General features: G+C 42.5%; 4 protein-coding genes and 2 pseudogenes across 6 annotated transcripts; 3 read left to right on the forward strand and 3 right to left on the reverse strand.

The window, feature by feature from the left end:
- Positions 1 to 15,628: 15,628 nt before the first annotated feature.
- On the forward strand, positions 15,629 to 17,604 carry LOC133927026 (zinc finger A20 and AN1 domain-containing stress-associated protein 8-like). 2 transcript variants are annotated; one of them, XM_062373267.1, is made up of 4 exons: positions 15,680 to 15,780; positions 15,942 to 15,984; positions 16,160 to 16,277; positions 16,711 to 17,604. In XM_062373267.1, exon 4 carries the CDS (start codon positions 16,722 to 16,724, stop codon positions 17,241 to 17,243), a length of 522 nt encoding a protein of 173 aa, XP_062229251.1. In that variant the 5' UTR covers positions 15,680 to 15,780; positions 15,942 to 15,984; positions 16,160 to 16,277; positions 16,711 to 16,721; the 3' UTR covers positions 17,244 to 17,604. The 2 variants fall into 2 exon arrangements, with proteins under 2 accessions (XP_062229252.1, XP_062229251.1); XM_062373268.1 differs by lacking the exon at positions 16,160 to 16,277 and having other exon boundaries at positions 15,629 to 15,780.
- A 1,868-nt stretch (positions 17,605 to 19,472) lies between these two features.
- Positions 19,473 to 20,925, forward strand: LOC133925955 (RING-H2 finger protein ATL67-like; annotated as a pseudogene).
- A 15,091-nt stretch (positions 20,926 to 36,016) lies between these two features.
- LOC133927027 (putative pentatricopeptide repeat-containing protein At3g13770, mitochondrial) lies at positions 36,017 to 40,281 on the reverse strand. 2 transcript variants are annotated; one of them, XM_062373270.1, is made up of 4 exons: positions 39,784 to 40,281; positions 37,703 to 39,190; positions 37,321 to 37,410; positions 36,017 to 36,841 (listed from the first exon to the last, which is right to left on the reverse strand). In XM_062373270.1, exons 1-2 carry the CDS (start codon positions 40,175 to 40,177, stop codon positions 37,755 to 37,757), a joined length of 1,830 nt encoding a protein of 609 aa, XP_062229254.1. In that variant the 5' UTR covers positions 40,178 to 40,281; the 3' UTR covers positions 36,017 to 36,841; positions 37,321 to 37,410; positions 37,703 to 37,754. The 2 variants fall into 2 exon arrangements, with proteins under 2 accessions (XP_062229254.1, XP_062229253.1); XM_062373269.1 differs by having other exon boundaries at positions 36,019 to 36,841; positions 37,570 to 39,190.
- Positions 40,282 to 40,473: 192 nt separating this feature from the next.
- On the forward strand, positions 40,474 to 42,707 carry LOC133927028 (protein gamma response 1-like; annotated as a pseudogene).
- Positions 42,708 to 44,358: 1,651 nt separating this feature from the next.
- On the reverse strand, positions 44,359 to 56,629 carry LOC133927029 (transcription factor bHLH48-like). Its single transcript, XM_062373272.1, has 7 exons — positions 56,085 to 56,629; positions 55,868 to 55,984; positions 55,547 to 55,612; positions 53,236 to 53,304; positions 53,038 to 53,112; positions 51,813 to 52,050; positions 44,359 to 44,822 (listed from the first exon to the last, which is right to left on the reverse strand). The coding sequence occupies exons 1-7, from the start codon at positions 56,454 to 56,456 to the stop codon at positions 44,779 to 44,781; spliced, it is 981 nt and encodes a 326-aa protein (XP_062229256.1). The 5' UTR covers positions 56,457 to 56,629; the 3' UTR covers positions 44,359 to 44,778.
- An 11,009-nt stretch (positions 56,630 to 67,638) lies between these two features.
- On the reverse strand, positions 67,639 to 69,541 carry LOC133925956 (cytochrome P450 93A3-like). The gene is made up of 2 exons (XM_062371692.1): positions 68,559 to 69,541; positions 67,639 to 68,410 (listed from the first exon to the last, which is right to left on the reverse strand). The coding sequence occupies exons 1-2, from the start codon at positions 69,489 to 69,491 to the stop codon at positions 67,757 to 67,759; spliced, it is 1,587 nt and encodes a 528-aa protein (XP_062227676.1). The 5' UTR covers positions 69,492 to 69,541; the 3' UTR covers positions 67,639 to 67,756.
- Between the last annotated feature and the right edge of the window lie 1,946 nt (positions 69,542 to 71,487).

The following is a 71,487-nucleotide window of genomic DNA, read 5'->3' on the forward strand; positions in this document are numbered from 1 at the left end:
AAGAAGTTCTCGAAGCGTTTGTTACTCTTGGAGGTGAATCCTCCTAGCCGACTAGGTGTCGCCGGTGAGCTCCCGTGCTTGTGGTGAGCCGCGGAAAGTTTGTGAAGGTCGATCTCGCCTCCGGAAGGAAAGAGATCAAGTTAGTGGAAACCGAGCTCAAGTGTGACCGAGCTTGGAGAGGAAAGCGGTTGAAAGAGACCCGGCTCGTTGGAGCTTCCTCAACGGAGACGTAGGATTCACGGTGGTGAATCCGAACTTCGGGAAACAATTCTTTGCATCTCCTCTCTTGTTTCCTTACTTTTATGTTCTTACTCAAATCTTTGTGCATATTGCTCGATCTACTTGTTTGTGTGTATTTTAGTGTAGGTTCTCCGTGAATCTACTTAGAATCATCTCCGGAAACACACGACATCACTTGGTTTGAGCTAGAACTCTCTACTCATTTATTTCATTGAGTTTCGGGCTCAGTTCTGTACAGAACCCGGAGAATCCGGCCTTTACCGGAGTTTTCGGACCTGTACACACCGGAGTATCCGGACTACACCGGAGTCTCCAGTGAACAGTAATTTCAGGCATATAAACAGTATTTTTAGCCTTTTTCAATTTAAGTTTTATTGCATATCTCTTGCTAGAATTGAGTAATTTTTGTCACCTTAGGATTGTAATTTCCACACTTCTTTAGGGTGATTGTGCACTAGTTGAGCCTAGCATATTTAGGTTTTTCTCTTGTGAAAAACTCGTTAGTTTATATTCCGCTGCAAGTTTAGCCCAACGGTAGAAAGGGTTGAATTTTTGTAAAAACGCCTATTCACCCCCCCTCTAGGCGACATCATTGTCCTTTCAATTGGTATCAGAGCCAAGTCTTTCTTTTCGGACTTTACCGCCTAGAGAGTAAAGATGTCGACTAGTGGATTAGTGCACGTAGAGCCACTCCTTTTAGATGGTTCTAATTATTGTGATTGGAGTACTCGCATGCTTAATATTTTTAGGGCCATGGGTCCTCAAATAGAGCGAGTTGTAGATGTGAGCATTTCTCCTCCTAATGATAAACTCATATCACCCGAAGAGGAAGAGAAATGCATACATCTTAATGCTCAAGCTACTAATGTCTTATTTGATGATTTGAGCATAGATGTTATTGAATCAATCTTGCCGCTTGAGGACGCTCATCTCATTTGGACTACTCTTAAAGAAAGATATGACAAGCCCAAATGTGATGAAGAAGAACTTCTTCCAAAGACGTCATTTATGGAATGCTCTACTTCATCATCACACCATGAAGAGCACCAAATGACTTTCTCTTTTGTCCAAGAGGATGTCACTCCGTCATCCACTTCATCAACATTTAATAATGAGCAAGGTAATGAAATGGTGAGTGTGATAAGTGAGTGCCCAATCTCTCATTTGGACTTTAACAACACTTGCAATAAAATTTTCATATCTAGTAATGTTGTTAAGCCTTGTATATCATCTATTGCTAAAATTCCTATTTATCATGATGATATAATTCTTGGTCCTTATAGTGATGCATCTATTTCCACTAGTACTTGTGAGACTAACTTTTTGAAGGAAATAGAAGTCTATGAGAGACAAAACCTAGGTGGAGAAGCATCCACCTCTTCAAGATGCTCATCCCTTTACACCGATTCTCTATTATGCCTTATGGCAAAAGGTAAAAAGAGAGCGGTAAGTAAGGTTAATAATGCTAATGCTAGTTCTAGTGCTAGTGATAGTGATGAGCTTGGATTTGATTTTTTGAGCAAAAAGAATATGCCTAAAATGATCAAGCTCTTGCGTATAATAGAAGGCCATGAGGAAAGCCTCGAGAGGCAAGAGGAATTCCTCATTGAGAAAATAGAAGAGCTTAAGGCCTTAAATGTGAAATATGAAAAACTTCAAGAATCCCATAGTTCTTTATCTAATCTTTATGGGGATCTTAAAGTTAAGCATATTTCTTTGATTGATAAATTAGATGCTATGCCTCTAGTGGATTTAGAAAAATCATGTCCTAATTGCAATTCTTTATCTAAGAACAAATCCACTATTTCTCCCATTGATGATGCTTGTGCTACTAACTCTAATTCTTATGTAGCATCTTTGAAGAAAGAAAATAATGAGCTAAAGGCTCAACTTGAAGAGCTCACTAACAAGCATGTGGCTTTGCAAGAAAATCATGATGAGCTTGTGTGCTCTCATGAAAATCTTATGGACTCACATGCCATGCTAGAAATAGCTCATGAGGTGATCATCACAACGGTAAAATCCTATGAACCTCATGTGAACATTAGCACATCTTCTTTGTCTAATGTAAATTTGTCATGTGCTAGTTCTAGAAATTCTTTTTATGTCAATTCTATATCCAAAGATGAATTGCCTACTAACCCTTGTTGCTCTCAAGCAAACATTTCCCCGAGCACTACATGTGACTTGGATCATGTAGGTAAAAATGAGAAGCACAAGGATCATGGACTTGAAGCTAAATCCAATAAGAAGATAGCTCATGTCAAGTGCTTCAAGTGCTCAAGCATGGGACACTATGCCTCTATGTGTTCCAACAAGGTTGATGACAAGATCACACTTCCAAAGAAGAAAACAAGAAGAAGCAAGAGGAAGTGTTATGGATGCAATGAGAAGGGACATGAAATTGTGTCATGCCTCTACATGAAGAATGAAGGTCTTATGTCATCAAGGAAGAGGCTCACCGGCAAGGAAGCAAGTAAGAAGCAAGATGAGAAGGCATCTTGCAAGGACAAGCACCGCATTTGCTACACTTGCCGGGCCAAGGGACATATTGGTAAAAATTGTCCTATTGGTAACATTCCTAAGCCTAACTCTTCAATTGATAATGATTTATCGCTTAGGAAGGCTAAAAATGGTACCTATGTTGCTAAGGTGATTAGTTCATCTCATGCTATTGCAAAAGCCATTTGGGTGCCTAAATCTTTCATGACTAACCTTAAAGGACCCAACATGGTTTGGGTACCACAAAGTGCTTAATTTGCTAAATAGGTACTTGGAGATGCAATTGAAGACTTGGCTTACTTGAGAAGAACTATATTGAATATCTCATCTCAAGATTCTTTCAAATTGGGTTTTCTCATGATGTTTGGAAAGAAGTGCCAAGAGTGTGGTTTGTTGGTTTATTTCAATTTTCAATGACATCTGGGTAACAAGTATCTAACTTGAGCCATCTAGCCACTTATCTTAGCATAGTTGCAAATGTTCACAATTTTTCATTATTGGGAACACTTGAAAGTGGCTAGGTAAAATTTGAGCAAAATTTATACTTTGTGTAATATGATGTTTTTAACGGCTCTCTAGTATAGCAAGATCTTGTTAATAATGTAGGTGATGGATACTTTGTGATGGCTATGGAAGATGAACTTAATTTACATGATTTCATGGTTGTAAGTTCATTCTTAGCACAAGTATCTCCATTATAAAGTCATTTTGTACCTTAACTCAAAATATAGGGTAAACTCCTCTAGATTCTTGAATGAACCAAGTGCATATTACAAGTAATTCAAATACTTGGATGCACATATATATGGGGAGCTCATCCTATGTTTTATGCTTTGAGACTAATATTTCTTCAAGTAAAATTTGTGTTTAGTATCTTGGTAAAATAGAGGGCATTGGAGACTTGGCTAATTATTTAAAGATTTATCTAATTGATTAAAGAGTCAAGTTTTGTGGAATTATATTTATTTTTACCCAATGTCACTCTATGAAGGTAACTCTCTATCACAATGCCTTAAATTCATATTCTAGTTCATTGTGCTAGATTTATTGTTCTACACCTTTTCTAGAAGTTTCTAGCTCTTTGTATGTGTAGATTATGTATCTATGCTTGTTTAGAGCTTATGCTTATGCTAGCATGTGTAGACTTTATTGCAATCTTGTCATGACTATTTTTATATATCCATACATGTTTTGATTGCTTGCTAAGTGTGCTATGAATTTGTTTCTAAGTGCATCTAGCTTTTTCTTACCAACTAGTATGTGTATGTCATATATCTAGTATGTGTAGGATGCATTGCACTCTCATGTGTTGATAGTGGTTTTAGAGCCTTATTTGATCTTATTTGTCTTATTGAATTCTATTTGGCTCTCTTTTGGAGATATTAATGGATTATCACATTATGGGGGAGTATTATGCTTTATGCATCTTAAATACCCATAATTTATGAACATTTGAGCAATACCATTTAGAATTGATATTATTGTTTATCTAGCATCCATGTGGTATGTTAAGCTCATATAAAACTCATTTTTGCAAGAATCCATTAATTGATCCGCTTTTGGTTTAAATTGAAACTTGAGATTCGTGGTATTTATCTAGTTATCTTTTCAATATCAAGATTTTAATTTGAATCATTTCTCATTCGGATCAAATCAACAATTGTTTTCATTGTCCGGAGTCTCCGGTGTTCACCGGACACTCCGGTGGTTGGTGTTTTTGGCCGGAGTCTCCGAGAGAGTCTCCGGCAGAGAGCCTCGGTTAAGCATTTATTTTTGTTGAAAAAGACCAGAGTCTCCGGTGTTCACCGGATACTCCGGTAGAAGAAAATATTTTTACCGGAGTCTCCGAGGGAGACTCCTCCAGAGAGTCTCGGTTAATATTTATTCTTTTGATAAAAAGGACCGGAGTCTCCGGTGTTCACCGGATACTCCGGTATCTGAGAACCCGGAGAGTCCGGCAAGATTCCGAGTCTTTTCTGCGTGGCGACTAAGTGCCACCCGGAGTCTCCGGTGTTCACCGGATACTCCGGATCAGTTCAACAGAACTGTATCAACTATTATTTTTATTTGTGTTTTCTTGTAATAGTTGACTTTATGAGGAATGTGTTTGAAGCTTGTGTTTAATTTCTAAAATCCTTATTTCATGCTTCCTGAAAGAAAGTTGATCCATGCCTTGTTGCAATTACCGACTTGTGATATCTTCATATACCATTGTCTTCTTACAATTGGTAATAATACAAGTGGTAATCCTTGTTAATCATTTTTGTTTCAATTCTTGCTTCCAATTGACTTCCTTCTATGTGAAAGATTTCATTTAACTCCTATGTTAGGAATATTAGTTTCCTCAAGGAAACTTTACTCTTAGAGTTCATAAAAACTTGTTATCTCAATGCTTGAATTATTTTCAATATACTTGCTTGAGATAAATTTTTTGAGATAAATACATGCTCAAATCTTGCTTAGTTCATTTGTTGAACTTTGTGAATGATAATTTGTTGATCTTTTTGACTTAGATGTAATTTGGACAACCTTTTGATATTTATCTTTCATTTGGTATTTTCAAGTCTCATATGCTATTTTTGTCCAAATTATATCTCCATCGGATCTTGAAAGTGACAAGCATGCTTGTTTGACTTAAATGTTAATATCTATAGCATGTTTGCTTTCTTTAATTCTACATTTAGAGTAAGCCTCTCTCAAGTGTTTTTATTGTCTAAAAGGTGCATAGAGCTTTCATTTGATTTCAATTGGTATATACCTTCATTCGGTATATATTTTCAATCGGTATCTATCTATTGGTATGAACTTCAATTGTTATCATTTCCATACAAATATGCACATATCTATGAGAGAGCGTGCTCTATGTGATGAGTTCACTAACCTCTTCGGATCCAATGAGTTTGGGGATCAAATTGTACTTGAATGAGTTTTAGGTACAATGAAGATGCATTGGATGCTTGGGTTAATCATGATGAAGGTCCTTTCAAGTAGAAGCTCATTTCAATTGAAATTTTTGAAGATGATTTTGTCCTTTCAATTAGATTTTTCATGAAGAAGGTCATTATCTTTCAATTGGTATCTACAGAGAAGGACCATATCAAAGTGAGCAATTCAATATCATTCCAAGTAATTTGTTCTTGATTCATGCATTTAATTTCAAAGATTCAATCTTGTCTAGATTGCATCATATCATGAAAATGTCTTGAAAAAATGTGTTTTTCTTGTAAGTGCTTAAAACCTCTTTATTGCAAATATGAGCAATTTGAAGTAGCATATTTTTGTGGGAACTCTATAATCATGTTTATGATTCATCCAATCCCAAATATGCAAAAGATATCATATCAAATGCTTGAGTTGCTTCTATATGCAATATTGATGAAAATTGCAAAATCTTTTGCTTGAGGGTTGTATTATGCTTTAAATTGCTCTTTTGGACATGTATGCTTATGAGATGTTGACACTTTGAGATAAACGAGAAATTCGTTATATTATCAACAAGTTTACTATGTTCAACTTAGAGCATGATCCATTGCACTTGTGCTTTAGATATTCATTTCGGACTCGTGCTTGCTTTGCCTTCAATTAAATTTGTTTCAATTGAATTAGTTTCAATTAGAATTTGTATCCCTTTCAATTGTTTCAATTGGTATGCTTTGAATTTTCAATTGATATCTCTTATAGGTATTCAATTGATATCTTTTGGAATTTTAATTGGCATCTTTTTCAATTGGTATCTCTTGTAGGTATCTAATTGATATCTTTTGAAGTATTAATTGATATTTCCTTTTGAAATATCTTTTGGCGTCTCTTTGAACTCCTTTGACCTATTGTATAGCTTGTTCTCCTCACATAGCTCGTAATTAGATAAGTGTATTTGGTTTAACTCAAACTATAAAAAATACACATATCATGAGGAGTTTACACTATACATGGTCTTGCACTAGCTTTCAATGATTCTCTCTTGTGGGATAGGGCTAATGGTGTTTTGGAGAAAGATTTCTCTTTTAGCAAGTCCTACTTAATTCTTACCAATTTGATGTAAATTGTGGGAGAATTTGTTTCGATGATTCCATTTTGGCATTGATGTCAATTGGGGGAGAATTTGGACTAGATGTTATATTTTGTAAGAGGACTTTGCTTATGGAGGATAATTTGCTTATATGGGGAAGATGTCAATTAGGGAAGAATTTGAATGATTGCCTTTGAAAGGTTTGCTTTGCATGAGCATATTCATCTTCATACATACTTTGTCATGCTTGCTTGATATGTATAAAGAAAACTCCATCCAAAATTTGAGATAGACAATATATGCAATGATATTCAAAATTCATTCACACATGCATAGATTGTGGGGGAGTTTATTATATACATATGTTGGTTTTTACTAACATCAAAACCTTTGTGGTGTTTGAAGTAAAACTAGTTTTGGCAATCTCAAATATCTTTGTGATATTTGATATTTTCAAAACTTGTTCTTTGTATACATGCATCTTCGGATTATATGTATACTTAGAACTTTAAATTTTGTCAAATATAATCATCTAGTGAGATTGTCATCAATTACCAAAATGGGGGAGATTGAAAGTGCATCTAGCCCCTATGTGTGGTTTTGGTAATTAATGACAATACATATGGACTAACAATGGTGTTAAGTTTGTTAGTAGATTGTTCCATAGGTGATGCATGGATGAGAGACATGCATGACCTCTAGGTGAATGGGAAGATTGAAAATATGCATCTAGATAAATGAGCTCTTGGTGATGCTCATAAAAAGAAGAAGAAGCTTGAGTGATGACAATGCCTATGGGCTAACAATCATATTGAGAATTGCTATTAGGTTATTCCATAGGAGATGCATAAATGATGAAGCATGGATTCTTTGAGAAATGCCATGAGTTCAAAGAATTGCATCAAAAGTCATTCAGATTTTAGTGATGCTCATAAGAAGAAGAAGAAGCTCAATAAGATTGGCAATAAGCTTGAAGGCTAAGTTACTTGTGAAGATCAAGTAACTAAAGGTATAAATATTGTCATTTATGTTTTATGGACTAACCCATATGCTTTGTGCTTGAGAGTGAGTTGGGGTTAGGATCTATAAGAAGGCATAAGTTGAATTGAAATCACATATGCCAAAAGTGAAGAACAAGAGTGGACTCCATATATGAAAAAGTGAATTCCTTAAAGATGTCGAATACAAAGTGGTTTTCTATGGCAAGACGGTGAAGGGCAAGCAAGACTCGGCTGCGATGGACCAACCGTGGTGAAGGGCAAGCAAATGGCTTGGCGCCGAAGGACCAAGGCGGTGGTGAAGAGCGAGTGAAGACTTTGCGCCGATGGACCGTGCGAGGCTATGGGAAGCTATGGATGATTCACATCAATCATATGAAGAATCAAGAAGAGATGGAGTGAAGAATATATGGAAGTTGGCAACCCTCAAGGTTTGAAAGAAAAAGAAGCGGTACTTGAAAGTTTTCAAATGCTCAAAGTGGTTCAAACGAGTTTTATCTTTGAATTTGAGTATAGGTATGCCGCACTATTAAGAGGGATGCAACGTGAGCTAATTGTCGTGTCTCAGTGCTCAAGAGTTCCCAACCAAACCCAAAGTGAGAGTTTGTTGTTAAGAGTCCGGAGCGGAAAGTGGGGAAGTGTCCAAAATAGGTTTTGGAGTGTTCCTAATTTAATCCTATGTGTTTTAGGTCATGAATTCAGTTGGGATGTGTAGCCCTCTGAATAAGCTTTCCATAGAGTCCAAAATCGTCGAAATCGGACTCCGGAATCAAAAGTTATCGCCGTTTTTCGGAGGTCAGCTGTGCTGTGGCCGGAGACTCCGGTGTAGATCGGATACTCCGGTACCTGGAAAGGCAGGAGACTCCGGTGAAGTCCGGATACTCCGGTGAAGTCCGGATACTCCGGTACCTGGAGTGGCCGGAGACTCCGGGAAGTCTCCGTGGCTGTTTTCTGGGTTAAGTGCCGACCGGAGACTCCGGTGTAGGCCGGATACTCCGGTAAAAGTCCAGAAAAGAGCGTAACGGCTAGTTCTGACACATTCTGTGACCGTTCTGACGCCGTATTTGGATGTAGGGCCGGATACTCCGGTGTTCACCGGATACTCCGGCCAGTTCTGTCAAAAACAGTAACGGCTAGTTGTTTGGAGTGGGCTATTTATACCCCACTCACCCCATCCTTTGGGGCTGCTGGAAGGGCACGAAAAGAACACATTTCTAGAGCCAAAAGAACCTCTCCCACTCCATTCTAGTGTGTGATTTGAGAAGAAAAGTGAGTTGGGTTGAGAGATTGGAAGATTGAGTGCAAGTGAGCTAAATCCATTCTTGAGCACTTGAGTTCTTGACAAGAAGTTCTCGAAGCGTTTGTTACTCTTGGAGGTGAATCCTCCTAGCCGGCTAGGTGTCGCCGGTGAGCTCCTGTGCTTGTGGTGAGCCGCGGAAAGTTTGTGAAGGTCGATCTCGCCTCCGGAAGGAAAGAGATCAAGTTAGTGGAAACCGAGCTCAAGTGTGACCGAGCTTGGAGAGGAAAGCGGTTGAAAGAGACCCGGCTCGTTGGAGCTTCCTCAACGGAGACGTAGGATTCACGGTGGTGAATCCGAACTTCGGGAAACAATTATTTGCGTCTCCTCTCTTGTTTCCTTACTTTTATGTTCTTACTCAAATCTTTGTGCATATTGCTCGATCTACTTGTTTATGTGTATTTGAGTGTAGGTTCTCCGTGAATCTACTTAGAATCATCTCCGGAAACACACGACATCACTTGGTTTGAGCTAGAACTCTCTACTCATTTATTTCATTGAGTTTCGGGCTCAGTTCTGTACAGAACCCGGAGAATCCGGCCTTTACCGGAGTTTCCGGACCTGTACACACCGAAGTATCCGGACTACACCGGAGTCTCCGGTGAACAGTAATTTCAGGCATATAAACAGTATTTTCAGTCTTTTTCAATTTAAGTTTTATTGCATATCTCTTGCTAGAATTGAGTAATTTTTGTCACCTTAGGATTGTAATTTCCACACTTCATTAGGGTGATTGTGCACTAGTTGAGCCTAGCATATTTAGGTTTTTCTCTTGTGAAAAACTCGTTAGTTTATATTCCGCTGCAAGTTTAGGCCAACGGTAGAAAGGGTTGAATTTTTGTAAAAACGCCTATTCACCCCCCCTCTAGGCGACATCATTGTCCTTTCAGGTACTACCTGCAGATATCTCCTGGGTGATGTCATTGCTCCAAGTGTACTTGTATGTCGGACGTGCTCTCCTCTGCAAAGGGCACAACCAGCGCTTGATGTAGTCGAGGACAACATCCAACCCCAACAGCACGGCATCCGTATGCTGCTTAACCCGTGCCGTGAGAACTAGCAACTCTGAAGTTGCCGCGGGAGTGCTCCCCCAGTGCTCGGTGGTCTGCGCGGGTCAGCTCAGAATGCGAATGTTGTCCAAGGAATCTTCTGTTGCAAGATAGAACCATTCCTCTCTCTAGCCCGACCAATATGACTTAAGGCTCATCTTGAGGTAAGAGCCCGTGATTCCGTCGCGAAGGCAAAATCCGTAGCACCCGGTGGGTGGCCCAGTCTATAACCTGGCTATGTAGGGGAACCTAAATAGGTCGAGGCACGGCTCGACCCCAATGAAATTCTCACACATATGAGCAAAAATGCTCAACATGATGATGGAATTAGGGTTGAGATGAAGGTGGCAGATATCGTAGAAGGAAATGATGATGGTGAAGATCAGAAAAGGAATGAACAAGGTCAACAAAGAAGGAGATAGACATCACGATTTCCCCCTCGCGGGGAGCAGGGATGTCCTCCCCAGGGCGGTACCCCAAAGATAGGTGAGAAGGGAGCTGATGGTTGTCATGCATCTGCTTCATCCTCGCTGTGTTACACTTGGACTTGGGAAAGTCTAGCTTTTTGCCTGTGCACGTCGTCATTAGAATACGATGAAAGGGGCAACAGAAGCACGAACGGCAACAGAAACAAGGGGCTTTGGGTACGAAGGCGTGGAGGCTGGGAGATATTGGAGAAAGGTCATGGGGAACCTTTGGCTTTCCAATTTATAGGGCTGGCGTGATATCCCAACTATCGCAGAGTCCACCCGTTTTGAAATTCAAAGGGTCACGCATATGGAACCAAAATTCTCTCAGGTCCAATGACAGTTAATGTTTCTCTCTCCCACGATTCTCTCCCATTTACATCTTTTTTCTCTCCCCCTCTCTCTGGATATTTAACCATTTACATCTTTTTTCTCTCCCCTCTCTCTGGATATTTAACCTCCCCTCGGGAAGCGGTTTCTTAAGCCAACCACGTAAGGGGCGGCATTGACGACCACCCCCTAGGCTGAAACTTATGTTCACCTAGGGCCCAAGTGGTCTGACTACCATGACCACGACCATGTGAAAAAACCACTCAATCTCTTGCATCCCTAGGGGAGCCTAGGGGCTATTGTCAATGTAAAGAATAGGGATCCCCTATTCTGTGGATCCATACCAATAAAGGGCCGCTGGTAGTAGATATTATCAAAAGCTAACTCTGACACACACGTCTGGCAGGGCTTGCATGATCAGTCCCTGATCATGGAAGGAAACCTCACGACCAACCTAGTTGTGAAGCAGGTATTCACCTAACCAGTCTAATCTCATTTAATACTACTCACTCAAATGTTTTCCTTCTCCAACACTTCTCTCACGTACACAAACAGATTTCTCTAACCGCTGCCATGCATCGATGATGTGGCTGCCACACCCAAAAACATTGTGAAACCAGCCCTAAGACATGGTATTATTTGGTTTACGGTTCAGTGATAAGTTGTATGAGTTTTTTAAGTTGAGGAATGAAAATTAAACTGAGTAAAGAGCTGAGACAAGAAATTGACCTATTCCAAACTATAGATGTGTAACCACATGCATTATCTTAATACTACATTGCAATAATTAGATGATATAGTGTTTGATTGGGTTTTGACGATTAATACATAACCGTCGTCTCCGCAAATGATAAAAAACATTGATTTACCTCTCTCCTCCTCGAGGAATATTTTCTACTGTTCTTGGTGAATGCATATACGCGATGCTCCTTTTTGATGGAAATATCGGCCTGTCGGTCGCTCTCAGAAGCGACGAAGCGGCATGAATAGACGGTATCAGCCCTTGTGTTCCAACAGCACAAAAGCTGTTTGCATTTTTGACAATGGCATTTTAAAGCCCCTTGCTTGCACTTCTTGTCATGTCATGCACCGATGGTATGGTGGCAACAGTTTTTATTGTTCTGTTTGTTTTTATTTCTTTTTCTTTTTCCTTGATACTACTAGCTCTGGTTATAAACGAATATCATTTCAGATGTTCTTGCACTCCACTTTTCACTACTACAAAATTTATTTAGTGCGACATATCTAATATGAACGGATTAATAGAACCGCATGTACAAAGATACCACAGACGGCTCCAAACTAGAACTGTCTGAGAAAATGTTAACGAGCAATTGCAATAAAATGGGACGCTACAGTACAGACTATTACAAACTACAAGTATATATACTAATAGTACAGACGGTTCTAGCTGTCTGTACTATTCTTTTTTACAGACGGTTCCAAATTAAAATCGTCTGTACTAGCTCTAGTTTAGAACCGTATGTACTAATAATGTCTCTCGTTTTGAGTGTATACCTTATATAGATTATTTTCATGTAATGGTCAGTAATGAATAACATGTGAGATAGTAAGGAAGGTTCGTGCGAGGTTAGAGCTTGCGGATTCAACTCTTAGAAAATATACTCGTGGTATTTCGTATGAAAAATCATGTGACTTGCGATCGCCCCTGCATAATGATATAGGGGACTGGTGTGAATAGAAAAAATATTTTTTTTTGATTTTTTGGCTTATAAAATTTAGTACATACTGTTCCAATAATTTATACAGTGTTCCGCACGAAATTTCCAAACCGTCTGTACAAATCATTATTCTACTAGTGTTTAAAACATTGACTTATACCTATTAATATCCATATATTTATGTAGATTTGTATCAAAAAGTATTTTTATTAAAAATATATAGTTTATTTGTTTTGTAGACATATTAAATATAAACTAGTGGTCAAATAAGTTTGCAAAACGAAAAACCTAATTCCGAATAAGCTGATCGTTGGATGGCGTGTCGATGTGCAAAGAAACATATATTTATAGTAAGAGAGTAAATACCAGGAGTACGTAGTTTCTCTCGTGTTTGAATCCATCAATTGGGCACACACGCAACCATGATTTAAGCTATATACCTACGTACTCCTATAAAATATACGAATTATAACAGATTTGATTCGTTGTCTATCTAATTAATCAAACAGTCACTATACAAAATTAGATCATATTTCTTCTTCTAAAAATATATTTAATCTCTCATTATTTATCTTACATACCTAAATATCTAATATTTATCTACCATATATTTCAAAAATATATTAAATCTCTCATTATTTACCTTATATACATTCACTATCGGTTTTCTTCAGAGGGTGTATCACATCCTGTACTTCACCTGCAGCGCTGAGTTCCTCCAGAGAGTATGCTGCCTCTCACACTTTGTCTACAACGTCGGCTTTCTAAAGAGAATGTGTCGTCGCCTACATATCACCTCCACCACCGTATACCACGTATGTCATTTTTGTCATACTATCTTTACACTAAGGTACTATATGAGAATTATTTTTATCTCCTTACAAATCGGTCACCATATTACAAATCGGTCACAATATTGATTCTCCTCGCATCGTTCAACGGACAGTCAACTCTAGGCAATACAGTCTCCTCCACTCTCTTGTTCAAATATTCATGATTCTCCTCTATATTAAAATTATATGATCATATTGTGAATTTTATGTATGTAAATTTTTTTTTTATGTTATATATTTTTTATTTTTTTAATCGTTATATCTCATATATCCCATATGGATTACATATGTGTGAAATACTTGTGCAATCGCTAGCAAATGCACCCGAGTTCCGAGAGATATCACATTGCACATGAGTGTGTCGGACAAATGCTCTCTTTCTTTACAGTGGGGCTTAGAACGGTGTTAGAGGTTTAATTTCCAAAAAGAAAAACAAAAGGAAAGATTCAAATGTGAACCTGTTGCTAGACACCCATGTCTTACAGATTTTCTTTTAAGGAAAAGAAAAAGGTCTGATAATTTAATTTGATCTCTTGGTTGCTGAACCTTAAGGCTTCCTGTGATGTTTAATCGCACTTTCCACAAAATGGAAATGTAACAAAAAAACGCAAATGATACTCCTTTTCCAAATTGAAGTTGGACTGTCTTTTAGACTGTTGTATGATAATTATACAAATAAATCAACCTAAAAATGAAATCGTAGTTATATTAGTTATCCCAAAACACACTACAGTACAATTCGACTAACGTGTTTTCACGTTGTAGACTTGTAGTCTCCATCATTAAACTCTCTTGGTTGCTGAGTGTCTGATTTTTTTTAAAAAAAATGGCTATGATAATCAAATGCTCTTCTCACAATACAAGTGATATGATCGATGAGAAATGAAACTCTTCGGCTTATGTCAGAGTATTTTAAATTCAACTAGCAAAATCTCTACAAAAATATTCAGACGCTTAGCCAAAAAAAAACCCCCTACATTTTGGGATCCAATTCTTACTGGAGTGGTAGAGCCAGAGTATGACCCGTCTATTAGGGTCTAAATACCAGTGCACATTTTTTTATACACGCGGAATTTTCCGAATCAATAGTTGTAGGTGTGTAATACTCACATATTTTCGAGTAAGATGTCTATGTTTAGTGTGTTTGTGCGTGCATGTGCCTCATCTTTATAATCACAAAGATAAAAACTACTTTTTTGCTTCTATCTTGTACAAATTAGAGGCTTATTTCCTTGCATCAGTGCTTCGTTAGACACCAGCGCCTAATAGGCACTTATGCACAAATTACATCTAACTAAAAAGAATGTACATGCAGAGATGAATTAGAGGAAATGAATCTATGTTGGTGCTTGACGATGTGTTTGTATTATCTCTTTATGCACTCTTTTCACGAGCATCTTGTGTTTGTACATGTCCTAACAGTCTGAAGAATAGCTTAGCATAAAAGTGTTATCCTAGTATTGAAAATTTTAAATTATATCAGCTCTTACAACATAATTTCACATTCAAAATTGTTATTTTATGACAACATAAATTTCTAGATTAATTCATATATACTAAGAAAACTCCAATACATACATTGAAAAACCAGAATAATATTCCATAGCTTCTCGAGAAAAAAAAGAATGGTGAGAACCCAGCATGTGCTTTGGTGGTTAGTGGAGGTGATTATACCTCTATCTACTACTTTTTCTGGTTACAAATGTAGGTCGTTTTAGTCTCCTCAACTATTCTCTAAATATAAGTCATTCTCGAACTTCTATGCATTTTTTTCTCTTTTGTTCTCGTCTTATCCTTTTTAATAAATGCTATCACTCTCACAAATAAATGAGTTATCTTTTCTAATGCAGAATAAATGAAGGGCAACAAGATCATTTGATCTACTTTCTTAACCCTTATGCACTAATCTAAAAAGACCTATATTTACAATTGGAGGGAGTAGAAATCAAACCTCATATTTACTTTTAGGTGCCTCATCAAGAATAGTGGTAGGTGACGTAAGCCCTTGATAGTGTGGTGTTTGTCAATCTTACAGTGAGGTGTCTGCAATGACAGTAATAGTTGTGTGAGTACTTGTATATATATATAAGTAGTGTTAGTGTGTATACTTATATGTGTTGTAATTGAGTTTAAAAAAAAGAGAAAAAGAATGATATATCAAGAAAAAGAAAAAGGAGAAAAGGCACATATAGTAACAAGGTAGGCGGCAATCCAACGCAGAAAGATCGAGGCGGGGCCGGCGAGGGGCAGCCTTGTAATTTTCCGCGCCCCACCGTGCTCCTTTATCTTTCCCCCACCTCCCCACGTTTCGCCTCCCATTTCGAAGCCCACCGAATTCCTTGCGATTCCTCTCCCCTCGCCTCCTCCCCTAGGGTTAGAGCATCGCTCCCCCGATGAAATCAGATTTTCATTTTCTGTTCTCTTCGATCTCTGGATTCAGAGCTTTGGCTCGGCCGATCCAGGCGGTACTTTTTTGGGATCTTTATTTGTTCTTTTTGCCGATTTTGATTGGTTTCTATGCCTCTCCCCTGCAGGGATCGCCGGAGAGGAATCGCGAAGAGGGCCATCTCGTTCGAGGTTCGTGGTTTGGTGACTATTCAATTAAAGAAATTTTTTTATTCTTTTTTATTTTTGTGGTGAAAATCTGTGTTTTCTCGGTCAAAAGCTGTGATTTTTTTGGACGGTGTTGAATGGCTCGATGCGAGACTAGTTGAGCCGCTCCGATTTGTTGATTTGCTCTTGATTTCTGTAGGAAACAGCGCTGAACAGTCAGAAAGAATACGGGGCTCTGTTGTAAAGGCGTCCCTTTTACACGTCTCGGGTGTGGTTGCGGCTAGTTGATGCCTCTTTAGGTGTTTTGCCCAAAGTTGGTGAGCGGATATGGTTGCTACTTTATAGATTTGTTGCTCTGTTGCGTAAAGTAGCGAAAAGTTGCGGCCTCTTTTTAGAATGAATTTCACCCCTGCTGTGATGCTGTTAGGTGATTTGGTTGTTGCCTAAATGATAGGGCAGGTTACATTGCTAGTACCGTCAGTTTGGTATTTGACCAAATTACAATTACCCTTTGTAAGATGCTTCTTAAAGTAAATTTGATCCGTGCAGGATTTTGTTTCATTAGGCTGCAGTATGCTTTACAGTATCAAGATAGAATGATTGTTTTTGTAGATTCTATGATCGTTTTTACTACTAGTACATGTTGTCCAATACTAGGCAGCAGATTATAAGTACTACTTACTTTTAGAAAGTTGCAATATGTTCTATCACCTACTCTGGTAGTAACTCGGTGTTTTGTATCATTTCTAGTTAAGGAAGCCATGGAGCACAAGGAGACTGGATACGGATGCCAGGCCCCTGAGGGACCCATACTTTGCATCAATAACTGTGGCTTCTTCGGCAGTGCGGCTACCATGAACATGTGCTCCAAGTGCCACAAGGAGATGATAATGAAGCAGGAGCAGGCCAAGCTGGCTGCCTCCTCTATCGACAGCATCGTCAATGGTAACGATGCTGTGAAGGAACCAGTTGTTGCTGGCAACGCAGCGGTAGCTGTTGCTCAAGTTGAGGTGCAAACACTCAATGTCCAGCCCTTTGATGTTGCTGGTCCCAGCGAAGGGGTGGCGATTATCCCCAAATGGAAGGAAGGGCCAAACCGGTGCAGCACTTGTAGGAAGAGGGTTGGGCTTACGGGATTCAACTGCCGGTGTGGGAACTTGTATTGTGCAGTCCACCGCTACTCTGACAAGCATGACTGCAAGTTCGACTATCGAACTGCGGCTAGGGATGCCATTGCCAAGGCTAACCCAGTGGTGAAGGCGGAAAAGCTTGAGAAGATCTAGGGGTTCGTACGGTTTGCGGAACAAAAGATTTGCAATCTCTGGTGCTTCCATCATGCGGATTTGCTGCTTTATCCATGCCTTTCCCTTTCATGTTGGCTGCTACAGTCTTCTTGTTCGGCACTTGGATGCATGGCACACACTTCTGCGGCTTCAAGAATCCTCTTCTCTACCTCTGGTCAGTTCAAATGGTCTGCATGTTGGCTATGTTGTGTAAGCTTTATTTATGGTCGTCTCTTGCTCCGGCGGAGCTTCGCATTTAGCTAGCTCTGTGATGTACTATTGTCCTTGGCGTGTTACACTGCAACCAGTAATAGTAATCTGCAACCGTCCGTTATACGGTGCTGATGATCATTTGCTTCAATGGTTTTAAATCCTGTAGGTGTTAATTTCATGGCATTATACATTTTCCTTTTTGTTATGAAGTTTTGGTTTTTGGGTTGAACAGAAATGAGAAGGACTTTGCATGTCACCCAAGCATAAAATACATGTGAGCTGGAAGATGGGTTTTTGGGGATAGCCTTTGTTGATACCTGGAAAGTATCCAATGAAACTCAGCACATCGATTGTTCAGTATTTCTAGTATAAGTTGGAAAAGAGGCTCAACCAATTTTTTTAGTATCTGCAAGCAGCGGGCCATTGCAACTCAATAGTACCTTACTAAACATGAATTTGTCTTTATAAGTAGGGTGTTGGCTTGAGAGACCTAATGGTCAATTGATCATCAAATCCTTTGAAAGCTCAATTATTGTTTTGGGGAATAGTATTAGTTGGACTTTCACAACTTTAACACTAAGCATGCAAGATTAAGCGAAAAATAAGGAATGTTAGTTCTACCAAAAAAAATGGAATTATATCGTCGTGTACTAACGTATGCTAGGGCTGTGGTTTGATCCTTTGCACCGAACATCTTTCTATTCTACCATGCTGAAATTCTGAGTGACTAGAGGAAAGGCCAACACAGCTGTGCTGAACCGTTGGGTTTTTTTCCTTGTCAGATTCAGTTGGAGGTTCTTTGCTTTGCATTTTTGTACAGACGATTGTGCATTCCGTATGCTACTTGAAAGAAAAAACACTGTGCTTCGAAAGAAACAGACAGCGAGCTCATGGAACAAAAGAACGAGGCCCTATTTGGAGTGGAAGATTTCATCTTTCAAATTTGAACTTCTGAACTTCGTCATGATCCGTACTGACGTTCTGTAAAAAAAGTTGTATCTGTTCTCTACTTCAGTTTTTCTTTTCCTCTTGGATCCGCTATTGAATGTGTTCGTGGTCACCTCGCTGTCACCAGTACTGCTTGGATCTTGGATCTCATATTCTCGTTTCTGCGCGCCAGATGCAGAGTTCCATTTGATAATTACCGTTGTACTAGATGGGCTTCCGCTCGTAGTCCAAAGCTTCTCAAAATTTACCAGATTTAAGCTTCGAGATCAAATTACTCTTCCTTTCAATTTCAAAAGACAAGCGTCCAATGTCTTCATACCGTATACCATCAGCCAGCAAGACGCCACTTGCCAGCAACAGCCAACAGGTGCAGCAGAGTGTGGCATCGTCGAAGTTCGCAGCAATCAGATGAACGATACACGTTTCGAAACAAAAATTAGATGAACCATATGCACAGAAGATAGTACTATTTTTAAGCGAGATCCAAAGCGGATGCCGTCATCATGCAATCGGGATAATGTATTGTACACCATGATAACATAAAATTAACTAGCTTGTTCAGCCACCTCACACCATCGAGACTCTCATATCATTCACTTCATATAGATCTGAATAACACCATATCACCATAAAAATATATAATGGACAACATGGGTCAGATCAAACTTGAACAGCTCTGCCCATGCATTTCTAAAACTAGGTCCGTGCTCATGTTTTTCAGTAAGAAATATGTGCGCACCAAGAGCAACAGATTGATCGTTGATTTTATTCATCTTGTACAAATTTTTTTATTCACGGCTTCAAAAGGTACTCAATTTAGACCGAAGAAAAATGGCAAGGTGAAAAAGAAAATATATGCATAAGTTATTAGCAAGTTTCATTGCTGTAACTGCAAATAGTAGAGGAAATATCCTTGTAAATCTACTCTCCACCCCTTCACTTCCCGTGCAAAGCTATTTTATTTTTAGGACCGTTGGAAATACATGAATCTCTATTACTTAAAAAACACGTAGAGCGTCCAGATTTCGCTCTACGCCGCGTTCCGCTTCCAGAATTTCCTCACTTCTTCTCCCCCGCCCGTCCGCTCTCTCTCACACATCTCGCAACCGCCTGCATGCCTCGCCCCCGGCCTGCTCATCCTCTCCTCCTTCCTCGCTACCCACCTACCCATACCCTGTACCCAAGCCCCTCACCATGCCAGTTGCCGTTGCCCCTATGCAAAGTCGACGTGAACCACCAGCGTCGTCGCCCTCCCCCGCCCGGCAACTAGGCGCGGCCTTCCCGCTACCCGCCGCCTCCTTGCTCAGGCCCAGGACGCTCGGCTGGCCTCCTCCTCCCACTCCGGCTGGCCCTGCGCAGGCTAGCCTCCTCCTCCTGCTCCGCGTGGAGGATGACACAGGCCGCAAGCGTCAACACCCGGATCTGGCGGTGGAGAGGCCGAGCCCGCTCGGATCCAGCAGCCGCGAGACCGGGGAGTCGTTTGCAAGTCTCGTCGCCGCACCACCTCCGCCACCACAGCACCATCATCGCGCTTAGCTTCCTCGTGATGCTCGCGTCGTTGCTGCTCGCCTCCTACTTCTGCCTCCACCGCGGGGTCGGCGAGGGGCTGGGGGCGGCGACGCAGCTCCGCGCGACACACCACCTCCTCCACCTCCAGCTCGGGGCACATCTCCATCACGGTGCCTCGCATCGTCTTCGTGGCAGAGGACTACGACTCCCCGGGGTCCCTCCCGCTGCATCGTTGTCATGGCCTCGTTCGCCAGGCTCGATCCTGCCGTCATCGCGTCATACCCGAGGGTGCCCTTCTCCAAGGCCACGACAGGGGCGGACACTGAGGCCACGTGCTCGATCTGCCTTAGCGTGTACATGGAGGGGGAGACCCTGTGGGTGCTACCCGAGTGCAGGCATAGGTTCCACCACGTGTGCCTCGACGTGTGGCTACGGCGGAGCGCGTCGTGCCCCGTGTGCCAGTCCTTGCCCATCCCCACCCCTGTCGCTACCCTGCTCTCTACCCCACTCTCGGAGCTCATCCCGCTATCGCAGTACGCTGCCCACCGTCGCCGGAGCAGGTGATGGGGATTGCCATTTCACACTCTTCATTCTTTTTGTTTTAATGCCGTTTGTTGTTGTTTATCAACGATGGGATGCAGTTCTGATTGTTGCATTGGTCGGGACAGGTTTGGGTGATCCATCAGTGATGCTTAGCGTTTTCAATCTGTCGGGTTAGAACTGCCGTAACTTGGAGAAAATTTTGCTTGGTAGCAGCACATTGTTGGACTAAGGCAGGCAATCAGTGTACATACATTCTTCTTCCATTCTAATATAGCTTTTATCAAGTGAAGTTACCTGTGTCCTATAGTTGTATGTGCAAGATCAATCTCCGAATCATCTTGTTCCATTTATATGAATTATATATTGCAATGTTCTTGTATGTTGGCTATCTTACTTTGGTAGCAAGAACATGAAAGAAAAACCTGCTATTTCTCAACAAAATGTAGGAGTATTTTTTTTGTGTAATCAAGTTTCTAGCATCTAAAAGGAAGCTCCTTATTGTAACAGAAGGTGGAGAATTCTTCAATATAATTCTTAGTTATTGAGATATTTCTGGGTATTAGAGACTTCTGAATCCCACGTGACTGATAATTTGGAGCATTGATTTTGCAATCACGATGAATCAATTTTTGTTTTGTTGTCATAAATCGAATTCATAGTTTATCTACCTCAGTAAACTATTAATCTGCAATGTGTTCAAGAGAAGCACCTAAACTTCCGAATGAAACTATGACCCTACCTCGGATATAGTTTCAAGGTGTATGCCCAAGACGAGACTACGACATGTGTACCATTACACTGGATGTTTGTGTACCTTAACTATATTTTTTCAAGATAGTCCAATCTTTAACTATATTTTTTCATCTATGTTGGCTGGCTGCAAAAGGTTTTTGGTTTAAAAGAAAAAAAAAATAGATGTTTGGGGCATGCTGTGTGAAGTATTTGGTTCAAAAAGAAAAAAAATGCTTGCTGATATCTGGGACTCATGTTATAATTCAGTATTTAGGAAACTATCTATGTGCATGTGTTAGTATTTCAATAGAATCCTATTTGGAATGTAGCCCAACTATATTTTACAATTGCTTTGGAGGAGATGGAGAGGCAGTGACTGTCTTGGCTCATCACTATAGATTTGTCACTAATATTAATAAAGATGGCACTTCCTAGAGTTCGTTAAAATTTGTTTTTTCCCTGAAATGTGGGTTGGCATATTGCTACCATTAGGGCATCATATAGACTTCGGTATTAAAATGTTATGGTAGGGTTTCTATGTTCATTGTTTGTATCATTTTATTTTTCATAATTTTCATCTTGATCTCCAGTTTTGTATGCGGATGGTTTCTATAATTGTGGATTTTCTTAAACCCATCATAAGCATTTTCATCGTTGTTTTCACAAATTCCAACACTCACTGGCATCTCTGTGAGTTGTTGAAATGCCCATCAAAGATCACTACTTTGAGGTAACAAATGTTGATTCTGCTACCTCTGAACTCATTTGTGTAATTTGATTTGGCTGTATGAAGACGAGCGCATTGTTCTTCTCTCGCGATAGGTGATGTTGTTAATAGATTGTTTGTTGCTATCTTTGATCATCTGAACAAAAAAACTGCACCAAGGAGCTTGAGGCTATACAGAGACAACACCCTTTCAAACCACTAAAAGTAAGCATGCCTAGATAGTTTCCGAGATTCAGATGTGAAAGTACATCTAGACCCCCTATGTGGATTTTGCTTTATTGATGACAAACGATTAAGGGGCTAATGGATTTACTGACGTTATGAACAGGTTTTAAGTCCCATTGGATAATCTAAGAGATGTTGGCGTCCCTCAAAAAGAAAAGAGAAGCGGCGTATAGTTACTTAATAGGCTCTAATTCTTTTTATTTTAAATTTAAGTTAATGATAGCCGTACTATCAAGAGGGATGCATGTTGATAATCTTGAAGGTGTCTCAGTGCTCAAAATATCCTTTTAGAATCAAAAGTTGAGAGACACAATCACCCATATACACCGAGAAAAATGTTTAGTTATCTGAGCCCGGAGTCTCCGGGTGAACCCGGATACTCCGGATTCTGAACAGTTGGTCGGAGTCTCCGGGTGAGACTCTGGCAGAGTCTCTGTTTGAGTTTGAGAGCTCAACTTGGAGTCTCTGGGCTAGCCCAGATACTCTGGTGTCTGGTATGTGGTCGGAGCCTCCGAGTGAGACTCTGGCAGAGAGTCTTTGTCTGACCGTGAGAGTTCAACCTGGAGTCTCCGGGTTAGCCCGGATACTCTGGAGTCCGGTTTGTAGCTGGAGTCTCCGAGTGAGACTCCGCGAGAGAGTCTCGGGTAGGCCTTAAGTCATTAATCTGGAGTCTCCATGTTGGCCCGGATACTCCGGATTCTGGTGTCTCCGGACCCTCCGGGGAGGCTCCAAACAGTATTTTTGCCTGCGTTCCTATGTGTTACCCGGAGTCTCCGGGTGAACCCGAATACTCCGAATCAGTTCAAAATACACAGTCACAACTAGTTTTTAAAGTGAGCTATAAATATCACCCCCCCCCCCTCTTGAATAGCTGCTGAACCAATTCGTGGAAAAACTCATTCAAAGCCATTCAATAGCCCTCCTAACTCCTCTAGAGCTTTAATTCTTACAAGATTTGGAGATTAGAGTTTGGAAAGTGAGATTGAGTGCTAGAAAGCAAAAATCCACTCTTGAGCACTTGAGGTCATCGCCAAGCTTTCAATTCGTGTTCTTTTCTCTTGTAGCTTTGTGCTCCTAGACGGCAAGCCCTCACCCGGAGAGCACCTAAGCTTGTGGAGTGCCCCGGAAAGTTTGCATTACCCCCTTTGATTTGAGTAAGAACCTTAGTTTGATCTTTATGGTCGCTTAGGTGAGGAAAGAGTTAAAAAAAGACCCGGCTCTTTGTGAGCTCCTCAACGGAGACGTAGGCACCTCTTTGTGAAGTGACCGAACTTCGGGAACAAATTCTTGTCTCCGTTATTTTGTTGCACATTTACTTGTTCTAGTTAATCTTTGGGATTTTTTTCAATCTATTTGATTGTGTGCGTGTGACTGTAGGTAGTTGGTGATAAGGTATTTAGGCATATTTTAGAATCTGTGGTAACTTATAGAATTATATAGATTTGCTCGAAAGTTCATAAGTCTAAATTTCTTGTATAATCCAGATAAGCCCGGAGTATTCGGGTTCTGTATAACCCGGAGTCTCCGGATTGATCCGGAGTATCCGAATTCAGTAATCCACTGCGAGGTTTTAATTTTCAGAAAAACGCCTATTCAGCCCTCTCTAGAGGACATCTCAAGATGCGAGATTAATTGGAACTTTGAACATGTATTTTTTGTATGGTTACTTCAGATAGTACAACCAAAAACATTTGTTGAGGACAGGTAATCGTATATTAATGCTAACACTTACTGATCGAACATGATGTTTGCAGTACTTGCATGTTCTCATTGCAATGCTAAATTAAGCTTGAGTCGGCTTGTATTGTATATATCCTAGGATTTAATACAGGTTTGGGTGTTTTTAATTCTTGTTTGGCTAACTAGACACGATGTGTGGTCTTTTTTTATAGGTAATGCAGCTTGAAATTGACAAATGAATTTAATTCTGCCCTCTCCCACGGTCTGCTCTCGCTCGTGGGTGAGAGTCAACAATGTTATCATGTACATATTTTTAGCTTGCGTTGCAACACACTGACGTTCAGCTAGTTTGGAATAAAACAATTCAATTCTCGTAAGGACAAAAAAAAGAAGAGAAAAATTCTCGCTTTCCAAATGCGGTCTCGGGATTGGGACAGACATGAACCCACAATATCAGCCACCTCCAAAGTCCAACCCAAATATTTTCTTGGTGAGAGGCTGCATCAACCTTGAGCTGCAGTGTCGCCTGTCAGGATCCAAGGTTGAAGAAGACGGTGTAGAATTCGTCCCTCAAGGTGAACAATGGCTCGAGGAGGAAGGTCCTCCTCTCCCCCTGGCAGCGAAGCTGATCGGGTGGTACCGCCGTAGTGGCTCGGTCCGCGCGAAGGTCGCCGCGCGCCGGAACCCCGCGCCGTAGTCACCGTGCTTCCGGGCGCTCCCGCAGCCGACCTGGACCTTCGCACCGGTGGAGTAGCCATTTCCGCCCGAAGTGACCAAGAAGCAGCCTGGCCTGGCCCTGAGCTTGAGGGAGACCGAGCCGGGGTCCCCACCGAGCCCCGACACCATGCTGAACAGAGCACTGGGGCTCTTCTCCACGCACAAAGTGTAATACTCCTTCATAATATGATCATCTATTAATTTATATAAAAGAGCCAAAATAGAATTTAATAAGATGGATAAGATCGAGTAAGACTCAAAATCACACAATCAACAAATGAAAGTGCAATGTACCCTACCCATAATAGTTATATTACCTACACATACTACTTGGTAAGAAAAGCTAGATGCACTAGAAACAAATTCATAGTACACTTAGTAAGCAATAAAGACATGTATGGATATGAAACATAGGCAGGCAGGATTGCAATAAAGTCTACACACGCTAAAATAAGCATAAACTCTAAACAAGCATAGATACAAAACCTATACATGTAAAGAGCAAGGAACTTCCAGAATCCGAAATTTCCAGATACAACCCGAAACTTTCGGTTTAAACTTGGATATTCTAGATTCTGTAAATTCGAGAAAACTGTATAGAACAACAAATCTATCACAAAGATGTAAATTATGAATTTAAAGACATTTTTATAGAAAGTTACCTTCATAGAGTGACATTGGAAAGATAGTAAATATAATTCTACACAACTTGGCTCTTTAATCAATTAGATAAATCTTCACATTATTTAGCCAAGTCTCCAATGCCCTCCATTTCACCAAGAAAAACACAAATTTCACTTGAAGAAAGACTAGTCTCAAAGCACAACATATAGGATGACCTCCATATGTATATGTGCATCTAAGTACATAAATTATTTGTAATATGCACTTAGTTCATTCAAGAATCTAGAGGAGTTTACCATATATTTTGAGTTAAATCACAAAAGGAATTTATAAAAGAAATACTTGTGCCAAGAATGAACTTACAACCATAAGACAATGTAGATTACCACAAGATGTGAATTATGGCTTTGCAATCTACATGTTTTTTCACTCTCTTTTTCTTCACATGGTAGATTAAGTTCATCTTCCATAGCCATCACCAAGTCCAAGTCTTCTAGTGTTTCTTTTAACTTATATAGCTCACAAAGACACAAAAAGGTAAAATTCACAATAAATTATGACAAGAGTTTTTAGCAATTACCATCCTTTTTTAAAATGTCTCCTTAAATATCATTGATGGAATAGTTTCTTGGACACTTGATGAGCCCTTGAACGAAGCACTTAAAGTGGAGATCCAATTTTAACTTCTTTCTTTATCTTAACATACCTCCAACCTTCTGCAGATTTTGGAACTTCCGAATTTGGCCAAGAATGTTCGATTTACAAAGACTGGAACTTTAGGATATTACCTAGAAAAGCTAAAATGCTTGGGGTTTTCATAAGTCTTGATCTTTTCTTGATGACCATCACCAAGCATTCATTGCTTGCATCACTCATAAGACTTTGCTCTAGTAGAGTACTATTAAATGCACCACTTTATAATAATATAGAATTTAAAGAAAAAAACTACCTAGTCAACTTCAAGTGTTCATAATCACCAAAGAGTGTGAACATTCACACTACATAAGGTTAAGGAGGCTAGATATTTCAAAGTAGGTACTTGTTACTGAGATGTCATTGATTTTTTATATTGGAACAATAATCTTCATACTTAGTGCCCTTTCCATAAATGCTGAGAAACACCACTTGGAAGGAAACTTGATATGAGATGTGCAATATAATTCTTCTCGAGTGAGCCAAGCCTTCAATACATCTCTAAGTACCTGTCATAGAATTGACATCAATTGAATTACTAGAACTAGCACATGTCAAATTTACATTAGGCAAAGAAAATATGCTAATGTCCACATAAGGTTCATAGAATTTTACCATTGTGACCATTACCTCATGAGCTATTTCTAGTATGGCATGAGAATCTACAGGATCTTCATGAGTACACAAAAACTTATCATGATTTTCTTGGAGGCTCACATGATTGCTAGTAAGCTTTTGAAGTTTAGCCCTTAGATCAATATTTTCTTTCTCCAAAGATGCTACATGAGAAATAGAGTTAGAAGTATAATTATCATCAACAGGAGAAATAATAGATTTATCCTTAGATAAAACATTACAATTAGGACTTGATTTTTCTAATCCAATAGAGGCATAGCATCTAATTTATCAATTAAAGAAATATGCTTAACTTTAATATCCCCATAAAGATTAGATAAGAACTATGAGTGTCGGTGACATGGGAACTAGGGGTCCCCGAGTCCCGAGGCCAGGACAGCAGAATACCATGTGGCGCCTAGTCCCCGAGGTCTGAGAAGACCAAGTTCCAGGAGAGGGTGCTCGGGGCCATAAACAGTGGTCCCCGAGTGCTCGAGTTCCTCGAGAACCCAATAAGTACAAGTTCCAGGAGAAGGTGCTCGGGGCCATGAACAGTGGTCCCCGAGTACCCAAGTCCTCGAGGACCCAAGAAGACACAGTTCCGGGAGGGGGCGCATGGGGCCATAAACAATAGTCCCCGAGTACCCGAGTTCCCTGAGGACCCGAGAAGACACAGTTCCGGGAGAGAGCGTTCGGGGTCATAAACAGTGGTCCCCGAGTACCCGAGTTCCCCAAGGACCGAGAAAAGACATATCCGAGAGAGGGCGCTCGGGGCTATGAACAGTAGTCCCCAAGCACCCAGAGTTCCCCGAGGACCTGAGAAGCCCCTTGCCAGTGGACCCCACAAGGGCTCAGTAGTGAGGTGTCAACTGGTGAGAGGCCCGATGCTGCATTTAAGAGGAAGCATGGCCTGTCACTTCCAACCACTCCCCCCATGCCTGCTGTCAGTCCCTGCCACATCCTGGCAGGGAGGCGTGGAGAAATTTATTGCGACAGGTCCCATCGCATGTCATCCTGCGCGGCTTGGAGATATCGTCGCTGGGCTCGAGGCTTATCGCCTGCCCCCTTGCTGTGTCAGGCCCGCTCTGACCGAGCGGGCATGCGGGGTGGTTCGGCGGCTGCCCGGTGGGCCCCCCTCCTGCAAACGGCTAAAGCCGTGCGTAATGGGCGACAAGACCGGCCAGGACGCACTTTTCAACTCCCCGTAACATCAAGCTGCAGCCCATGATGGTTGCTTTCCATTTATGGCTCATGGGGACTCGTGCCCTCCTTTCTGGGCACGCCAAGCCTCCCCGACGGTATAAAAGGGGGGTGCACCCCAACGACAAAAAAAAATTTAGGAGTTCAAGAAGTTAACGACTCAGACAAACCGGAACGAGCTCAGAGAGATCGGCACTTGAAGACCGAAGCTCTAGACTTAGACAAAAATTCTTGTAGCGCAAGAGATCCAGACAAAGGCATTCTCAGAGCATTTATAGCATACACACAGGAGTAGGGTATTACGCTCCATACGGCCTGAACCTGTCTAAAATTCCTCGAGCATTGACTCCACTAGCATCCGATCATCTGTCCCACCTGCATCTTGTATACTTTCATTTAATTCGCATACGAGGTAGATTTAGAATCATCGCCCCGGTCGAATCTCAAAGGGGGTCCCTCCGGATCCCTACTTGAGGAGTTCATCCTCCGACAATGAGATTCTTAAAGTTTTTCATATTTCTCATTTAAGGTCTTAAGCTCTTCTATTTTCTCAACGAGGAATTCCTCTTGACTCTAGAGGCTTTTCTCATGGCCTTCTATTATGCGTATGAGTTTGATCATTTTAGTCATTTTCTTTTTCGCAAAAGATCAAACTCGAGCACATCACTATCACTAGCACTAAAACTAGTATTATAAACACTTATCACTTTCTTTTTACATTTTGCCATTAGGCATAATGGAGCAGTGGAGTGAGGAGATGAGCACCTTGGAGAAGTGGATGCTTCACTTCTAAGTTGAGAACAATATATGCTATAATGTCCATATCGATGACATGTATAGCATGTCCTCCTTGATCTTCTCTTTGGTGGAGCCTTCTTTTTGATTTTTCTTGAGGCTCTTCCACCTAAATTTTGTCTCAAGTAAGCTTCTATTTCCTTCAAAATATTAGTTTTATAAATAATAATAGAAATAAATTCATTACAATGAGGACAATTAACCATATCATGATGATATATAGGCAACGATGCACTAGATGATATGCAAGGGTTAACAACACAAGTGCATATGGAATTTTCACTAGTAGTGTTGTTAAAGTCAAAAGAAAGGTTTGAACACTTACTAATCCCACTCACCAAATCATTACCTTACTCGGATTTTTCAATTCGTGAGGTAGATGACAAAGTTACATCCTTTTGGACAAGGGAGGAAGTCATTTGGTGCTCTTTATGATATGATGATGAAATAGAGCATTTTTCAAATGATATCTCTGGAAGAAGTTATTCTCCATCATATTTGGACTTGTTATATCTTTCTTTGATAGTAGTCCAAATGAGATGAGCGTCCTCAAGCGGCATGATAGATTTAACCACATTTATACTCAAAGTATTAAATAAAATATTAGTAGGTTGAGCATTGAGATGTAGACATTTATCTTCCTCTTTAGGTGTTAGCAAGATGCCACTAGAAGGAGAAATGATTACATCTACAACCTGCTCTATTTGAATATCCATGGTCCTAAATTAATAGCATGTGAGTATTCCACTCAAAATAATTAGAGCCATCCAATAGGAGTGGTTCTATATGCACTAATTCACTAGCCGATATCTTTACTCTCTAGGCAGTAAAACCCCAAAATAGAGACTTGACTCTGATAATAATTAAAAAGACAATGATGTCGACTAGAGGGGGGTGAATAGGCGTTTTTTTTTAAAAAAAAATCATCTCTTTTATCGTTGGTTTAAACTTGCAGCGGAAAATAAACTAACGAATTTTTCACACGTAAAAATCCTATATATGGTAGGCTCAACTAGTGCAAAATCACCTTAAATAAGTGTAAAATTTACAATCCTAGGGAGACAAAGATTATTCAAAAATAGCAAAATATATGTAAAAAACTTTAGCTAAAAATCCTAAAAACACTGTTCACTGGAGGTTTCAGGTTCAATCCGGAAACTCTGGGTTCAGATCTGATTAGAAAGAATCTGGACCTTCCGGGTTAAATCCGGACCTTCTAGGTTCAATAGAGAATGAACTCAAAACTGAAATTAAAGAATGCCTAAGAAGTTCTAGCTCAAACTGAATGAAGTCGTGTGTTTCAAATGATGATTCCAAGTAGATCCACAGAGAACCTACAATCAATTTCACACGAGCAATATGCATAATGTTGAGGAAGAACTCAAGAACAAGGATACAAGAGAGTAGACATAAGATTTGTTTCCTAAAGTTCGAACACCTTCTCTAGAGGTTCCTACGTCTCCGTTGAGGGACTAGATCACACTTGAACCGAGTCTCTATCAACTCTTTTCCTCTCCAAGCTCAGTCACACTAGAGCTTAGGTTTTCCCTCTTGATTTCTTCCCTTCCGGATGTGAAATCGAAGCTTTCACAAACTTTCTGCAGCACACCACAACCTTGTGTGCTCACTGGCGACGCCTAGCCGCCTAGGGGATTGAATCCCCAAGCGCTTCGCAAACTTCCTGCTGATAAACTCGAGTGCTCAAGATGGGAGTTTAGCTCACTTGCACTCAATCTTCCAATCTCTCAACCTAACTCACTTTTCTTCTCAAATCTCACACTAAAATAGAGTGGAGAGCTCTTTTGGCTCTAAAATATTTTTCTTTTGTGCCCAAGCAGCAACAAACAAGGGTTAGGGTGAGGGGGTATTTATACTCTTCCCCCAAAAACTAGCCATTACAGGCTTTTCTGGCCTAACCCGGATACTCCGGGTTCAATCCAGAACCTCCGAGTAAAACATTTAGACCTTAACCGAGCATCCTGTTTGGAGCAAAGTCTAGAGACTCCGGCAACCCGGAGTATCCGGGTCAACCCAAAATATCCGGATAGAACACTTATACCCTAGTAGACCACCTGGATCGAAGCAAAATCTGAAGACTTTGGCCAACCCGGAGTATCCGGATCAGCCCGGAACATCCTAATTCAGCACAGTTGGTCCTTTGAAAATAGCGATAACTTTTGATCCCGAAGTCCGATTTTGATGATTTTGGACTCTACAAAAAATTTATTCAGATGGCTACACATCCCAACTTAACTCATGATCTCAAACACATTGTATCAAACTAGGAACACTCCGAAACTCAATTCGGACACTTTCACGCTTTCCACACTGGATTCCTAAAGCGAACTCTCGCTTTGGGTTGATTAGAAACTCAGCACTGAGACATGCAAATAACTCTATGGTGTATCCCTTTTAATAATACAACATACATATACTCAAATTCAAATATAAAACTCATTTGAACCAATTTGAACCTTCGAATACCTTCAAGTACCGCTTCTTTCTTTCAAACCTTGAGGGTTTGCCAACTTCTATATCGTATTCACTCCATCTCTTATTGATTCTTCATGTGATTGATGCGAATCACTCATAGCTTCCCATAGCATCGTACGGTATTGGCGCAAACTCTTCACTCGCTCTTCACCATCGTCTTAATCCTTCGGTGCCAAGCCATTTGCTTGCCTTTCACCACAAGATGGTCCATCGCAGCTGAGTCTTGCTTGCCCTTCACCGTATTGCCATAAAAAACCATTTTGTATTTGACATCTTCAATAAATTCACTTTATCATATATGGACTCCAATCTTGTTCTTCACTATAGGAATATTGAATTTCAATTCAACTTATACCTTCTTATATATTCTAACCCTATCTCACTCTTAAGCATAAAGCACATGGGTTAATCCATAAAACTCTATTAACAATGACATACATTTAGTTACTTGATCTCCATAAATAACTTAGCATTCACGCTTATCGCTAATCTTATATAAGCTTTTCTTTTTTCTCATGAGCATCACTAAGAGCTTTTTTATTTTGATGCATATATCTCCTCCATGCATCATTTATAGAACAACTTACTAAAAAACTCAACAATATTGTTAGTCCAAAGGTATTGCCATTAATTACCAAAATCACACATAAGGGCTAGATGCACTTTTACTTGTGCGTTGTCTTCACTTTAGAGCTTTAGTCACAAAGACAAGCGCATTTGCGTCCCCGCACAATCTTCTTGTCACCGCTCCATATCAAGTCGAAGGGTCAACAAGTTACCGGCGAGTCACCAAGACTCTAAGACGCCAGCGTACCTTTCAGTACATGATTAGATCACTCATTTATCCACTCTCTAATTTACAACACCTAGCAACACATCTCTCTAGGCCTATAAGCACTAATCACTCTCTAATCATGTGCTTAATCACCTTGGATGAACACTTTAAGCACTTAGATGGGTTGGATGTCTTCTTAGGTGTGTATGAGGTTCTCTAGACTCCAACACCATCAAATGATCGAGTGAGTGGGTATTTACAGTCTCAAACCTGCCAACTAGTCGTTGCTCTAATGGTTCAACTTTACTATGAACATCGGATGATCCGGTGATAATATTAGTACAATCGCCGGACCATCATGTGTGTATATCAGTGGATACTAGTCATTGGAACTCCACTCAGATACATTCTGAACATCAGATTGTCTGGTGTATCATTCACTTCCATTATCGGACTATCCGGTGTGTTGTCTTACGCTAAGCCGAGCCACTTCTTCTCTGTGCAATTAGTCCAGTATGTACACCTGATCATCGGACCTTATGGTGTGTTGATTTCTAACTCCCTTAAAAAAACCAATGTTCTGTTAAATGCTCCAGTGTTCTTACTATTCTAATACCGGACCATCCGGTGAGGTGATCCTCACCCTCCGTCAAAAATACTCCGGTGTGTTCACCGGGGCATCACCGAACCTTCTGGTGAGTGCAACTTCACTGAACTCCCTTGACAGAATACTTCTGCGTTGCCAAAGCTTTTATCACCGGACCATTCGGTGAGTTCAACAACCTCTGGACAAAAAGCTCTGGTGAGTGCAAATTCCTCTACACCAGACTATCCGGTGAGAACAATTTCTCTGGGACTTCTCCAATTCAATCAAACTTTGTTCCGGTTATGGTGGCTTCTTCATGTATTGCATCCATGAGACCTACTAACATATATTCTTAACGAACATGTTAGTTCCAATGACTATGTTATCATTAATCACCGAAATAACAATCATGACCTAATATGGTTATTTTCGCTATAGGCGTCCATATGAAGACACTAGTTTTGTTCAAGAGATCCATCAAGAGGCGACTGATTTCTCGACATTTGCATTTTGCCAGATGCATCAAAAGACACTGATAACAATCAATTATTGCTACATGTATAGTAGATTCCATGTGACAACCCAAGTTTTTCTACACAAAACTTTCTCAAGAAAAATGTCCCCTCTGTATTTTTGTGATAAACCAAATAAAGGAAATAAAAGAAATAAAAAATGCATGAAAAAGAAAAGAAAAGGAGAAAGAGAAAACCACAAGCTCCCCCCTCATCCCTCTCTCTCCCTCCCTACGGCCCACGTCCAACCCCGCCCCTCTCCCTTGGCCTCCATCCCCCGGTTAAACCCAGCCACCTCTCTCGCTCTCTCTCTGGATCAACCGAGCACAGACCCATCCTCCCTCTCCCCTCCCCTCCCGCGCCCCGCATGGGCCGAGGCCGCACCAGCCCGCTCACCCAACCATGATCCCGCCACCTCTCCCTCTCTCTCTAGCGCGCTAGGCCCGCATGTTGACGCCGTCTTCTACCTCACCCCCCTTCCCTCCCTTCTCTTTGCAGCAAACCCAACACCACCCGGCAAATCCACGCTTGATTCATGGGAAAAGACCCCGGTGACCATGTAGAAGGGAAGTCCACCAAGGAGAAAAGAGAAAGAGATAGCGTGCGCCCGAAATTGAAGCTCAAGACATGGAAAATCACCGCGGAAATCTCGTTGCCAGCCTTAAACCCTAACCCGACATGACCTCGAGCCCGAGCTATATAAACCCCCCTGCGACCCTCACTTGAGCATGAACATCAACTCTGCCTCCTTTTCCCCCACTTCCTAGTGTGCTAGCGCCGCTCTAGAGCCCTCTCGTCGGAATTCCACCACCGTTGTGCCGCTGGAGCCACCCCGACATCCACATGTCCCCCAAATGGGCTTGCTGAGGTGCCAACATCGCGTTTCGCTGCTCACCGTCGAGTTCCAAGCCGCGCAACGTCTTTTCGCCCTTCTCCAGCAACACATCACCGCATGGAAGTCGCTGTCGGCCTCCACTCGTGTCGAAGACAAGGTAGGTGCCTCATCTGTTGTTCGATCTCGTGTGTAAGCCTAAGATTAGGACCCTCCCTTATTGCTTCGTGTTTTAAATCCCAACCGTGGATCAGCGATTGACGGCATAGGTTTAATGAGCTTGATGCACAGTCAGCGTAGCCACATGGACTAGCCACATCAGCTCCTTGACCGACGTGGCAAGCCTAGTTAGCAGAAGCAGCCAAGCTAGCATGCCACATCAGCCTCCCTTTCCCCTTTTTCTTTTTAAACCCTTTGCTGACATCATCTCTACGCAATAAATCTCTTTTCAATAGAAAAATAATTAAGATAATTTAATAAATCTGAAAAATATTGTTTTATAAATAATAAATTTGGTAAAAATCTTTAATAAATTAGATAAAGGTTTTTAAATGTTTTTCCAATAGAATAATTTTTATAAAAATATTTTTAAATTCTATTTTATGTGTTTTAGTGATAAAACAAATGTTTTCAATTATCAAAATGATTTAGAAAATCTAGAATAATATTTTATTAATTCTAAAATAATTGTTTTAATGTTTAAATAAGTTTATTTAATGTTTTTAATTCTAGAAAATAGGAAATAATTATGATAAATCAATAAATGATTTTATTTAGCAAATATTTGTAATAATAAATTTTAATTATTTTTAGTGTTTCTTTAATTCCTAAAAATCCTTTTTAACTCTAAATAATTGCTAAAAAAATCTAGCAAAATTCCTAGAAAATACTAGAAGCCTCTAGAAAATCCTAGGAAAATTCATGCGCTCTTCTTTCACCCTTCCAAAGCCATATCTCCACTGTTGGAACCCCAATCTAATCGTTTCCTTTGCAATAATTCACCAAAAATCATAAAAATAATAAATTAAGTTGTTTGGTGTGATTTTGGCTCTTTCTTGGTTCTTGGTGTTTATTGCCTTGTTTTAGTTTGCGATTAGACACCAATGTCCAGGAACAAGAGTTTGCAGGTTTCCAAGACCAGGAGTTCGAGGATCTTGTTGAGCACTAGGGTGAAGGCAAGTTGTCCTTGATGCATTTTGATTCTAAGTTTCTAAATATTTTTGTTTATAAAGTTGCATGCTTATAGTTGTAGCTGGGAAACCCAAGTAAGATTATACCTTACTTTTCTCATATCTACCATGTTGCCTCGTTTTTGATGGGATCAATGGTAGAGTTGCTTAGCCATGCCTAGGAGTTCGATAACAACTTGGTATAATAATTTTGATAATGTTTATATCCAACATAAGATAAAATTGGTGGTACTGATTTTAGCAACATAGACTAGGGAAGTTGGGTTGGTTGCCAAGAGCAGGTGGATAGTAGTCTTGCTCAATTCGATTAAGGACCTATTCATGGTGCGACCAGACCGAGTTTTACAGTATAACCACAAGCCTGGTATGGAATAAACCTGGCTGACTAATTAGTCTCTTTCAACATAATGTAGACTAGGTGGTGGAATAGGGAACGGATGGAATTTCCCTGAAACCGTATGGCACAAGAAGGAGCTTCCGTTGTTGATGATATTTGTGTCACGCGGCAGTGAAATCTTAGCAGATAGACACTTATTGGGAGAAACTTTGTAAAAGCCTTGCAGTGGTCAACTCGACGTACACCTCGGAAGTGTGTAAGGTACCAACGGGTACCAGCAAAAGAGTTCGATCATGTCTTGTGAGTAAAATGTATTTCTGCAAAGTATAAAACTGATTAATCAGTCATGCTCACGACATGAGTGGTGAGAAATGCCATACATGATTATAATACAATATTTTTAGATAACTTTGGGTTGGTGGTTCATTCATAATTGTGGGAACTATGTTTGAGGTGATCAACTACGATTGAGGTAGTTTATGTCAAGAATGTTAATTCTTGAGGTTATTTAATTTCAGTATTTACTTTCATGTTTATTAAATGTTTTTGTTAAATTATGATTTTATGCAAATAAGCCCATGCAAGTCTTATATTGTAAATGCCTTCATTACATCTGTTACTGCAACTTGCGGAATACGAGACATACTCACACTTGCTTTGACCATACTGCTCAGTCAGGGAAGTTTCCAAGGATTGCAAGGTGGTGCTCTACATCGACCGCTTGCAGGAACAAGAGATTAAGAAAATTATGCTAGTTGCGGTGTTTATTTGCTTCTTGACCCTCAAAGGTCCTCTGTGTAAGAACAAATATTTACGTTAAGTTAATGACATTGTGTTTGTAATCATCTGTGAAGTCTACTTATGTTGAGATTGATTCCTAGCTCAATTTATAGCAAGGGTATTAGTTTGTCCTTGGACGGGTCACAACATTCCACTAAACTAAGTAATAAAGATAGCTCTCCATTATACTTTGTCCAATGATAGGAAAGTATTATTGATCAGAAATCCTATATGCATTGAAATTTCTTCAATAGCTAATGCCAACCATTCTAGATTTTTTGGACCTTGTTGGCATTGTAGATTCATGATAATACATACAACAGGAACTGTCATATGCACAAAAGCTTCCTCAAATAGCAATTTCCAACCATAATAGTTTTGTAAGGGTCTTGTTATTGCTGCAGCTTCATGAAAAGACAAACTATAAGGACCAATAATAGCAGAATCCGTAACAGCTTCAGTTGTAAATTGTAACTAGTTCTAACCATAATCAGTTTAATTGCCATGAGTTGACACAGCATCAACGGCCCTTATATTATTACCTCAGTGCACAAGGTGATAAAGACTTGGGGGACAACAAGCTACCAATGGTGAATTGCATCTGAAGATACTCTGAAACGTCTAAAGATCACCCTGTAAATTATAGTGAGCTGCATCTGAAGACAGTCTAACATTACTCAGAAATGCAGAGCGAAATGCCAAGATAAGAATACGGTCAGTGAAAATGACTGAATTGCCACTTTACTGCGATAGCTGCAGTTTTCCAATTGAATTGCTGCTTTACTGCGACAGCTGCAGTTTTCCCATTGAAGAACCTCAGTTCATAAGATTACCAGGAATACACAGCCAATGGTGAGAAAGTGCCAAGATTCCTGTAACCAAATTAATTTCAGATTATTAAGTTTCGTGCAACCGAAAACTCAAACATCTCCATTGTGGAAAATAGGCGAACATGGTTTCTTCAAACAAAGATATGACAATGCTGGTGAAAACAAAATGCATGCAGCTGTCAGATTTAGCTTTTAGCCATATAGAGACACTGCCATCCATCTACAGTCTACACTATACACTTCAAAGGTGCCTATGAACGGAAATTCTGGCACATGCTTTTCTAGGAGAATTTTACCAAATGTATAACATAAAATAGCATAAAATGCTAAACTTATATGTCATTTGTCACAAATAACATAAAAGATAATTACAGTGAGATGCAACTGAAGATAGTCAGAAACTCTCTCTGCAGAAATGTATAGTGTTGGATGAATGCAGATGTTTCAACTGCTGGTTCACAGTAACAGAAGCATTTTTAAGTGCTTGCTATGGGTATACTGCCTATACAGCGAGTGATTACCTTAAGCATGCCTTAAATGACACGCCACATGAGTATTATCTGGCAACTGACATTTGCAAAGCTCCAAACCTTTCATATAGCCCTGGGAGTCTGCAAGCATAACAAGTGATGATTAGTAGAGTGATTTAGGTAACCTACCTACAAGAGAAATAACTTGCAATATATTTTCTTAAAAATCACAGTATATCTTGTAATCATACTGTGATTATTAAAGTAGACTGATTGTACATGAATGCTAAGTATTATTACAGTTCTTTGCAGCAAATCTTTTCTGAACTTCTGTTCCAATCTGAACTCAGAATGTGGAACACAAGATGTTTTCCATTCACTCCTCTCAGTCTATTCAATGGATCATTGCATATCCATAGCCTGAAGTACTAACCAGAACATCTCTCCCTGTCAGCTAAGAAATGAATAATATAACATCATATTTTTCACCAGTAATCTCCACAGGTGCAAGCTCCTTCTGCAAGTACATGAAACCGATTTTTGTCCCTGAGGGATATCTCTCTTCCGTAAACTTTTGAAACAAACTTAGCAAAATTGTGACAGTCAACACAGATGCGAAGGTTCTTCATGACCCGGATGCTTAGCCCTGGAGGAGTACTCATCAGTCCAAACGTTATCGCCAGCTTCTCACTGTGGCCATGAAGCATGCGTTCTTTTTGCTCATCATCAACATCATGCAGTACACAGCTCAGGTCCGGAACAAAACCAGCTGCTTTAATATCAACATATATCTCTTTGATCTTAGCATGTATATCTTCCCTCCTGGGATGGAAACGCTCACTAGAATGGAAGGTGTGAATAACCTTGTCAAGAATTATCCAGCTCCGCCCTGGTTCCTTTATCACTGTCTTTTTCAACATTAACTTCCTCACTCTGAAAACATCCTTCCACATCCCAGCAGAGGCATAAATGTTAGAAAGGATCACATAGTTGCCAGCATTTTCCGGTTCAATGTCAAGAAGTTTCTGAGCAACAAGCTCACCGACATGAACATTAACATGAACTCTGCAAGCGCCGAGCAATGAACCCCAAATTGCTCGAGTTGGCTCAAATGGCATCTTGTGTATCAAATTTAATGCCTTCTGAAGTTGTCCAGAACGTCCAAGAAGATCAATAACACACCCATAATGTTCAATGTTGAGGATTGTACTTTGTTCTTTGACCATAAGATCAAACATATCAAGGCCCTCATCAACCAGCCCACCATGACTATAGCCGGACAAAACAGCCAACAGAGTAACACTGTCAGGCTTCACTTCTTCACGCATAGATCTAAAAAGTTGAACAACTTCATGTGCTAGGCCATGCCTTCCGTATCCCATAAGTATCGCATTCCAACTAACGACTGATCTCTCGGGCATGTTGTCAAATACTCTTCGTGAGTATAAAAGCTTGCCAGATTTGGAGTACATATCAATCAAAGAATTCTGTAAAGCCATGAAAAATGGCAACTCTTTACGAAGTATTAGCCCATGAACCTGCTTGCCATAATCCAGGGAAGCAAGCCCAGACAATGCATTGAGAAGAGCCATGAAGGTAACTTGATTGCATTGCATCCCCTCATTGTACAACTGTCTGAACAAGTACAAGGCTTCCTCGTCAAGGCCCAGTTGGGTGTAGCCAGATATAATAGCGGTATAGGAAATAATATCCCTTACTGGAAGCATATCGAACACCCTCCGAGCTTCTTGGATATTCTCTGACTTGGCATACATGGCAAGAAGGGAGCTCCCTACAAACATGTGCAACTCAAAATTTGTCTTTACAACAAGAGAATGGACTTGCTTGATCTGGTTTATGCCTTCAGGGCCAGTACATGATGTAAGGATTGTTGCCAAAGTAAATTCATTAGGCTTGCATCCTGTCAGTTGGAAGTAAAAACGATTACACATCTGACATAAGTTAGTATAATAGCATTGCATGCACCATCCTGGAAGGTATCTAAATACATGTCAGAAAATTGGTTCATGGTACAACAATGAACAAACTTGCAAACTTGATGGTCGATGGATATCATGTTGAACAGGAAAAGGACAGACTTCACAGATTGTTAGATATAATTATAATGGCAAATTTGTACAATTTAGTAGGAGAATAGTGGTACGGGATACATGCTAACAGAAATAACAACAATGCAATTAGCATCTCCCAGTGGCGGACCCAGGATTTCTGGGTTGGGTATGCGAGATGACACAAAATGTTCTGGAAGAAGTATGGTTTCGTAAATGCAGGATCAATACAATAGAAATTATTCGTACTAGGTACTAATTTAATAATTAAGAAAAAAATTATCAAGATTACAAAATAGCCGGTGCAATTTAATTTTACACTCCTTTATAGTTTGAAAGCGGGATATTAGGGCCTCTGTCGCGGTCACATGATCGCGGCAGTACGGCACTGCCCGCGGCCTGCATCATTATTGAAGTGATTTACTAAATGGTTGAAGTGATTTACCAGCTCTGAGCATCGTGATGAACAGCTCCAAGGCCTCGGCGGGCCGTTCGTTCTGAGAATACCCCGAGATCATGGCCGTCCACGAGACCACGTTCTGCTCGGGCATCCCGTCGAGCACGTTCCGCGCGTCCTCCAGCGCGCCGCACCTCGCGTACATGATCACTAGCCGTGTCGCCAGGTACAGCGCCGGGCGGTACCCCGACGCCACCATGCGCGCGTGCACCTGCCGTCCCTCCCGGAGCGCCCGCCTCTCGACGCACGCCGTGACGGCGACGTCGTAGTCGTGGAACCGCGCGCTGGCGCCGGCACCATGCAGTGCCGCCATACCAGACGCGGCGCGGCGCGCGAGGCAGACCACCGCCGCGAGCCTACAGAGACCGCGCGCGGCAAGCATGGGGAGTTTGGCGTCGTATCCGAGAGCGCCGGGCTCACGTGGGCATTTCACCGAGCACCTCGCGCGCGCCGCCACCGCCGTCGAGACGAGAAATGGCGCCTTGCCTCTGCCCCTGCTCGTAGGCCCCACTTTTAAGCGTAAGAAGGCTCATCAGCCGTCAGATCATCAATGAACGCTCCTGATCACATTTCACTAAAGGGGCTATTTGGTAAATGTTGCAAACGATAGGGGTTTATTGTGGAATACATATTGAAATACAGGGTCCTAAATGTGAATTGCCCCCACCGGCCAAAAGCTAGCAGCGAGGGAAACATTTGAAAGTTTCTCGCATTTCGGAGCTAGCCGAGCACGGGCGGTGGCCGGCGGCGAGGAAGGCGACTGCCAGGGTTTCCCCGCCGCCGAATCGGATCCCTGAGGTGAGATTCGTTCCGTAAACCCTCTATATCCCGCATTTGGCGTGTTCCCTCTGGAATATCCTGCCAGATTGGGCGATTGCAAGTTCTAGGGTTTAGCGAAGTATGCCAATCTGAGTTTGTTATTCTGTTCCTTGATGTAGAGATGGAAGGGAAGGTGCTGGGCATCGATTGCAGTGGCGTCAGCGGCGACGTGGCGGATGATCTCAAGTACATCTCCGGGCTGAGCACCATTCTCGTGGCCACCATCCAGGAGGTTAAGGACCGGGTCTCCCAGATTGAGTTCATCTTCTGCAACCAGCTCTTCCCGCACTTCCAGGCCAAGTCGAAGCTCACCCAGGCGCGTCTCGCCGACGCGGTGAAGGCCAATGAGGATGAGTGGAGGAAGAGGGAGACCGGCATGGTGAACCAGCTAGAGGATCTGTGCAGCGGGAAGCGGCTTGCGGAGGAGTGGTTGCTGCAGCTGGGGAGCTCCCTTGAGGAGACGAAGGGGAAGCTTGTGGATGCTAAGCGATTGGTCGCAAGGCATGAGGTTGAGAAGAAGCATCTTCTGGGGAGGTTGGAGGATGAGACGAGGAAAGGGTGAGGTGGTTCGTCGGCTCGAGAGGGAGATTGAGAAGGCTGCTGAGGTGGCCAGGGATAGACAGGCACATCAGAGGCTGCTGCGGCAGGTCGAGTTGAAGGATAAAGATCTGGTTCTTGAGAAGAATAAGCGGAGGGACTTGATCGAGGATTACACTCAGCTGAAGACAAACTACAAGCATTTGAAGTCTCAGTACACCTTTCTTCTTGGGAAGATTGACCAGAATGAAGGCTCCAAGTCTCCAGCAGACATCCCTGTACATAGAAAAAGCGTTGAAAGTCCTCCAAGTAAGAGAAAGCTTAAAGGTATAGCTCTCTAAAATTCCCAATTAGTCAATTTCTTTGAGCTACTTAAATTTGTGAATCAACACCTACTACTAGCAGGAAGAAATGCATGGAGAATTGGGGATTTGTATTCTTCTCCCATGTAAATATGACCTGTTATGCCTGATACTCTGATCAATGCCCTCAAATGAAAACCCTAAGGATCATTATCGTTAATTTGCTTTGGTCGTTCTGCCAATGTTACACTCCCAAATGCATGTCCCCTAAATATGGTGGGAGTTACTGATAGTACATATGTCTTTACATTTCCTTACTTGCTTGATTTTCAGATTTGGAGCACATAAACAAGGAGAGCATCCAGGTAGTTTCCAAGACAAGAGACCTGAAGAATGACCACTTCATGTGTCAAAGCCCAAGCTGCCCAACATGCTAGTTCAGTCAGGAGTCCATTCAGTAACTCATACTTTGCTCTACCATCTCGCCAAACTAATCCACTGCCAAATAAAGCTGCTACCAATTTAAAACTAGAAGCTTTATCCAGTGTCATTGCCCCAAGTCTACACTGGAGAGGGACGTGCACAGAAGGAACCAGGCGTTGCACCACATGATGATTTCCTTGATACACCTCTGGAGGCTGTTAAACATACGATCAGGAATCCTACAACTCCAGAAGAATTCTTGCTTCCTCTCCTCCTCAAGACATGGAATTCAATAATTCAGATGATGAAACTCAAGATATGAATATTGCAACTCAAGGCCTCAACAACATGTCCAACATGTCGGTTCTCAAGCAGCAAAACACGATATCAATACAGCCACCGAAGAAAGATTTCAAATACAGAGAATCTGTAAGAAAGAATCTGGAAGAAAGAAAGCCGATCGGGAGAACTTAAATGGTGTTGAGTGCAAGCAGTGCAAGAAGTTCTATAATGCTGTTCTTCCTGATGGCTGTGTAAATGATGATGGTGTGGGCTCTACAAGCTCGAGATGTGAGCATCACGATGGTGTATCCAGACATCGATACAGGTATGCCCCACCTTTGACTCCAGAAGGGTTTTGGAACATTGGGTTTGAATCAGAAATGTAGTACATGAAGTAGCAGGCAATTATGTGTACAAATACAACATCTTGTCATAACAAAGGTTCTCAGTCGCCCCAAAATATTGTAGTGGTGTCTGCAACAAATTGGGTGTTGTTGCAAATGTTGGGGAAGCACACATCCTATCATTAAGGTTGATGGTAGGCGGTAGGTAGTGTCAATATGCTGAAGATAGAATGCACTGTCAGTTTGTTATTATAAATTCAGGGATTGAACAATTTTGTAGTGAATCCCCTTTGGTCTTTACCATTTAAAACAGCTTTTCTGCTAAAGAAGACATCTGGATAACAGTTCACAACAACTGGAAACGTCGATCCTTGTACTCTGATTTATATTCATTTGTGATCCACTCTTTCAGCTGTTTTCAGTTACATCAGTATATGCAGTAGATAACAGAGCCTGAAGCTGCTTAATCTAGAAATTGCAGCAAACTAAAGTTGGTTTTGTTAGAAATATTAAGTTGTTGGGAAATACTGGAAGCAGGTCTTTCTTTGAGTGTCCACCTCCTTTGCTTCTCTTACAAGTGCGTCATTTCAGTGAGAACCAGGAAGCATGTTTTCTACGACCACTTCAGTGTGCCTTTCTTTAGTCATATTATACTCTATTTGGAGTTCCAGTAGGTTTGCATCAGTAGCGTTGTCCTTTGCATTTGTCCATTTCATCCTGAGATTCAGATTCAAATGGATCCAACGTCTCTGAAGCGAGTTTAATTCAGATGTGATAAGAAGAGAATGTATGGATCTGGGTAATTTGGTCCAAAAAAGGGCAGTTCAAATTTTTCTGGTTAAAAGATTCGTCTTCCTTTCTTCTCCATCCACGGTCTACTCTCTCCATTAAAAAAATACATGGCGAATTTTATTATGGAAAAGTCAAACTTTGTATATTTTGACTAATAATTAGTTAGATTATAAATATGCTTGGTGTATAAAAATTATATAATTAGATTTATATTTCAAAATATTTTGATACTATTGATTTTGTAATTATAAATAATATATTTTATGTGAAAAACAATAGTCAAAGTCTAATTTTAAAGACCGGACCACAATAAAATACGCCTTGTATTCTATTTCTTTGAACGGAGTGAGTACCGTTTATTCCATTTACACGTGCTTACGAGTTACTATTTTTGGTCTTTGGTCCTTCACGATTCACGACCCTTGGACACATGTGCTGACGTGCCTACTTATTACTCCATCCATCTCGTAATAGTCTTTTTAACTTTATTTAAAATACATAATGTTCTACAATTTCAATGTAACTTTACCTCAGATTTTTTAGTCTTACCCCTCTATTAAATTCTACATTTTCAATGTAAATCTCATATTTAGTCATATATCATTATTACTCGTAGACTAATTTATAATAAAGAAAGATAAGATGATCATTTTATTTTTCACCTTAATATCTGTGTCTAAGTCTAAAATATCACGTATCGTAAGAAAAGGGTACCTAACAATGCATCTCTCGGTGCCCCAGCGTGGTTGATTTCTTAGATATTAATTAACTACTTAGCTAGACAAAAAAAAATTATTGTGACAAGTAATTTAAAGAAGAGATATATTTATTTTTTTTATAGAAGAAACTAACGATTTGAGCGATCTTAAACGGAAGACATCACCCTATGAAACAATTAATTGCCTCAAAAAACCTTTAGAAACTAGCAATATACACATGCATTGAAAGCTTGTTTTTTAACAGCAATTCTCTCTCCTAGACATCATCAAAGAAATAAGACATTAGGAGTGGTCTAAAGCTGTTTAGAAAAAAAAAAAAAAAAAGGTGACATCATGTTTAGAAAATGCAGAAATCAAATCGGCTACTTTTAAATTACTTGTAGAAAATGCAATCAAGAAGGATATAGGACCCATAATGTTATCTTCATCAAATAATGCTGTTCATATAACCGTAAGATTAGGACATTATAGTCAGAGACATACAGCACGAATATCAGCAATAAGATCAGAGTATCTCTCGCCCATCTCTACAACAATAGCAGCAGGAAAGCTGATATCTTCACCCACCCCTCAGCTCCACACCAATGGGTATCTCTATCTCTTTATGTACATCCTCTCAAATTGCCGCCGTTGATTTCAGTGCAGCGCCATCCACAGCCACAGCCGTCGTTCGTTCACAGCTCGTGTGTAGCTCGATCAACTGAAATCCTGTTGCCGCCACCTCACGGATCGCTTATCTTCAGCTTGCTCTCCTGGCACCATCGCTCACAGCTCCGTCTTTAGCTTGGTTGTTGGAGGCTGCTGCGCTCCTGCAGAAAAGTCATGAAAATGGATATCCAAGTCAGCGCAAAGTTTCGAATTTTTCAACCTTTAGATAGCTGGTAATAAGTTGAAACTGGATCGAATTACAGAGAACAATAAACATCATATTCGAGCTATTTGGGGAGTGGTACCACAATGACCCTCCTTGATTTCGGCTGCCTTAGTCAATCCTAAAGATAGGAAATAGTTGGTGACACTAGCACTTTTGTTGGGTTACTTTGATCGTAGGTATGGAACTAAAAGACGACCAAGGAGTGGAACACGAAGGCTAAACCTCCGGGACGTCGAATACCACTAAATGAGTCAATGAGGATCGAAGGTTCAGCCAATGTGGAGTGAGGAACCTGAAGGAATGAAGCCCGCATCGGAGCCCAACGGAACAAAGCCTGAAGAAGATTCGAAAGTTCGGCCTTTGAAGGCTAGAGGGTAGCTGCAACCACGATGACGAAGACCCGACATGCCGAAGGTCTGATCGAAGATAGTCATAGACATAAATGTAAAGTTCTATATTTGTACGTCTTGTACTAGTACAGACAGACAGGGATATCAATGTAATGTAAACCTGTGTGGTTGGGATATAGCTATAAATACCCAGCCCCTTTGGTGTAATAGAATAATGAATTTTAGTTCCACCATATACTCATTTACTGTGTTATGATCCTAATTTCCACAATCACAACATTTGGCGTCGTTCGCGGGATCGAACCCATGACCACGTGGTTGAGAGTTCTAGAGCGCGCGGATGAGAGAAATCACAAACCATGTCGCCAAAGACCAGGAAAGAAAAGGCGAGGAAGATAGGGGAACCCGAAGACGGCCAACGAATCAAGAACAATGAGCGAAGGATGAAGGGACAGAGGAGATCCGTAGGGAGACCAAAGCCCGCGAAGCCGAATACAAGCGCCATGCGAAAGAGGTGACGAAGCAGGTACAGGAGCTTCGGGAAGAAATTAGGTCCCTTTGCCAATCTGTGGCTTCTTAGCATGGGCTGCCACGAGACATATCGGGGACTTAAAACCGGAGGTGGGACCTAGGCAGGCTTCGGAAGAGCACGCTGAACCGCTGTCTCAGGGCCTTCAGGCATGACCATGGCCTCTGGGCTTTAAGGTGCCACACCTTCACCTGAACAATGGCGAGATTGACCCTAAGGAGTTCGTGATGAGCTTTGAAGCCGTAGTTGAGTTGGCAGGAGGACACGACACCACTATGGCCAAGGCCTTCGTCCTCGCTATCAAAGGGATAGCCCTCTCTTGGTACAAGGAAGAATTTATCCCTAGGAGTAGCTTTCTCACACTTCCAAGACAACTATGTTACACCTGTCACAGTGGGGGATTTGCTCGTGATAAAGCAAGAGGGCGAGAGCTTGAAAGAGTATACATGCCGCTTTGTGCTAGTGAAATGCCAAGCAAAGGGTTTGAGCGATGACACTGTAATTGGCGTGACCTGATAGAAGCTCCGGGCAGGCGCGTTGGTTTCTTGCTTAGCTCGAAAGCTAGTCAGAAGTGTGGACAGCTAAGATAGAGGAATATTCCAAGGTAGAAGAAGATGATCTGCGAAGGCATACCGACAACTAACCTTCAGAGCCCTAGATCTACAAGCCTAGAGACGAGTCTAAGTCATGAGGAAGAAAGAGGGAGGATCAACCGAAGGAGCACCACCAGTCCCCTAAGAAGCAGAGGACGCGTCAGCATTTTTCCCACTCGAAGGGCTAGAAGAGAAGCATGCCCAATGTCAATAAGGGGCAAGAGAGGGGCTAGCTGAAAGATAGAGGTGGAGTGAGGGGCCGGGAGACGTGGTGGCAATGGCACCACAACGATTTACTATATGATGCATTGCGAAGATGCCAGCTACACCACCAAGATGTGCCTGCATGTTGTGACATTGAAGGAAGGCCTGCATAGGCAGACTTCAGGGTCGTATGGCGTAGTCAGGCCCTCAATCTTCAGGCAATATACCACACAGAACCCTTCTGGGTTAGCAGCGAGTCGCAATACCAACGAGCCTTCGATGCATCTCCTTCAGCGTATCACCTGAATCCTTTGCCATGGGCCCAAAACTACCAATCATAGTATCCCCAACCGCAGTGTGCCCCGCCCGCCAAATCCGCCCCCACCACCTCGCATGGCCATCGAAACTTCATCTGTGGAACCTGGTCAGTTCAAAGCATCAGGGTTCCCGGAACATGGTGTTGGCCATCTCTAGAGGCTCAAGCCACAACTTCGGCTCCAAGAGGTAGTGAAGAGAATATGCGCGAAGATTGAATTAAGTGGGAACCAGCCCTCCATTTGTGAAGTCTCGATGGTCTCATGTCCCGATCACTTTCTCCCAAGAAGATACGTTGGCCTTGGATTACCCGCACAGTGACGCTTTTGTCATCACAGCGAATGTCTCGAGGTCCAAAGTGCATTGAATACTGATCGACGGTGAGAACTCGACATATTTGCTTTTTGTCGAAGCGTTCAATCACATGGGTATAGCCCCAAACCGCCTCCGACCCACCATGACCTCACTCTTGGGCTTCAAGGGTTGACCTATCGAGGCCCTTGGATGGATATCCCTCCTAGTCAGCCTCAGAATTAAGGAGAGGGTGCACACGGAGGAGATAGCGTTTGATGTAGTGGACGCCCCGTATTGATACAATACAATCTTTGTGTTGATGATTTGTGAACCGCTGATTTTATGAATATGTGAATGATGTAGGGGATACTCCCTGTAGTCGAATCGTACGCCATTGGGGTAAGAGTTCTTAACACATATCCAATTTCCTCATTTCGAAAGCAAGTTGCAGGAGAGCTTATTTTCCACCTATCAGCAGTTTCAGCCTTCCGAAGGATAACAGCTCTACGTCTTGTGGTCTTATATTGATTTTCAAGACAAATTACAAGTGGGTCTTGTCTAGCCTAGATGGATCTAAACCTAGTCGAGGGTTTCTTGCGTGTAGTCTCAACGAGATGTTGATGGAGACTGCGAGTATAGAAGGCTCGAGGGCTTGAGGCTTCTACAGGTTTGTATCTTGTTGGTTATATATATATGAAGCATATTTGATACTCCCGAGAGTATGTACTCTCACATACATATTTTATAACATAGGGAGTATTCCATGTGATAAATAGTATGTACATAGAGCATGTGAGTATATAAGATCATCCAAGTAGTATGTATATTTTTTTAGGTAGTTTGTATATATTCTTTTAGTATATTACATTTTATGTACAAATATGAAGGTATTATCAAAATCTATTAAGATCGATGAACTTCGTTTTAATTTTTTCATGTAATTCACATTGGAGTATCTTAGAATGAGTATATAAGTATACTCATAGTGATAAAGGAGTATATCTAATTAATTTATGTGGTATATCATAGTAGGGAGTATGTACTCCTAAGAGTACAGACGAGTTTTCCTATATATATTTATGTGTGTGTCTGCGCGCGCACGCCTAGACGCACTGTAGCTCACTGTTGCGTCACTCCGCAGTTACGATTTAGAAAACAGTATAGTTGCGACTCACAAGATATATCAGTTACTACAAACATATATGATCGTAACTGGATACCTTATCTAGTCATAATTATACACTTTTTTGTCATATGATTGCAATTGGGTCACCTCTGCGTACACCCCCAATTACGATCAAAAAGCAGTATAATTGCTATCGTAACTGACTTTTTTGCCATATGATCGTAACTCAACTATCTTTGTTGTCTTAACTGACTATTTTCTTAGTCGTAACTGTGATCACAACTGGGTCACCTTTGCGCACACCCTAGTTAAGATCTAAAAAACAGTATAGTTGATATCGTAACTGACTTTTTTATCATGTGATCGTAACTCAACTATCTGTACTATCGTAACTGACTATTTTATTAGTCATAACTGGGGGTGGCATAGCAGTAAACTACAATGCTTCTTGTAATTATACATTTTTTATCATGTGATCGGAACTCACCTATATGTGCCATTGTAACTAACTAGTTTCTTAGTCGTAACTGGGATGGTGTGACGATGGCTGCAGCAACTAAGGGTGACACAACGTAGTTCACTGTTGTGCCTAGACATATAATAGACTCGCCGTGTGTGTATATGGGTTGTCATATAGCCTTTGAACTCCTTTTCGAGTAGGATTTTATTACCCTTAGAAATAAACTTTCATATTTGTGAGATATCTAAATAACTACGAACAATTTTCGTACGTTTAGGGATTTCTTTCCTAGATACAGATGTATGCTCTAAGAATATAGGAAACCCTATAGCATCTGGATACGTATAAGATACTGATATACGGTAGCTTTATACTACCTATTGTCACTTTAGAAGAGGAACGACTTACAGGCACGAGGGGTCATGTCCTCTTTACATTCTAGTGTTGCCCACCCGCGCGGGAAAATCAAGTGTCAAACACGGCGAATAGTTGATCATATGCAGTCGGTGTTCATAGAACTTGCCAGACGGACGCAAAACAGGAGGAATTATGGAACTTCTTGTCGGGGGTTGACTTCAGCTAGCCGAAGGGGGGGAAGCGAGAGAGGAGGTACCAACATCTAAAGAGTCTCGGTTTTGCTTCATCGCCTCCCTCCCCCCCCCCCCCCCCCTGAAGTTGGACCTCAACCGCGAAGTGGCACTGTTAGGGTAATGGTGCCATGTTGACCCCCCCCCCCCCCCCAATTGACTTCAACCGGCCTCAGTCAACCCCAAAGACAGGAAAGATTGGTGACGCTAGCACTTCCGTTGGGCTACTTTGGACGTAGGTATGGAATCAAAGGACGACCAAGGAGTGGAGCCCAAATGTTAAACCTCTAAGAGGTCGAAGACCACTGAAGGGGTCAGTGAGGCCCAGAGGTTCAGCCAATGTGGAGCTCGAAGCTCGAAGGAACGAAGCCCACATGAAAGCTCGAAGGAAGGAATTCTGAAGAAGATTCGAAGGTTCAGCTTCTGAAGGCCAAAGGATAGCTATGACCACGATGATGAAGACTCAATATGCCGAAGGTCCAACCGATCAAAATGTGAAGTCCTATGTTTGTATAACTTGTACTAGTACAATGACTGCAATACCCTGAGAATATTCCGAGAATATCCTGACAGACAGGGGTATTAATATAATATAAACCTAGGTGGTTAGGATATGACTATAAATACCTAGCCCCTTTGATATAATGGAATAATGAATTTCAGTTCCACCCTGTACTCATAACACGGACCAATTCAATGAGAGCTCATGGACAAGATATCTGCCCAGAACAGCTGCGTGGGCAGAGGGCCGCGTGATAAAGGTGATGGCTGGAGAGCCTGACAGAGCTTGCTGTATGCCACTGAGCTCTGAGCAGACACTGGTACATCAAGAAGCTGTCAATTATTTCTGGCAAAAACAGATTCTGCCCGCCGTAATGCAGTACAGATATCATAGTAAGGAGGGAGTCCCAAGGGGAATTAATGATTCCTGAACGCTTTGCATGATCAGGTCTGTACCTCCAATAGCTCGTCTCAACGAAATGCGCTCTGCTTGGATCCAGGCCGCAGATCGGTTGCCCTTGCCCAGATCCGAACAGGCAGATCGGTTGCCCTGATACGCTTTTTTCTTCCTCTCTATCATTCACATAGCGAAGCAGGAGCAGCATTCTAAACTAGATCATTGGAGCTGGTTAGCTTGGCTTGCATGAGATGATCTGGCCTACAATTCTACATAGTACTTCACAAGCTATAGAATAAGCAGGCCCGGGCCGTATACTCCTCCAGTGAGCAATCGAATCCTCTACAATGCCTATCCAGTGCTGCCTAACATTCTAGCTACGAGGACAGCAAAATGGCACATAATCCAGCTATCTACGACATGTATAATTCAAATGTAGCTTTAGCCTTTTCAAAAAGAAATGTCAAAGTTGGCAGGTTTTGTCCCGGTGTATCACTAGGTAGATTTTCTGAAACTAGCAGCTCAATTCATGTATTTGCATAGTAATATTTATACCAGATGAAAACCACGACCCTACGCTACAGATAGTGGCATTCAGATTAAAGTAGTTTCCAGCTGGCTAGCTCTATATTGCATTAAAAAAATGGATGCCAGAGACCAGACAAGTAGTGGACAACTTACAGAACAGTGGGCCCTTCACAGTAGTACGAGTGGTCAGAAGGGCTGAAGAGACCAGATCTGCATCTACAGTCCTCATGCAGCCAAGCCCAAACAGACAGACGGGAGCGATATGGTTTCTGGTTCTGGACATGCATTTATTGACTCGGGCCATCCGCACCAACCGGTTGGGTCCGCTGGTGCCAGAGAGAACAGATCCACCAGACGAACACATCTATGGCCCCTTTACCACCCCAAATAGTGGCGATGATGGCAATAATGATTGAACCAAATAAAGGGCACCAAGATCCAAGAAATGCACTCTAATCTTTCTAGCAAAGTTATGTGGGCTAATGCCTTTTTCTAGTATGAAAAATAGCTAATGTTAAATAGTTATCTGAGGCTACAGAAAGAACTTTGCCCCAAACGTGGCGTGTAGAATCGAATTATACATCTCTGTTACTTTCAAATCCACAAGCAAACAGAGGAGTTTCTATTTTGAATCTATAGTTAGTTATTACGTTTATTAGCTCGTGCAATATAGGTGGCCACTGTAGCACCACGTGCTTTTGTGTGCTTTTGCTTCACCTGTGTCTCTTCAATTAATACTGATATTATTTGCAAACTGGGTCAATGTAAGAGCAATACTAGCTTATCCAAGATTTGATCATGTCTAGGTATACTTATCCAGTTATCCTCATCTTTTCTAAAGCTTGAGAAATTTCCGCTGGTAGATACTATTCGTCACAAATTTAAACTATACCACACATTAAACATTTACTTATCTATACATTTACTAAACACTCTGGACAAAGCGAGAAGTCATGGTCCAAGCAAGGCAGATACGTGAAGTACATGACAAACAAATAAATTCAGTCAGAAAGGGGCTATAGGTTTGCATGCAAGTTTTACCAGAGCTTGTTAGATCGTAGCCGAACAGAGAGGAACTCGAGTTGCTAAAGACAGGGGGGTGGCCATCCCCCCGCTTTTCCCACTGTGACGCCATTTGGTGTGGATGCACTAAATCACCATGCCAGAACTGCTGTTGAAGTTGCATCAGATGCCTTGCTCCATGAACGCCCATTTCTGGCCAGGTGACTTGCTCTAAGTCGATTCCGTTCTTACAGTTTAGGCCTGCTATTCTTCCACACTATAAACACAGTAGTAAGTATACACATAGCAGCTTGAAATTTTCAAGAGGAAAAGGCACTAATTTCAACAGACTTTAAAATGCACAGGGGAGTAATTTTAGCCAGGTGGGTATATGATTTGCTTCCATAAATTTTTTCTATTTCTCAAAAGTGCTTAAAAGTTCAGAAAGCATGCATATTTGAGCCTTTTCAAGGCTCCTCTGAATATGTATAATTCCTGAACGAAAGATTTGGGACAGCCCTGATGCTCTAGCCACGCATTTATCTCCAAGGGTAAGCCTTTGAACATTATTAATATGATTTTTGTTTCAAATGCTATCATTCGACATGAATGTACTAAGTTCGGGGAATTCACAATCGACCTTGGTTCAACCGTCTAGTTACTAACAAACTTCCTTTTTCTCTCTAAAGGCAAACCTACAGCTTGAACCCTGGAGTAATGGTAAATCAACAGGCTGTCAAGGTAGACACAAGTAGTTCAGCAATATTCTTGCACGCACTTCCCATTGGCAATATTCAAAGAAGCACTGGAAAGTGGCAACCTTATGAATTAGAAAATGACACCATTTGGCATTTTTTCCATGTATGACTAATTGACTATTGGTTGGAGGGACATATCGAGCACACATAAATATTACAGTGGTTTAGTGGCTTACAACAGCTGGGTTTGGTGCAAAATAGTCCTTCTCAACTAGGTTAGAACTAGAAGGAACAGCAGCATATTTCTGAGAATACATGAGGTATCATACTAATACTATTGATTTTGACAGTATGCGATAGGGAAAATGAAGAAGCTAAATGCAAAAAAAAGACTGCAGAAGCCAAGCGAATAGGAAAAATTCTAAAGCTTATAGTTTTCATTGGTCAGCTATTGTACTCCAAGAAAAAAGCTTCGCTTGCAAAAGAACTGTTTATGTAAATCTATGCAGGCCCAACTTGCGAAAGCTTATGAGTTATGACAGAAAAAAGGATGGCGTCACAAGTACCTCCGTAGTAAGAAAGTTATCTAGCCCACCAAAGTCGACTCTTGGGTTTACCGCTGCAAGCCTCATTGACAAGTACTGGATCAACCACAATTGCCAAACAGTAATGAGATTGGGAGAAAGAAACTGTGTGTTATGTTGGCTAAAACGGAAATGGGCGTTTGCAGATTTACAGGTTGTACAAGGGAAATCAATAGTTACCTCAACTTGCCTTTGGAGAGACTGAACATGATTGATGATCTCATCCAACACCAGTGCTGTTCCTGATACCTGATAGGGCCCAAAAAGCAAACAACAACCATTAATTAAGTAATTACTTTCTTCAGTTCTTCCAATGCATTCCATGATTAAAAAGAAAGCAAAACCATATGGAAAACCACCTAAAGTGTGGCTTCAACTCTAAGAACATCTAAGAAAAAAATGTAGCACAGCCAAATAGCTTCATCGAGATGATAAATTCATTATTCCAGAATTACTGTTCATGACTTCATTCCAGAATTACTGTTTATGACTTCATTACTGTTGAATCACGTCCCTTTAACACCTTTTGAGAGAGCAGTATTTGAAAGAAGTTTTGACTTCTGAGCATATACAACAAAGCTGCCAGTCCACATTGGCCAGCCCTGCATGTTTGTTGTTTGTTCAAGACAGCACGAAACCTCACAGGGAATTGACCTATACCAATCTTCCATAGTGATTGGCATCTCCATACCAAAAGCTGCTGTCCTTGAAATGAAACTAATGGTCAAACCACCGCAGCAATGCTCCATACCAACCACTTCCCATAAATCTACACATCAATGAGAACCAACCATCCTCCCCAATGGTAACCTATCCAGGCACCTCATCACAGGCTTGCTCCCACATCCCCACACCCAAAGATGCCGACCCATAATCACACTATTGTGAGCGCACAACGCCACAAGCAGGGTGGATCAGGGGGGCTAGGGGGCTCTAGCCCCTTACTGCTTCGTAGCCAATAAAGTCCTCTAAGCTCCCAAATAATTTTTTGTTTTTGTTTTGGATGATGGAGAAAAGAGAAAGGAGAAGAAGAGGAAGAGGAAGAGAGAGCTTAATGAGCCCCCTTATCCGGCTCATCTGCATCCGGCAACAAGGGTAGCAACATTCCAAAGGTAGAGGAGCCTCCTCAAACATGACCCTCCATTAAAGGTGTGTTTGGATTGATGGATGAACTTGGATGGGAGATGGCCATCCAATTTTTCATAGTGTTTGGTTAGATGGATGAGGTGGCCACCATTAGAGAATATTTCCTAATATGCTAGATGAGCCGATTTTATCTGGGAGTACAAGAGTGGTCCAAAAATTATAAACATTTTCACGAGCAAACTAGAGTTCACTAGCAATCCGTTTTAATTGGTTTGATCCAAAAAACCTGAGCCAATATTTAACTAAAATTCTCCAAACAAGTCTATTTTTATAACTTCTAGCAATTTTTAATACCTCAAATAAATTCCCAAAAATCTAGAAAAAATCACTAATATTCTTCTCATATGATGTACTAATTTATAAAAATGTTTTGAACCTTAGGTTATTTGGTGAAAAGTGAGTTCCTTTGTAATACTCTATTTATATGCATTTTTATCATTTCATGTGATATTATCTTTTTAATTCAATTTAAATTCAAACAAATTCAAATTCATCCAAATGTTGCACAATTAAGAGGTAAGTTCACCAAAAGACCATCATAACCAACTCAAATCATCCAATCTATCCAATCAAATAAAAAACTAGCTCATACTATCCACTCTAATCGTACTAACCAAACAAAAAACTAGTTCGTCCCATCTATTCCTACCAAACAAAAAATTAGATCATCACATCCTGAAAACAAAGACAGTCATATCCCATTCAAACTCACTCTCCAACTAAACACACCCTAAGCTAGCCGCCCCCTGCACCTTTTGAAATGGCTGCCACGTTCTGCCCAGACAACCACAGCCAAGACCAAACCCCGTCCCTTCCCCCTCAAGTTAGGTGCACTGGATCAAGATGTCTCCCTTATCATCCACAAGACCACAAGGGAGCCGAGGCCACAATATCTCACCCCCGTCGTGCAACACACCCACATGGTCGTGTCGAACGCGCAATGCGAGAATAATTGGGCACCGCCACGTTTAAGAATGCATTGCATTTAAGCTCTTTCAGAAAGCATCGCTATGCTTTTTTGCAGGAAGTGAGCCAAACAGACGGGCCATGCTGCACGCAAACGATGTGTCTACCTCTTAACAGCATTTTGGATTGCAGTGCCTTGCACAGTTGCACGGCACCGAGCTTGGAAGAATGGAAGGACCATTCCAGCGTGGCCCCTCAAAAGCAGTAGAAAGACCACCGAAAGCAGAAAAGGTGTACTTTGCACCAAAATTTACACAACAGTCCGCGACATAATTTAGCGTTCCAAAGGCGACGCTGAATGCTCCTTATTGACCTGTGAAATTGAGGTGCAAAATGGAAGGGTAAACATGTAAAAGGGAGATGATAAGAAAATGCAGACCTTACTGCACCCGGGGACCAGCTCCTTAAGCAGCTCCATCCTCGCATTGATCTTTTCGCGTCTCGCCTGGATTTTAAAAAGAATCGCAAAAGCAAGCCAAAAATTAAAGAATAATTACCTTTTTGGAACTAAGGAAGGAGCGAATAATCAAGTACTAATTAGCGACGAAAGCAACCCCTGAAAAGGCACTAGCAGCGACGTCACCACGTCCTAATCACCCAATCATTGGCATAAACCCCAACGGGAACCGAATCTAATCCCCTCGAGGTTGGCTTAAGCTTATTAGTGAGTGAGCGATTAGCGGCGAGCCGGCGAACTCACCCGCTCGGCGAGGCTGTGGCTGTCCGTCGCCTGGCCCCTCCTGGCCCTCACGTGCACGTACGCTGGCTTCTCGTCCTCGTCGCCGGCCGCCGGCTTCCCCTTCTTCGCCGCCTTCCCCTGCGGCCACCGAGCAATCACGCGGAACAGTTAGCTCCGACGAGGAGGAGAAGGTTCGGTGGAGCACGTGGAAATGCAGAAGCGTGATGTAGTACACTACCTTGGACGCGCGGTCGCCGGGTTCGGCCTTGCGCTTAGCGGCGGCGGCGAGAGGGGCCGGGGGCGGAGGCGGGGTTGGGGACGCGGAGGACGGGGATGGGGATGAGAACGGCGAGAATCGTGCGGCGCGGTCGACGAGGTCCGGGTCGGAGGGGAAGGTGGGCGCGGGCGGCGCCACGCGGGGGAGGAGCAGCTCCATGGCCTGAGAGGTTGGGAGGCCCAGCAGCGCAGTGAACGACCCGCTGCCTCCCCCTCCACCAGCGGATGAGGAGGAGGAGGAGGGCCCCGCGGCGGAGGCGGGGATCAGCGCCTGGATCTCGCCCCCGGCGGTGGGGAGCTCCTGCGGCGGCGGCGGCTGCGAGGTGTGGCGCATTGGCGCGGCGTTTGGGACGAGGAAAGTAAGGGAAGAGGTGGGAGGCGGGGGAGGGCAGTGCCGGTATTTATAGGGGCCAGCGCTGAGGTGAGGTGTGGTGTGGGAGCCCGTGTGTGGGGCGCTGCGTTTGTGCTCGCGTTTGCTCGCTCGGCTTTGGGTCACGGAAGGAGAAGGGGAGAAGAAGGGGTTGGGTGGTTGTTTTTTCTTTACTCCTACCTTTTTACCGGGCAACTGATTTCGCTTACTCGCGAGTCAACGTTGTCTTCCCAACACTGGCGAGGAATACTCACACAACATATATCGACGTATTTATCAAAATAAATAATAAATTAATGTTTTTATAAATTTAGCATATATATTTGATACTTAAAATTTGAAAACCCGATTTCGATACTTAAACACCGAAAAAAGACTGTCTCCACTTTTTTTCGGTATCTGAGGTGCCGAATACGACCTGTGTGCCGCGTGAGAAACTAATGTTTAAAAAGGCATAAAAGTACAAGTTTTTTATTTAACTCAAAAAAATTTAGTAAAAAATAGTCTAAAAATTCTAAACGTTTTCATAAGTAAACTAGAGATCACTAGCAACCCATTTTAATTGGTTTGATCAAAAAGTCTGAGCCAATATTTAACTAAAATTCTCCAAATAAATCAACTTTTATAAATTCTAGCAATATTTAATGCTCAAATAAATTCTCAAAAAATCTAGAAAAATCACTAATATTCTTCTCATGTGATGTACTAATTTATAAAAATATTTTCAACCCTATATTATTTGGTTAAAAAGTGAATTCCTTTGTAATGCTCTATTTATATGCATTTTTATAATTTCATGTGATATTATCTTTTTAATTCAATTTGAATAAAAATAATTTAACATATACAAAACTTTGGTTCTCATATTAATATTAAGCCTTTGTAATACTCCATTTATATGTAATTTTTATTATTTCATATTAATATTAAACTTTATTGGAAAGAATTTTGCAAGGTCATTTTGTAGTGAATTAACGTTAGGAGGATACAAATTCTAATTTATCGAACATTAATAGTTGTGAAGAACAATTATCATATAACCAGGCACAGAGATTATATACGTTGATAAACCTTACATTTGATATAAGGTTTTTCGTCAGTGCGTGAATAGATACTAACCATAAAAAGATGACGACAACAAATATTAGCATATACGGTACGCCTAACGACTAACTTAATAGCGTGCCGCTAGTAAACCTAACATGCCTTATGGAATGAAAATAGACTGGGTTACAAAAGATGGTCTCTACTGAGTACACCTGAGATATTTGCCCTTCCTCGGAGCATCTGTGCTCGAAGCCTTAGCGTGATGGGCCCTCTCCCACTTTCTTTCCCTCACATCCTTGCGAGCTTCAGCCGCGGCGCGCTCTTCCGCTGCCTTCCTTATGTGCTCCTCCTTCTGACGCTTAAGCCGTAGTTCCTCCTGTTGTTACTCGTACTTCCGACGTTCGTACGCTTCCCTCCTCCACCACATGCTCATTTAGACTCACTGCTTCTGGTCGTCACTTTGCTCCATATCCAGCTATTCCATGAAGTCACATAGAGGTGGAGGAGACTAGACAAATGAAAGAAGATGAGAGATTAGTAAGGCAGTGTATAAAATCATATGGAAAGTACCACATGAGTGATGTATGTCGCTATACCGATGGGTACTCATACGGTCCATATCGAGGCTTGTCATATTGGTAGTTGGCACATATGAAGAAGCGTAGACCATAGGTGTAAGAGATGTTCTGGGACTCGCGAAGACTACAAGGGTCGCCACAGAAGTACATCGGCGGTTCGACCCACTAGGAGATGAAAAAAACCCTAATGTTTCTTGGATGGGCTTGGTGGAGATGAGGAAGATATTGCAGTTGAGAGAGCTGAGAAAAGACTGGTCCATCCATGGATGAGGGTAGGGTTATTTATGGTGGCTGGAGGCTGGTTTATGGATTGAGTGCATGGGCTTGGCTGGGGGCTGGAGCATATGATTCCCTGTGAGAGCTAAAAAAGTTTTAGAATTGATGCTTTGCAGAGATTCACTATGAAAATTGTTGCTTTGTGTGGTCATTTCATTCTGCAAAAGTTCAGCATGAGTTATTGTTGCCTCTGCATAAAGGCATGGATTCCCATGAAAGATGAGTCGTGTAGTTACTTCGTGTCTATTGCATGACTCACGACAGAGGTGTCATTTCATAGTTAAAGCTACGCCGTGTGGTCACTTCCTATCTAAAGATTAACTCACTACAAAAGTGTTGTCATTTCATGGTTAAAGCTGAGTCATGACGTCACTTTGTGTCTAAAGGGTGTCTCACGATAGAGGTGTTGTCATCTATTGCTTAAAGCTCTATCGTATGGTCATTTCATGTCTAAAGCCTGATTTAAGACAGAGATGTTGTGCTGGTGTCCTCTTATCACTAATGTTCGTTCCTAAAGGTTGAGAATTTGTTGTAGTTGCCTCGGACTGCATGATTTTAGAGGCCTATTTGCTCAGAGAATAGATTTTTAGTGGGTGTGGAAGTAACATCTATCCCTTTGATCGTAATCCAAAGTCAAAGGATAGTTTAAGCATCCATCCTAAAGCAAGCAATCCTTGTGTGTTGAACGGTTTATACAATCACATGGTTCATGCTAGAGCTGCAATTAATGTTAGTCCTCGAGGTGCTGATGATACAACCACAATCTATGCTAGTCCGTGCTCGTGCTACAACATTAGTCATAAGAGGACACTAGCACAAGCATTGGTGTGTCTAAAGCATGCATCACGACAGAGGTGTTGGCATTTCATAGTTAAAGCTAAGGCGTGTGGCCACTTCTTATCTAAAGATTGCCTCACAACAGAGGTTTTGTCATTTCATGCTTAAAGTTATGTCGTGTGGTCACTTTGTGTGTACAGTGTGATTCACGACGAGATGATGTGTTGTTAGCAGGGGTGTTGTCATTTCATGCTTAAAGCTACGTCGTGTGGTCACTTAATATCTTTTCATGCTTAAAGCTGTGTCGTATCATGTAACGTAGTAGTTTGTTCGTAGGGTAAACGTGGTAGGGTTCATAATGCGAATGATTTTGATGTGGTTGCACGATTTATTGCATGAAAGGATGGCACGCAGATACGTTCACAAGTGGATAACATTACACGATGCTACACTTTAGAATGGAACGAGAATACAGGTAATAAAACTATGCCACCATGAGCCATGACATCTTGTGAAATTAAAAAAAACATTATTCGCATATGCGAAAGCTATATTGATATAAGACACTAATCATATACACATCGAATTGATGCTAATGAAATGGAAATGTAAATATAATAAAAAGTCATGCCTGGTATTTGCATAGTTCGTAGTGCATAGATGTCGAGTACCTAGATCATCTAAGATGGTGGAGGAAAGTACCTATGAAAAATAGTAGAAGAATGCTCATTGTGCCAGTCAATCCTGTCAGGGTAAGATAGTTGTCGTCTCTGAGGTGGTGATAGATAGTTGTAAGGACGGGTACAAGCAAATCCACTGTTGTCGGTGACACAGGAACCAGGGGTCCCCGAGTCCCGAGGCCAGAATAGCAGAGTGCAACGTGGCGCCCTCCCGCGGGGTTATCTCCCCGAGGTACGAGAAGACCAAGTCCCGGGAGAGGGTGCTAGGAGCCATAAACAGTGGTCCCAGAGTACCCGAGTTCCCCGATGACCCGAGAAGATCAAGTACCGGGAAGAGAGTGCTCGGGGCTGCGAACAGTGGCCCCCGAGCACCCAAGTCCCCCGACGACAAGAAAAGCCAAGTACCGAGAAGAGGGTGCTCGGGGCTGTGAACAGTGGCCCCTGAGCACCCGAGTCCCCCGAGGACCCAAGGGAAGTCAGTTTCGGGAGAGAGTGCTCGAGGCCATGAACAGTGGCCCCCGAGCACTCGGTTCCCCGAGAACCCGAACAGTCAGTTCCGGAAGAGAGTGCTCGGGGCCGTGAACAGTGATCCCCGAGCACTCGGTTCCCCAAGGACCAAGAAAGGGCATATCCGGGAGAGAGTGCTCGGGGCGGCGAACAGTGGCCCCCGAGCACTCGGTTCCCCGAGGGCCTAAGAAGTCCTTCGCCGGTGGCCCCCACAGAGGCCCAGCGGTGAGGTGCTAGCTGGTGAGAGGCCCGATGCTGCATTTAAGAGGGCGTGTGGCCTGTCACTTCCAACTGCTCCCCCCACGCTTGCTGTCAGTCCCTACCATGACCTGGCAGTGAGGCGTGGGGACATTTAATGCACGGGTCCCATCACGTGTCATTGGGCGTACCTCGGGATAACGTCGCAGAGCTCGAGGCACCCTGCCTGCCGCCCTGCTGTGTCAGACCTGCTCTGATCGGGCGGGCGTGCCGGGCTGCTCGGTGGCTGCCCGGTGGGCCCTCCCCGTGGCGCTCGTTGAAAAACAGCATGATGACGAACAAGACCGGACGGGGGCGCGTTTTCAACCCTCCCTGTCACCTCGCGCAGCAGCCCATGATGGTTGCTTTCTATTTATGGTGCCTTGGAACTCACGCCATCCTTTCTGGGCACGCTATCGCCCCGGCTGGTATTTAAGCTAGGCGGGCTCCCCGGAGAAAGACAAGTTGTAGTGTACGAACTAAGTCAAGTTCAGACCAACGAAGGTTGAGCTGAGGACAAGTCTCGAAGAACACCAGCCAGAATCTTAGATCAGCCGAAGAACAAGGAGCACGAAGCTCTAGACTAGACAAACATTCTTGTAACTCAGCAGATACTCAGAGAGACATTCTCAGAGTATTTATAGCATACACACAGGAGTAGGGTGTTACGCTCAGTGTGGCCTGAACCTGTCTAAAAATCCCCTGAGCATTTACTACTTCCTGCATCCGATCATTCCATTCCACCTACATCTTATTTACTCCCATTTATTTCACCTACGAAGCGGATTCAGAATCATCCCCCTGGCCGAATCTCAAAGGGGGTCCCTCCGGATCCCCGCTTGAGGAGTTCACCCTCCGACAACTGTCGTCTTTAGGGTCATCAATAGCATCTGTCTCATTCATGTCACCTTGCATCCTTGTGGATCTAGACCTTTCATGATCCGTGCGTCGTGCTTGGAAATAAGGTACCTACGTAGGCCCCTCAATCGATTTGTAGCTGCTTCTGATGTTGAAGTATCATTTGGAAGCCATGTGCTCCTCAATGCATCTATCGTGAAGTACGGTGCTACGTACTGTGATATGTCATTGCCGTCCATGTCCCTGCAAGCTGCTAAGACATGCGAGCATGAGATATGGTGCAATTTTGGCTTATTGCATGTGCACTTCACCTCGTGAAGCCCAAGTTGACATTACTGCACGGTGTCCTCTGCGCTATACCCTGAAGCATACCTATGGTGGTACATGACCTCAAAGTCATTGTTAGCCATGTTGTAGATTCTCGTCCGATGAAAGTGTGCATTGTTCCTCCTTCTGGATAAGATTGCATCCACCTTAGGTGCGAACCACGTGCTGCAATTCATAGCAGCATTACCATGGTCTTAAAAGTAGTCCGTCGTTCTATAGAATGTGAACTCAATGATGACACACAACGGGAGGCCCCGTACTCCCTTTAGGATATTATTGAACGTCTCCACTATGTTCGTTGTCATAATGGTGTACCTAACATGGGATACAAAAATTTTAGAAGGCCTATTTGCATAAGATAAGGTTCAATATGATCATTTAAATTATAAGTACTAACCTAGCACCGTAATTGTCATGGATTAGGGCTCAAAGCTCCACCAGCTTCCCCGCTATCCACTGGCTAAACGTAGCATGTGAACGGATAACAATAGTTTATCCCCCAACCATTTGCATTCACAGATGGTCCTCCGGTTCTAGTTGATCTGCCATCATCTTGCGAGTGGTCTCATTTAACTCTCTCCATATTCGTTGAATTTCACCTGCTGGTTCTGCAGACACAAACATTTGAATATCTTTACAAGAGACTTGATGTAGTACCTTGTGTACAGGTTCACTTCCAAGTGGCGCATGCACCATCTTCTCTCCACATCAGGCCATACAATGGAGTAGTTTGTGTTATCATGCAACACGTCTAGCGCATGAGAAGGCCCTTGTTGCGGTCAGAGATGATACAAACTCGTTCCCTATTGCCCACAACATGTGTCCTCAATAAAGTGAGGAACCACAGGCAGCTATCATTGTTCTCACTCTCAACCATTACAAAAGCGAGAGAAATGATCTGATTATTTGCATCTACTGCCATCGCTGTCGTAAGGGTACTATAGTACTTGCTGCTCAGAAATGTGACATCCACGTATAGAACCGGCCTACAATATCTGAAAGCTTTGATGCATTATCCAAAGGACCAGAATAACCTAATGATGTATCAGTCAGTGGTGTTGTATAACCCATCATCTAGCTTGATCGGCTCATCCGTCATCGTCCACTGAGTCCCTGGATTCGTCATGGCAATCTTCTACAGTAATCTCGGAGCATAGTTGTAAGACTCCTCAAAACTTCCAAATAGAATCTTCAATGCCTTCTGCTTCGCTCGCCATGCAGTGTGGTAATTGATCAGCATACCTGTCTTAGTCTGCACCTCCTCTATAATGGATTTTGGTAATAAATAAATGTTCGTGCCAACAAGGGTGATGAGGAGTTAGGCTATGAACCTCGCATCAACGACGTGACTCTCATTCCTAATAGCCTCTTTGCTGCATGTATGTAGGGTGTGTCTACTGATCACAAAATAGATCTTATATTTCGGCTTATGTGCTCGTACAAAGTAAGGATAAATTGGGTTCTTGAAAGACTTTGCCTCATACTCTGTAGGGTTAGGCCGGACGCATTTGTGTTCCCTTCTTATCATTACAGCATAGTTGCAAATAAAGTGGACGACCTCTCCCTTGTTACGAAATTGTTGCCCGACCTGGATGTCCTCATTCTGATATCCCTTGTTAGATAAGGTGTTATACTCAACGACGGCACAATCCAGCAAACCAGCACCACGAAAGTACTGGATCACCGGTACTGGGTCATCATTGTTAGCATCTTCTTCATCCCCGCTATCACTAGCTTCATCATCCATGCATCTCGCATCTACATCAGAATGGTCCACTCTAGCTCCATCTCTACCGAAGCTGCCCTCTCTGACATGCACTCCATCTTCTTCATGCATCACCTGATGGCCTGATCCTTCCACGGTACTCACTGCATCACTATACACCAATCGTGGCACTATATTTACGTACACCCACATATCAAAGTTCTCCTTAAATGCCTTGCGTGAGTACAAAGCCCATGCATTATTCCTTCTCGTCTCGAACAACGTATGGACAATGACCGAGTTGTTTGGAACAACCCGTGGCCGCACACCCTCCAGGACAACAGTATGAGATTGCTATTTTACACGCAAAAGACTCATAACATGTGATTTCAGATCATCTAGGTTATTAGATACATCAACCGAACTCTCTATGTGCTGACAGTTCTGAATTGTTACGAGTCTCCTATGCAAAACTGCGGGACGTTCTCCATAATAAATATAGAAAGTCATACCATATCTACTAAACAAAAGTACATTTAATAAAATTACTACTTATATGTTTGCACGATACACATGCTAAATATTTAAGTAATTAACAATGCTAATTAAATCATCATTATTGAATAAAAATAAAATAATTAATACTTAATATTGAATTAAAATATTATTTAAACTAATATGAAAGTTATATTGAGCAAATATTCAATCTCATTATAAATTAACACTACACTATTAATCTATTTATAGATTTTTTTATGTTGAGTGAGCTGAGGAGAATAATGGAGTCTACGGTGAGTACAAGACACTAAAAATATTCCTCTATTTTACTTCATAGCTGCTTCTTTTATTTAACTAAGGCTAGGAGTTCATGTGTGCATCACTATTTTAATGGATTGTATTAAAAAACTAACTAAACCGACGCACAATACTATTAATAAAAAAATCAATTTGACAATTATCGATGCATTGTGATTTGAATCGAAAATTTGTGTCCAACCCGAGTTTTTTTACTAATCAAATTTGCGCTAATTACTATTATGCAATCTACTAACCTAAACAAATAATTACTATTACACAACATCACGCTAATTACTATTATACAAATTTACGTTAATTACTATTAAACTAACTAAGCAAATAATCAGATTTATAGAATCAAACTAAGCAAATAATTGAACAAATATAATTAAATGGATTAAACACTCTAATTGCTATTATTGCTGCAAGTACTAATTAAAAACATAATTTAAATACTTATTGTATCTCGTGCTGCTTCTCCTCCTCGCCTCGGGCTAACTCTCCACTCCTCACGCAGCTACTACTTCTCACCTCGCGCTGCTTCTCATCTCCTCTCCACGCGCTGCGCTACTGCTTCTCCTATTCTCTTCTCCTTTGCTTGTGCCTCTGCTCTCCTCTCGCGCTGCGGCTCGTGGATGCACTAATGCTACTCCTCACAGATGCGCTCTCATTTTATAGTGAAAAGCAGAGAGATATGAAGTGACGTCGACACGACATGACGTGACCGCGTGCCAAAAGTAGAGACAAGAGGTGACGGGCGCAGCAGACCGAGCTGTATTTGGCACCTGATGTGTCGAATATGGCACTGTTGTTCATATTCGGCATCTCAGGTACTGAATATGGCCTAGGCCCACCGTTCCATGCTTTTTCTAAAATTTGAGGTACCGAATACGAGTGCTAGATTTGTAAATACGTCGATATATTATCTCTTTTAGCAAATAAAGTGACATATGTTATCTAAATTTCCATTTTTGCCCTTTACCCTCAACCCTCAAGTTTTGGAAAAAAAAATGGCTTTATACAACTATGGCAGTCAAATCCCTACGAAACATATTTAAGTATATTTGAAAAGCTAAAATTCTATAAAAATTAAGATTTCTTTTTGGCTTTAATAAGATGTCTTACTTACCAAAGATAATATGCTCAAAAGATGGTAGTTTAGGGATGGCTATTGTTATTTTTTACCCAATACGAGAGCCGTAGACATTTATTCTTCTTCTGTCCTATTGCTAAAGTAGTTTAGAGTTTTGTGGCTCTTTGGATTGAGGCTGTAACTATTTTTAGTTTTGTTCCTTAATATTTTGATTGGGTCGAATCTCATGTGAAGAAGTGTAGGATTTTTCACAACTAGTTTAGCCTCAATTTGTTGGGCTATCTAAAAAGCTTGCAATAGAGCCTGTTTTGATAAGAAACATCTGGTATCCTAGTGAAATTATTTTTCACATTTGTTCTTTCTTAAATATTTAAGTAGATTTTTTAAAAGAGATGAACAATAGGATCCAATCATGGTGCGCAAAGACTGCTACCGACCGTCTCCTAGATTCTGGCTCAACAACAATCACCCCAAGCTCCCACTGGCGATCGCTTGATACTTCTGCATGATGATGATCCTGAGGATGAAGAACTTCAGGAGGTAGGAGCTGGATGATGCTGACACCTCTATTCGAAGGAGATTGTCTATATTTAACTTGCCTAGTTATGAAGCAATGTGGACTGTGGTCTCGTTGTAAGTAGCATTATTTTGCTGTAGGTCTAGACTGTTTATGGGTGTTACTCATGGTTAGATCTCTATCTTTTGGTACTATATGGTGTTAGGATCTTTCTTGCTCTGGCATCCGAAATTATAAACTCTGTAACTGTACTGGTTGTTTCTTTCACAGAAATGGGGAATCCTAGCGTTCAAAGAAAAAAGGCAATCTAGGGATCAATCTAAACATCAAACAGTGCTTCTCACATATTCCCATCCGCAGCTTTCGAGCTACACCATTTGTCACGATAATAAGGTTGTTGTTTGTTTATCTGATGTGCCTTGGCATTTCGATACCAGCAAGGTCAAAGCGGCCATCGGTGAGCAAAAGCCGTATGCCAAAACCCAATTGTTCCGTTGAGGCATCCATACAAGATCGTTCTTGCATGACTTCGTGTTTAACCCACATGACCAGTATATTGGGCCATAATTATCCTCAATGGTAAGGGTATTGCTATTACTCATACGCTTGTTTTTCAAATTTTTTAAGCAATAGTTATGGGCCGTTGAATGAATATCTAATAGCTCACAGTTGTCTTCAATCTACTGCCTTCGTTCTTATGCTCGCTCAAGATGTCAGCTTGCTCCCATACCTCTCGTCCACATCTACCTGTCTCCAACAACACTCCTGCCATCAGATCCGTCAGCGTCGCCCACTGTCGTACTAACTTGGCTCCCTGGGCCATCTCCACTCAGTCCCATCCCTGCATTGCCCATCGTCCATCCTTCGCCGCCACGGCCAACGGCGTCCCCGTCACTCCGTTTCCACACTCGTCTCTTCTACCGGATCGGCCTATCTCCTATGACCTCCCTCTAAGCCCGTCGATAGAGAATCTTGTCGGAAATCGAACTCTCACCCCTAACCCAACTATAACACGCCGTTCTTCATCGTCTTAAATGTCAGATCCTATTTTCAAGCGACTAAAATCTAAGATGCGTGCAATGGTAAACTATTTAAATGGAACCTTCCACATAAAAAACCTCACTAGTAATTACTGTCGCCGGTGTTCCTTGCACAATTATTTTTAGGCCACGCCTGTCAACCCCCACCATTTTGCATGTGTGGCAATTTTGGTTTGGGATGTGGCCATGACGCGGAGGGTTCTACTAATCCAAATCCCAAATCTCCAACGTCGTAGGATCCATCAGCGAGGTAATCTCGAGGCCAGCACGTGGGAGGGCAACGGCATATACAGCTCGTGACAAACGAGCTCCGTTCCGTCCGGTCCCTTTCTTTCCTTGTCGCCCGTGGCCGGCCGGCCGGCGCCCGGTTTTACTGGCTACGTGGGTTCTCCTATGGGCCGAATCACCACGCGCCTCGGTCCAAGCGTGAAAGGCTCCCTGAAGCACTGGGTCCTCAGATTGGCATTCGCCGACGCCTCCTTTGTTGGCTGGCCCATGACCTGTGTTCCTCCTCCTCTATTTTTCCCCCTGCCCCCTGGTCTTTCCCCCAAGTCATCAGATCGCAATCACATGTTGACATGTTGCATGTTGCCTGGAACCTGGATCTGCAGCACTGAACGAGCAGAGTGCTTCGATGATTCTCTTGCAGAAATTGACACCTTTTTTTGTTTTGAAGACATGTTTTTCGAACGAGATTGACTTGGAAGCAACGAGCAGTAGGGCAGTCACTTTTATGGAAGAGCAGAGAGCATACATTGAGGCATACGCACAAACAAGCAGTTCAGGATCCGAATCCAATCCCAGCATGGACGCGACCGTTACTGTCACGCCTCAGCCGTGGCTGCCACGTCAGCGGCAACCGGCAGCGGGTCGAGCCGGGGCGTGACGGTGCAGTTGAGCGGGTGCTTCCGCGGCAGGGTGAGCCCGGGTCCCTCCTCCATGTCCACGGGCGCGCCGCCCACGGGCCGCCACTCGAAGCACTGCACCATGGCCGCCAGCGCCGCCTGCACCACCAGCATCGCCAGCGACGCGCCGGGGCAGATCCGCCGCCCCGACCCGAACGGCAGCAGGTGGAAGTGCTGCCCGCGCACGTCCATGCCAGCGTTCTCGCCCTCCAGGAACCGCTCCGGCCGGAACGCCAGCGGGTCGGGTCCCCAGCACGCCGGGTCGCGCCCGATCGCCCACACGTTCACGAACACCGTCGCGCCGGCGGGCACGTCGTACCCGCCCACCGTGCACTGCTCTATCGACCGGCGCACCACGAGCGGGCCCGTCGGGTGCAGGCGGAGCGTCTCCTTGGCCACGGCCTGCAGGTAGGGGAGTCGCGGGATGTCCGACTCGTCGGCGAGGCGGTCCGTGCCGACGACGGCGTCCAGCTCCGCCTGCGCCTTGCGGAGGACGGCCGGGTGGTTGATCAGCTCCGACAGCGCCCACTCCAGCGTGATCGTCGTCGTGTCCGTGCCAGCCGCGAAGATGTCCTGCGAGATATGCGTCACATGGAAGGAAATATTTTCTTTCTTTTTCGCCTGATCCGATGCGTGATTGGATCTACCCAATAGTAACAGTTACGAAATGTTGCACTAAATAATACTACTCCTCTAGTAAAAAAACAGCTTATGAACGTACCAGCATGAACGCCTTGATGTTATCCCTTGTGAACCGCATCTCGGCGGCTTCGTCTTCGTGCATGTCGAAGAGCATGTCAAGCACGTCCTTGGCCCCCTCGCCGCCGTCCCCGGCCTCCCGCCGCCGCCTCTCGGCGTCCCTCGCCGTCAGTATCCGCTCCATCATGGCGTCGAACCTGCGGTGCACCGCGTCGATGCGCTTGCCGAGTCCCTGCACGTCCCAGTGCTTGAACACGCCGATGTAGTCCTGCAGGTTAAAGGTGCCGGTGAGCTCGGCGGTCTCGGCGACCACGCTCCTCATCTCCTCGGTGTCGTTGTCGTCCCCCGTAAACCGCCGGCTCATCACCATGCGGGAGATGATGTCCCCCGTGAAGCCCATGAGCGCGGCGTCCACGTCGACGGCCGCGCCATCCGCGGCGCTCTGCCGAAGAGAGCCCACGAAGCGGGCCACCTCCTCGCGGCGGACGTGAGCGAGCCGGTCCAGGGTCCGCCCCGCCAGGAGCTCGTGCACGCACGCGCGCTTCATGAAGCGCCAGAAGGGCCCGTACGCGGAGAAGGAAAAGTCCTGCCCGCCGTAGGTCAGGCGGTGCACCGCCGTGGGCTTGGGCCGGTCGAGGAACGCGGCCTCGTGGATCTTGAGCACCTCCCGGGCGGCATCTGGGGAGCAGGCGGCGACGGCGGGCACGGAGCCCAGGCGGAGGTAGAGCAGCGGACCGTGGCGCGCCGCCAGGCGGTGCAGTGCCTGGTGCGGCAGCGGCGCAAGGAGGTGGAGGTGGCCCAGGACGGGCAGCGCGAATGGGCTCGGCGGGAGACGCGGGCCGGTGCCGCTGCGGAGGAGGCGGCGCAGGGCGTAGAGGACTGCCGCGAGGCCGGCGACGAGGAGGACGGGGAGGGTGGTGGGGGTGAAGAGGTCTCGTGCTACCGCTTCGGCCATGGTGCCTGCTCAGAGTTGACCGCTTAGCTCTAGCAGCTGTTAGATCTCAGGGCATGTTTATGCGATCGCTCTACTGCCTACTTGCATGGCTATATATATGCACTCCTATATGTTAGCTAGATACTTAGATATATACTACTCCACTGTTAAGACTTTGTTCGTACAAGCTGGTGCTCATCTGTTTTTAATAGTTTGCACTTTGCATTGGTGTCTCCCAGTATCATAACCTCTCGATCCCGAAGGCTATAGTGGAACGATTCAATAGAGAGTGACACAACACTAATACAATTGCAACTTGGAAGAGCAGCTTTGTCACGATCTAGGTGGATCATGTATACGTTCGCGTAAGTGTGTATATACACACACACACTTCTTCTTTCGATAGTATTGGAAGAGGCCGGCCGGCAGGTGTAGAATAACATTCGACACAACACGACACGACAAATAAAGTCGTGAAAGATTAGTTGTAGATGCTTGTTTGCTCAGTTCGCCGAGCCAGCTAACTACAGGCCACTTCCAGCGAACTGTTGTACGGTGGTTTTGAAGTTATAAGAGATAGATGAATTAGTATACTTAGAATTTATTCAGTTTCAAAAATAATATAAAATAAATTTATATTAATTTCTATCTAAATACGCTCTATTGTGTTTATTCTACCAATCAAATCGCTTGCAACCTATCTAAGAAGGTAAGTTGTGATTAACTAAATACAGAAATATAAATAAGGTAGAAAGAGCAAATTCGGCATAAGATTTTTTTTCCATAGTATCGATAATATGAATACCACTTTTAATCCACGTTGAAGCTCCACTAATGATATGCTTCTGATCAGCACTCGGTTACAGCTATCGAGCCACCAAATCACAAAGATAATATCTCAATCCGGATGAGCTACCAAGCCATCCAATGGAAGGCCTCACCGCAAGCCTTTCTTCCGGTCCCTTGCCACCGTGGTCACTTTGGAGCTTAAGCCATTAAAGAAAGGGTCTTCACATCCTCGTACACGTATCTTGCTGCAGCTCTATACCAAGTCGGAGGGTCAACAAGTTGTCGATGAGTCACAAAGACTCTAAGGCACCGACGTACCTCTTGGTACACGGTTGGACCACTTCTTGATCCACTCTCTAGGTTGCAGTACCTAGCAACACTTCTCTCTAAGCCTAATAGCACTAATCACTCTCTAATGATATGCTAAATTGCTTTGGATGAACACTTTAAGCACTTTGGTAGCTTTGATGTCTTCTCAAGTGTATAAGGGATTCTCAAGACTCCAGCAACATACCACACATTCAAATGACTGAGTGGAGGGGTATTTATAGCCTCAAACTCGCGGACTAGCCGTTGCTCTAACGGCTCAACTTTACTGTAAACACCAGATGATTTGGTGATAATAGTAGTACAAACACCGGACTATCTAGTGTACATCAGTGGATACTAGACGTTGAAACTCCACTTAAACTTCTTCTGAACACCGAATTCTCCAATGTATACTCAAATCCATCGCTAGACCTTCCGGTGAGTTATTTTGAGCCATCTGAGCATTTGTATCTTCTCAATGTAACTTGCTCCGGTGAAACCTCCGGTGTGCATCTCTTTGTCACTGGACCATCCGGTAAGTTATCTTGAACCAAATCACGCCTTTGCAGCCTCGTTGTGTAAAATACTCCGATGTATTCATCCAGTGTTCATTCCATTCACACCGGACCATCCGGCGAGTTAAACATTATCTTCTTTTTCCTAAAAATACTATGGTACAATTATCTCTGTGATCATCGGACTATCCGGTGACTTTATCCTTTTTCTTCAATAGTTGCATCCTCTCTAATAGAAATACTTCGGTGAGATCATCCGTTGTGCACAAGCCAAACACTGTATCATCCGGTCAACTAATCATTGCTTTTCAGTACTTGCGACCCTCTCTGCAAGAATTACTCCAGTGTATATCTTCCGCTGATCACCAGACCATCCGATAGGTTATTCTATTTTGCCTTCTGAG

Source organism: Phragmites australis, chromosome 8 (assembly GCF_958298935.1).
Source record: "Phragmites australis chromosome 8, lpPhrAust1.1, whole genome shotgun sequence".
In the NCBI taxonomy this organism is placed as follows: domain Eukaryota; kingdom Viridiplantae; phylum Streptophyta; class Magnoliopsida; order Poales; family Poaceae; genus Phragmites; species Phragmites australis.

What these genes read in the sequence shown, in the direction of transcription:
- LOC133927027 (XM_062373270.1), bottom strand. Translation starts at nt 40,177, where the DNA reads ATGCTTGCCGCGCGCGGTCTCTGTAGGCTCGCGGCGGTGGTCTGCCTC. An exon ending in CATCACGATGCTCAGAGCTG is followed by an intron (nt 39,191 to 39,783) that starts GTAAATCACTTC and finishes TCCAACTGACAG; the next exon opens with GATGCAAGCCTAATGAATTT.
- LOC133927029 (XM_062373272.1), bottom strand. Translation starts at nt 56,456, where the DNA reads ATGCGCCACACCTCGCAGCCGCCGCCGCCGCAGGAGCTCCCCACCGCC. An exon ending in TGGTCCCCGGGTGCAGTAAG is followed by an intron (nt 53,305 to 55,546) that starts GTCTGCATTTTC and finishes GGGCCCTATCAG; the next exon opens with GTATCAGGAACAGCACTGGT. An exon ending in CTCTCCAAAGGCAAGTTGAG is followed by an intron (nt 53,113 to 53,235) that starts GTAACTATTGAT and finishes TGGTTGATCCAG; the next exon opens with TACTTGTCAATGAGGCTTGC.
- LOC133925956 (XM_062371692.1), bottom strand. Translation starts at nt 69,491, where the DNA reads ATGGCCGAAGCGGTAGCACGAGACCTCTTCACCCCCACCACCCTCCCC. An exon ending in ACATCAAGGCGTTCATGCTG is followed by an intron (nt 68,411 to 68,558) that starts GTACGTTCATAA and finishes CATATCTCGCAG; the next exon opens with GACATCTTCGCGGCTGGCAC.
- LOC133927026 (XM_062373268.1), top strand. Translation starts at nt 16,722, where the DNA reads ATGGAGCACAAGGAGACTGGATACGGATGCCAGGCCCCTGAGGGACCC.